We start from the raw sequence: 67,539 nt of genomic DNA, 5'->3' as shown, positions 1-67,539 counted from the left end.
CTTGCTGAGCCTTCTTAATACTGACAGCAATATGCTATTTGTAGCACCTTATGAAACAAGTACATAAATATATGTGGAATGTTTGCCGTATAAACCATGACAGTATGAATAAAAGCTATATAATGAGCCCTCAGGCAGTCGAGGTGGTCTTGAGTTGAGTCAGTAGGCCTACTGCTTTTTATTTATTTGCCCACTGTGCTATTTATTATTCTATTTTGCATTCATATTTGTTATCCATCTAGAAATGTAAAGTAAAATTACCTGAAACTACAGATCTTAACTGCGATGGACTGGCATCCAGTCCAGGCTGTACACCCCCCCACCATGACCTTCGCCTTGCACCAAATGCATCCGGGATAGGGTCTGGTCCACCTGGGGTCCAGACAAAACCCCCACCAAGCCAAAACTCCCTCTTTTGAAACACAAAGTAGGACGAAAATAAACCTTCTTAATTAAAAAATGACAAAAGCCCCTGTTTTTTTCTGTTTATTTAATACTGTTATAACTGGAAATAAAAATATAAATTAAGTAATTTAATAGTAAAGTAATCCTATAAAACATTACAATCTTCCTTTTTGTTGGTTCATTTGTGAACGGCGTAGGACACAGCATTAGGTGGTAGTAAATTAAGTTTAAATAAACCCTAACACTCAATGATGTTCTTAGTATTGGTTTTTTTATTTTTCAAATATGTGATAGAATGTTCTTCTAATTATGCTTTTCTTATAACTGTACGAATAATTTTATGTTGGAAAACAATGAGCTGTAATTTTATAACGCAACCAGGCGGTGAGGGGCGCCATTGAACAAGCTATAAGACACCATGACAAGTACTTTTAGTAGAAACCGCATAACCTCCAGTGGACAGATGTCAAGTAACTGATTGTGTTCTAAAAAAATCCATAGATTTCTCAGTCGTTTTATTAGAAGAAAAATAACACTCTATCTGCACATTTCTGTTTATTTTAAATGTCAGAAGCCGTGTTGTAGTAGTGCAGATGGGGAAGAAAAAAATGCAATGCAGTGCATAAGTCTTCAAATGTGATACATCAGTTTTAATTTTGTAATGGCTCATTTTCCCTTGACATGTTGATTTCTGCATGATAACAGTTGATTATATGGACTCTTTCACTGGAAAAGTGGAAGTTTGTCATTTGTGAGATATCTGTGACTCCTTCCACCACCCACTGCAAGGACAATATTTTCCTACTATAGTTTCCAGAATGTGAAGGTCTCAGTAAATCAGCCTTGATAAAGATCTTGAAGAAATGTATGTTGAAGGGGAGCCAGTAGGCACAGGGTGGCTCTTATGTCACTGAGAAGCAGCTGTAAAATTATGTGGCATTTTTCAAAACTGAAATGAAAATGTATATATTTTATATAGCTTTTTTGACAATTACAAAAGTATTAAAAAATACAAAATAATACATGATTTTTAAAATTATTTGTGGGTGGCATAGACGGTTGGGGAAGTGCCTCAGAGCTCCTGGACTTTGAGTCTGAATATGGATTCGAATCCAGTTCGTTTTGTATGGTGTTTCCATGGTCTTCCTTTTGTTCATGAGGGTGTCCTCTAAGCGCTCCTGTTTCCTCCCACAATCGAAAGACATGTTTTGGATAAAAGGTGAATCTAAATTGCATGTAGTGTGTGTGTGTGTGCGTGTGTGTGTGTGTGTGTGCGTGTGTGTGTGTGTGTGTGTGTGAGTGACTGAATGTGTGGATTTGCCCTGCGATGGACTGGTTTCCCATCCATGATTTCACATTCTGTGCTTTTGGGATGAACCCCAGACCACTTTCACTCAGTAGTGGGCAAGTGCTTGTTGATACTGGATGGATGGATGGAACCTCTTTAATTTGAGACTCTCTGAAGCCGTAAAGAAAAAATATGTTGTCTCTTTAAAACTTTTCAGCCTAAGTTTAAGATAAAAAATGTGATCAGTAAAACATTTCAATGATTACAACTGTGTTGTACATTTTTATTCTGCAGATCCCTCTGAACCAGATTTGTTTTCTAAGGAATTTCCTTGGTTTTAGTGATGATTTTTCATATGGGGCTGTTTACACAATCTGCAATTTATAAATAGTTCAAAAGCAGACAGTGCCAATTCCTGACTATTCCTGACTACTGGCAATCCATTATAATCACCAGCAACAGTCACAAAACTTTCCCATTATTCTGATGAGAAGTACTTTTTGCCAAGTGTGCAAAAGATAGTAGCTCATTATGTAAATTGTTGGGATAAGAGCATATTCTAAAACTGCAATTTAAAGTTCCCAGAGACACCACTGACAACAGACGTGCGATTCGGAATGAGATGACAATGAGATGTCTTCGGAAGAGCTGTACGGAGACCTTAAACCAGCTGACTCTGGGAAAGGTTTCCGAAAACTAAAAGCCTGAGTCCTACCCTGTGGGAGCCCTTAAAAGCCTCCGCACACACTCACTTAGTGGGAATGGAGTGTGACCACCGCTCCCATTAATCTCCTCCTTGGTGGCTTGCCAAAAAATCCTAGTAGTGAAAAGAGAATGGGGAAGCCCGAGTTCTTATACATTATGTCTAAGGTGACATACATACCCTACAATATTACACTTAATCTATTTCTAACCCTAAGTACTGCACCCTCCACTGTTTCTTAAGTCTAGAAGCAACAAGCCAGAGATAACCATTGAACTGGTCTTCTCCAGATGCAAAACTCTCCCCTGTCAAATAAATTCATGTTTTAACTTTAATTCCTTCCCAGATAAAGGATTTGAAATGGAGGTGTCAGTTCCATTTCCCATCGAAAGAAAGGACTCAGTCACACTCTACAATATGTTGATGAACCTTACAAAGTGCTGGCAGGCATCTGTCTTCACATTATTGTCCAGTTAGCGTGGGGAGACTGGGTGTTAATTCCCCAAGCTCCCCAAATCAGCAAAGCACATATAAATCTCAACGGCACCAAGTTAATAAACAAATGCCACAGAAGATGAGTTTTATGCTTTCATATACAAGAGTCTCATTTATGCCAACTAACTGACAACAGACAGATGGAATAGATTCCAAATGATAATTTCCAGCAATTCAGGGTCTGGATTACTGTTAATTTTTGTCAGCGTGCTGCTTATTCAACAAGCTAGATAACATATCGTCAGTAGTATTGTATACTTTCATTAAAATGCATGAGAAGGTGAAATCTGCCACACTGCTTTATCATTTAGCACACCAAACTCTTGTCTGGAGTGTACTGGATCCATGTTTTTTTGTGATTTTCCCAAAAACCAAATCATCCATACTTACTGGTATTTTTGTGATGAGGGAGTTGTAAATAAGAACATTTTCTGAAGGTGTTGAGCCTGAATTAAAGCATTGCCTGTTTTATCTGTGCAGTGATGATTAATCATAAGTTCAAGTTCTGGCTGTATTAAATTTAAAAGAGCTTTCATTTATTGTGAAATATGCAGTCAGTAATTATAAACCCCACCAGAACAGCAACTGGTACCACAGTTTGTCTGTCCATCCATCCATCCATCCATCCATCCATCCATCCATCCATCCATCCATCCATCCATCCATCTCCCATCCTGCTTGTCCTAATAGGGTCGCGGTGGCAGCAGGGAGAGCAGAGAGGCCCAGCTGCCCCTGTCCCCCGCAAATTCCTCCAGCTCAGCCTGGGGGATCCCCAGCCGTTCCCAGGCCAACTGTGAGATATAATCCCTCCAGCGGGTCCTGGGCCGACCTCGAGGCCTCGTCCCAGTTGGTCGTGCCTGGTATACCTCCAAAGGGAGGCGCCCAGGGGGCATCTTTATCAGATGCCCAAACCACCTCAACTGGCTTCTCTCAATGTGGAGGAGTAGCGACTCTACTCTGAGTTCCTCCTGGATGTCCAAACTCCTCACACTATCATGGAGAGTGAGTCCCAACACCCTGTGGAGAAAACTCATTTCAGCCACTTGTATCCTCGATCTTATTCTTTCTGTCATTACCCAAAGTTCATGACCATAGGTAAGGGTAGGGACGTAGATCAACTGGTAAATGGAGAGCTTCGCCTTATGGCTCAGCTTCCCCTTCACCACTACAGACCGGTACAGCGACTGCATTACTGTTGCTGCTGCTCCCAGTCTGTGGCCAATCTCACGCTCCCTTTTCCCCTCACTCGTGAACAAGACCCCAAGATACTTGAACTCCTCCACCTGGGGCAAATTCCCTTACTGGATCGGGGCCTTGGCGTGACGGAAGGGCTTGCGTGATCTAGGGATCTCCAGATCTATGTCGTTGGGAGCAGTATGCTCCTGGTAGGATCTCCCAAGGCAAACAGGTCTGGAGTGAAGATCCAGACTAACACAATCTGAAAAACCACTATGAAAAATGGAAACAGAAGACCGTTTACCCTGCCCGGAACAGGGTCACCGGGACCTACCTCTGGAGCCAGGCCTGTGGGTAGCGTTCCTAGGTGAGCGCCTGGTGGCCGGGCAGCCCATGTAACCCGGCCAGGCTCAGCCCGAAAAGGCATCGTGGGGGGGGCCATGTGGGCCCACCACCTGCAAGGTCCATCATGGGGGTCGGTTGCAATGTGTACTAGACAGCGGGAGGGGGCGGGGTGGTGCATGGCAACGCGGCTCCTCGCGACAGAAACTGGCTCTTGGTATGTGGAATGTTACCTCACCACAGTCTAATATATCTTTATCTTATGTCTCGGGCACAAACACAGAAAATTAAACGTCCTATCATGCAGACTTATTGTGGTCAGAGAATTGAAATTAACTTAAAATGCTAAAATGCCACCTAATCTAATCATGATACAGAATGTCGCTGCCCGAGTTGTGTTTGACCTACAAAGTATCTCCGCTCTATGTCGTTCTCCGCTGGGTACCTTCAAGAAGGGTCTCAAAACACATCTTTCAGACTCACTTCTCTCCACATCTCCTACCGACTCCACAAATTGACATTATATAACTTCTCACAAATACCTTTCTATTATCAGTTCTATATAGTACTACTATGTGATATTAATGAATCTAGTTTCTTTTCAATATTTTGTACTCTCCATCAATTCTATATGCAGTTACTCATGTATTTTACACTTCAGCTGAGAGGATAGTGTTTCAAAAGATGGGGTTTTGTCCTGGGGTTTTGTCCTACACTCGAGTCAGTTTGTCCGATGTCACCATTTAAATCAGCATACATAGAATGAGTGTATGCTGATTTAAATGGTGACATCGGACAACCTGACGCTACTTTGAGGGTGTCATGTCTTCATCTATGTCTCTCCATTTGTTGGTGAAACACACTTTTGTTTTTGCCGAGTGTTACGTCGCTTTGGAGCAAAGTGTCTTCAATGAATAAATGTAATTGTAAAGGTAAATGTAAAAGTTTTCAAAGGCTGTAAAACAAAACAGACTGTAGATGCTGAATCTGTGTGCAGACTAAGGACTTCTCCACACTTGCTTGGCAATGTCACACAGTGTAACAGGCAGTACAAAAGAAGGGTCTTTTCTACAGTGACTTTGATTTATCCAAAAAAAAAAAAAAACTAACTGATGGCAGAGCAGACGAGGGGGTGTGACGGTCTGGTGGTCCTGAAAACAGGCCCTGTGTCCTGCCTCCTGTCTTAAACTGCTGACATTTGCACCTTCTCATGACTTCAGATCTGTCTCGTTCTGGTTACGGAAGGACAGCGGCATGGGAATAAAGCGCCCGCACCAGTCAGCAATCACCACACAGTGGTAACAAAACCAGCGCCTTGGCTCTTCTATTTTATTTTGTTTGAGATGCAGCCTGGGAAATGGCGAGTAGGTCATAAGGGGACAGAAACCACAGAAACGGCATTTGTAATGTTTAACAACCCGCTGTGGCTGTGGAATCTTGTGAACAAGCATCTGTGAGCCTATAAATGGCAGCAGTAACTTTATTTTAAAAAGTAGAAATGAATTCTGCAACTTAAATTCGAAGTCAGTGTTGTCACCTAGACTGGATCTTGATTGATGGCATATAAAATTGCCATATTTTTATTGTTATTATTTAAATGATTCACTGTGACACAGTTGGTAGAGCGGTGGCCTGACAGATTTGGGCGTGGATTCGAATCCAGCTCTGTCTATGTGTATTTTACACATTCTTTCCATGTTTGAATGGAGAGAACTGGTGACTCTAAATGGCCCATAGTGTGTGTGATGACTCTGTGAGGGACTGATGTCCAGTCCCATTCAGGGTTTACTTGCCCTCTGCTTCCGGGGTAGGCTTGGGACCACCACAAACCTGCTCTGGAAAAAAGGTAATTACCAATGGATAAATGATTTACAACACTGATTAATTATTGTCACAGTGAGTATTTAGTCTCTGTTTAATACCACTATAAATCTGGGACTCATTAGAATGAAAGCACATGACAAAAAAAGGGTAATCATAATAATTTTATCAAGACAATGTGCAGGTCAGCATTTATTCATAGTTTCTGAATCTGAGTACATGTTAAATTCTATGTTCAGCAGTCTCCAAACCAAAATTAATTTGGGAATCATTAAAAGAAATATTGTCCAGACAACATGTAAAGTAAATAAGAAAAAAAATATAGCCACTTTATGTTAAAAGTAGACATTGTTATCCATTAAACCAAGTATCCATTAAACCTTTTTCAGGTATACGACTAAATTATATAAACTTTAATATTGACTGCATAAGTCAGATTTTAATATGAATACCCTGGGAGTAAAACAATGTAAAACAGCTATTTAAATTAATAGCAGTAAACACATGACAACAATTTGGATGCAATACATCGGGTAAATTCCTTTGCTTCACAGATTTATATTTATCATACACATTACCAAATCAAATACACTTGTTGTCTTCCAATAGCACCACAAAAACGTTTTTGGATTCTAAATTACAGTAAATGCAAACCAAGCCTATATTTATACTGAACTCTGTCCAGTAGTCAAACAACATCTGGAAAAAATAGAGCCTGGAGATCATTTAAACTTATGAGTCAGCATTTGCAATACAATAGCCTGTAGTGCATGTGTACATGTTTCCATGGTGGGATTTTCTAATGGTGGCTTTGGGCAGGGGTGTATTCATGGGGAGGGGTATTAAAATAGGTGTCAATCCATCAGTCCCTCTCTCTGCAGATACAGTGACTCCTGCATCTCAACAAGGTGTGACATTCATTGCATATTAATGAGTAACCAAACATTTTTATTGTAAGAATGCATAATTACAAGGCACGTCCGCTAGACATCCCTTTATGTAGTAAACATACATTTATTTAGTAATAAAAATACACAGATACTCGAGAAATGTGCATTGTTTACTTACCATATCTCATTAATTCAAATTTCAACAGTAAGTGAAGAGTATCAGTAATGCATTACGACCACTTAAACTGTCTTTTTTCCTGTCCCATTTTGTTGTTACCTTCATGCTTTGTGACATTTTTTCATATCTCACTTTCTGCTTCACTCAAACTTTTTCTGAAGTGGATACCCGGAATCATTAATGCTGACATCGCGACTGGATGCATGTGAATGAAAATGCACATCACGTGGTGTACAGATTATCGTTCGCAGCAGCTGGCAATACACCTTTACTTCATGTTTTGATACTTGAACCACTTTCATGCTTTTTAACCTTTTGAACATGCTGGTGGCAAGGCTGACTTTTTAGCATTCTATTACTTTGCTGAAAACGAGCACTTTAAAACAGCACCATGTCATAACTGTCCTGGATGCGTTTACGAAGCCATATGAGAAAGAAGAAATCAAATTATGGAAATTCTACAGCTAACTTTCAGAAGTAAAGCGCAATTAGGAAAACAATTGGAAAAAAGCACACAAAAAAATGCATAAGCAGCAATTTTGAATCTGCCTTTTGAGACGTCTCGGAAAATGTTCGCAGATGTCTCTACGCAGCTGCCGCGCAGTCCTACTGCAGTGGCTCAGGGCCCGCCTCGCACAAAGAGTAGGCCTCAGACCTCTGCGACATGAAACGCAGCGCTTTGAGCACGACACGACGCCAGGACTTTTGCGAGCCCTCCGAGAGCAAGGATCACGCATCTCCAGAGGCGGTTCCGTGTGACCCAGAAGAAAAGGGGAACTTCCAAGGGCCGCAAATGGCGTGCAGTCTGCTCCGCTCTGCCTGCTGAGAGTCCACAGGAAAGCCTTTTCTCAGAGAGGGACGTGATGAGGGGGTGCCACGCTATTAAGACTTGCGATTTGGACCATGCCTGCATGAAGTCCTCTTCAGCTCAGAGGGCACCCTCTTGTCCATCAATTGTGTGTAAATGTCACCGACTTCGGTGCACGATTATGTTCCAAGCCAAAACGTCCTTTAAACCTTGCATGATTGCGCACAACCTAAATAAAATACAGTTCGACATATGTCCTCTTCCGAAACATTTTGGCTAATTCTCTTTGCTCTCATAGGTTTGAGTAAGAACATGACTTGCAGCATTGCCTTCCATAGAACTTGTGGTTGCAGACTCCATGCTGGGGGACCAAGTAACACCAGCTGAAGGAATCAGTGCAGAACACATCTGCAGAAGCAAGTGGGAGGCGTGAGGCACTTCTCTACTCAGATTCATTCGCATAGTCACATGCAGGTGAACTTCAACTCATCAGTTATCCTTGTGAGACTCAGAGGTTCATTTCTGTCCTCTCTAGGGGACGTATGTTTTTAAGCGTATCGCCCAAACTGTAAATGCTGTAATGGAGACTCCTATTACAATTTCCAGAGAATATTATATCATTTTAAATAAGAACACATACTTTGGGATGGGGTAGGACAGATTCCTAAAAATCCCAGTAATTAAGGAATTGGTGGCTGAATAGCTAAGTTCTCACCTTCTGAGCAGGACCTCTGGGTTCATTTCTTAACTGATGCATGGTGGTTCCCTGTATTGGAAGTATGGATATAGCTTGCTGGGACTTTAACTCCACAGTGTTTGAGGGTAGGATAGGGTTTAGAGCTGCTACCTTCGGATGTGAAGGTTGCTGGTTCCAATCCAGCTTCCTGCTATAATACCCTTGAGTGGTGTAATTTTACACTTTTTAGAGTATCCGAAATTTCTACAGAAAAATACTTAGCTGGAAAAACAGTTTTTTTCATAATCTGAAACCATTCTTCACAGCAACTCATAATGTTAAGTCTTCTATACTAACATACTTAGAGCAATTTATACAGCAGGATGATTCTTACTGAAGCAAATCAGGGTAAATACCGTGCTCAAGGGTACTACAGTGTTGACTTGAACCTGGGTTCTTCGACAGCAAAAGGATCCAACTACTCTTTACAGCACATGTAAAATCTCTGAAATTTACAAGCAAGACCGAACATCTTGTCCTACTTAATGCCACCTGCTGAGTAACGGCAAACAGTAATATGTCCAGTAATATGTGAAGCTGACACATAGCCAAGGGAATCCTCACCCTTCCTTTCCAGCTCTGGGCAGAAGTGTGTGTTGCAGACCTGGGACACTGCTGGCCTTAAGGCCAGTGGGCAAGCAGTGGATGGCTTTCCGCGAAGCAGGCATTGCACGGAGCGCACCTGCACACCTCCACCGCAGGTCACCGTACACTACCGAAACAACATCGTCCTCATGAACTTCTCCTGAGCCACACTGTCTCACAACAGTGTCTGACTCAGCTTCGGACAGCTCATCTCATATGGCATGTAGTACACTCAAGGTGTGGACTTCACATCAATTACTAAATACACTGTTGACAAGCTTAGCAATTTTCAGCAAAAATCTTTGCAATTTCTAACAGCAATTTAATGAAATAACTTTCTTATTCTTATATGAGTGACAACATGTGAAGTATAAGAAGTTCAACATAAGAAGTTCCATCTTATCACGGCATTCTATCTGTGGAGGAAGCCTACCTGAGACCAAGGAGAGGTGTACCAGTTGGGCTTAGCCAGTTGAGGTAAGAGGTGTGGACTGGAGGTCGGGCAGTCTGCCGGGCGACATGACTGCTGTAGGTCCACCTGTAGAGCGGGCAGATGCTGGCATTTCCTGGGGGTGAGCTCCTTGTACTTGCCAGCAACATCCTTCTCCACACACTTGAGCAAACGCTTTTGAATGCCCGTTCCACAGGTTACAGAGCACTATGGGGTTAGGGGAGGAAATACACTAGTGAGAATTATTTTTAATGAGTATGTGAATAAAGGTCTTATGCTGTTAAGTGAGATTTCTTTGTAGTTTATTTGAATCTCTCTAAGAATATGAAGAGCTGACTAGAAACCAGTCTATCTATTAAATATACATTGTATGTAAATGTACAACAGTCCTTTTGCAACCAAAAAGTTAAACAATCTAGGAAATGGCATTTGCAGAATAAATATACCAGTCAAAGGTTTGAGTACACCTGCTTAAAACCAGATTAGTCTGGGCCAGAAAACACCTAGAAACCTGATGTCTGAGGATGAAGTCAGTGTCATGGACTGTTGAGTGAAGATATAAAATATTAGTGTCCATCTAGTAATTATTTTTAAGACTTAGAGGGTGAGTTCATGACTTGTATTCATGTTTCCCATGGTCTAGTATGGTGGAGGCAGTGCGATGTTAAGGGGCTGCTTTACTGATCACAGAGTTGGGGATCTTTGTGAAGATCATGTCAATCTCAACCTGCGTGGCTATTACTTCAGAGGCATGTTCTTCCATCAGTATAATGGCTAGTGGGGTTACTTTAGACCTTCATTCCTTCGTTCTTCAGCAAAATCACGACCTGAAACACACCTCAAGGCTGTGCAAGAATTGTCTAGCAAAAAAAAAAAAAGTCGACTCAAACTCACGACCGGGATGCAAAACACTGCCAGTTCTGAAAAAAGGCAATTCTCCTGCAGGTGTACTCAAACTTCTGAGTGGTACTGCAAATGACCAAGACCTTTATTGAATCAAATACTGACATGATCTGAGGCCTCGTCCTTAACCCGTAACTTAAAACAAATTCCATAGCGTTGGAGGTGTTGCGGTCTCTGAATTCTGTCTACCTGATTATTAAACTATATCTAAATGAAAGGAACATTGGCAATAATAGGGGCTTATTATCAAATTTATTTATGGAATGGCCTGCTGTTGAAGTGCTTTGTCACACCACACTTTTTCCATAGGAATTATGTATTTATAGTCCAGGCTGTATGAATATTGTCTTTGTTATAATGACCTTTCATTACATTACATTCGAGTAAAGGAAAATCCTGCTTTGCCCATTTGGTCCAAAGGGGATCCCCCCTAGCACACTGTTATTAAAATGCACCGGGTTCCCCCGTACCTCCTGCCAGGGAGAGACAGACCACTGGACCTTGTGCTTCTGGCAGCGTTTCAGAAGACAAGGCTCCTGGGTGCTGGGCTTGGGCAAGGCAAGGCAGGAGCTGTCGGGCAGGACGCTGGCCCGGCTGGAGGGGCTGGTGCTCTTACAGACCACCGTCCTCCTCCTCACACCCTTACCGCACTTGCGGGAGCACTGCAACACACCGGCGCCGACCGTGTCAAATTACAGGGGCCGTCATTTTAATGTATTTTGGTTTCGCGTTTATTGCCCTGGCTCTCCACTAATCGTGTAAGATCAGTAAAGGTGTCATGAAAAACTGCTGGTCGTGACGGCCTTACTGCTTTATAACCACAGTAATGCAGTGAAATGTAGTCAATATTTCATGTTAGGTGAATTCAAGTTAGCAGTTACATTACATTCTAATTTTATTAGAAGGTGTTTTTTATTACTTTGGAGTAATGGGATCTTTCAAGGAGAATGAACATGTAATAAGCTGACCGTTTTTCATTTTTCATTCATTTTCTGAGATTGGCTTTCAAGTACGCTCTATAAAATGACTGAAAAATGTCAAGGATCTTGTAAACACTTTGGCACACTGCGGTTCTTTTTACCGGACAATACTTCTCTTGTTCTCAGCCATACTACTGGCATAGCAAGTTCCAGAATGGGTACTTTCGTACCCTTAAGCGAGGTACTTGACGTAAACAGCTTTGGTTGAAATATCCAACCGTAATCAAGGGTACAATGTAAAACTTAAAAGTTTATAACCAAAGGAAGTGCGGGTAATGTATAGAAGAAAATAGAGGCAAATGACCTGCTAGGTGGTGTACATAGAAGAGATGCAAGGCTCCTCACCTGAGACCAGGGGCCTGTGCTCCACTCTGGTGGACAGGTATGGGCGCTGCAGGTCTGTCTACGTAGCGGCATGGGCTGCGCACACCGAGCGTCAGCCACCACCTCCACCTGGTTCTGGCTTGTCCGCTGAAGGCAGCGCACCTGCCGCGTCTGCTCTCCTCTCCCACACCTCTGGCTGCAGGGGCCCCACTCCCCTACACTCCAGCTGTCCAGTCAGAAGAAGAGAATAAGCTCACTGAGCAAGACATTCCACATTTCAGGTATTCAAATACTAAAGCACAGCGAACCCACTATAAGAATAGCACTAATCTGGAGCACAACTTTAAATTCAGCATTCAATTATTAATTTAAAAAAGTCTGAAAGAATTATTTTTTGTTCCATTTTCCTAGAACCAATAACGTATTTTTCGTGTGCAGCCTGGCAGCATACGGCCTTTTGCCATATTTCAAAGACATTGTGACCTGGTTTGAACCTCTTATACAACGTCCTAATTATAAACCTAAAACCCAACTGGGGTCTTGGGTGGGAAATTCACACTTAATGTATTAAGGGGGATTAACGTGGTGCTGACCTAATGTGCCATGCGTTTGCTGTCTAATGCGTGCCATGCCACTGCAGACGTCTAGTCCACGCTCCCCAGCGGCCAGTGGTGTGGACTATAGCCCTGTCCACTGTCCAAGCCTCAGATTTCGAGGGGCACAACCTGCTGTTGACAGCCAAATGGCCTAAACCAAGCTCCAGAAACTTCGAACCCGAACCCCGTGCCTCGAACATCCATCTGTCAGCACATTCATTTAGTCTAAACTTTGTTGTTATGCAGCACATGATCAGCTTAAACAAGTCAGTCAGGCAGGATGGATGGATGTTCAGTCCACTTTAATGGCTGTTCCTCAGTCTATATTAAAGACTTGGAGGTTTTCCACCTAGTCTCAGCTTCCTCTGCTCCCTTTTTTATAACATATGTGATGTGTAGAATCAGACATTCAGTCTGCACAAACATAACTAATATAAAGGTTTGACTCAGACACTTCAGCTGGTCCCTTTACAAAGGTCGCTTGTGAAAAAAATCCTATGAAGATTATAGGCAAATAATCTTTGGAATGTGTTAAATGTGAAACAATATTTTTACAATCATCAATTTCTGGCTGAATTAATAGTTAAAACCATTATTAAATTCAATAAGAGAATGTGTACAAATCCATATTCTGAAGATTCAGAACAACGAAGCATGTCTGGATCCAGAACTGATATATTTTAAACTGCCTGCTTTGAACAATATACAGAACAATAAGTGTCCTGGAATATGTACAAAACAGCCACGTGCTTTAATTACTAGAAACGAATCGACTTCATCCTATTTGGCTTGCCCGAGACACAAAGCACAAAAAAGGAAGTCATTTGCTAAATACAACAGTGGACAGAGGACCCGTGTAAATGTGATAGGCAGGAAGGAGACCTCACACCCTTTAACTGTCCAGGGGCTGAAGAGGGGCCAAACATCACGGGCTGGGCTGGATCCGGTCCCGGCGGATCAGGTGCTACATATGGCAACGATCCTGTCTGGGGCTTTTAACGTGTAGACAAACTCCCGAATGAATGATGTCAGGCCCTATATCTGAACGGGCACCTATTTCCATGATGTCATTGCTTTGCTATCCTCTTTTTCTGCAGACACAGCAAGATTAAATTATTTAAGACCAAAAGGAAACTGAGCAGTGATGTCCATGTCCAGAGTACACTGGAGTTCTGTTTTAGTTTATGTGTTTTGTAAAGTACTGATAATCCCTCAAAAAAAGCCATTGTCCTTCTTTAACCCTTGTTTTTAAGGCTTAGTTACATTCAAGTTTCGAAAATGTAAGTCTTCTGCAAGAAGTATGCTGGACTCAGAAGCAATACAAGTACAAATTAAATATGCATATTATAACAATGCGATAAATGACATTTCGATTTGCCATAAATATACATGTTCGCTGGCGCCTGGATAATGGTGTTGGTCTGTAACTGGCCCCTTTCACAGGAATGCACCTCACATTGAAGAGTACGTAAGCCATACCCAGCCTTAACAAAGGACATGGCAGGCATAACTGTAACACCGGAGCCCCATTATCTTTGTTTATGCTAAAAGCCAATGAAAAACGTGGCATCTAAGGTCTGAATACTGAGACACTGGAGAAGAGCCGGACAGGGAATCTCCTTGGATTGCCCTACCCCATCCACTGAAGCCAACAATTTTTCAGAGCTGATAATTAGTTCAATATTTCAGCTTTTCCACCATACTAAAAAATGGGGAGAAACACAGCAGAACCAATAAATACTAATTAAATACCTTATTCATCTAAATCCTTAGCAGTGCGTTCAACACATCCTACTATTACAGCTGTTAATCTTGCCAAGGAAGGAACACAATAAACATTTAGTCTGCATAACATAACAACATAATGCTCTAAGGGATTCATTTATTATTTTCCCTGTAGAACTTTTTATGCCATCTGACACAGTGCATAAATTATTAGTTGCTTTCACGACTATTCAAATTCTTCAACTAAATCCCAACAAAAAAGACATTAACAGCTTTAATTATTTAGACTGAATGCATTTTTACTGGGTATGCTCCTGATATGCTTTCTCTCCAGGCTGGCAAATGCTGAAGACAGTGCATGCAAACTGGGTCCAAACAGATGCACAAGTTTAAAAAAAAAAAAAAAAAAAATTAACATTAAGAAAACAAGAGCAAAGTAACTATTGCATTACATAAAACTATAGGTCTGTGTGTAAAGACTTCATAAAGGTCCATCTTTTCATGTCCACGGTTTCTGCTTCACTGCATGAGAAAGAATGTTGCAGAGTAGGGGGCTTCGCTCAGCTGAAGAGACCCCCTGTGAGGTGATGCGGGGCAATCGCTATCAGCCAGATAAACATATTTATGTATTTCATGTGAGAGCTCTTGGCCTGCAGCCATGCTACTTTAAGCTTTTTTAAGCAACTGAAAGCGGATTCCTGTGACTTCATGTGGGAAGAGCAAGCTTGAGGCGAGCAGTGGAAACACGGACTAATTACATTACACGTAGGATTGAACCAAGAGATGATTCCGTGGCAACCGAGCCGTTCCCGCAACATCACAATACCTCAGATCGTCCCAAGTGGAAAATGGAACCAATGCATTTCGGCGCGACACGGGAGATTTGTGTCCCGGGGAAAAGTATTCCTTTGTCTTTCCAGCTCAGAGCTATCCTGCACTCTAATTTAGTGTCCTCTCTGCAGCCTAGCAGTTAACCGTAAACAAAGCAAACACATGGACTAATTATTTCAATACTGAATAAATGTCATTCAGTCCAAAATGTGGTGAGACAGCTGTATGACACATTTTATTATCTAATTTAAAGAGGAATGTGCTTTGGCTATTACCATAATAATTACCTTTTTTAATACAAAAAATGAATGTAGTACTTATTTATTTAGCTTTTTTTTCCTCCAAAGTGACTGACAGTGTTAGGTTCGTATACTACGCTAACTGCAATAAATTACATTTATATAAAGTTCTGGTAAGTAACTTGATCAAGGATGCTCCAGCAGAAGTAGGGAGTCGAACCCTAATCCTCCAAATTGCAAGGGGGCAGATTCAACCGAACGAACCACACCAACACCTTACTCATTGCTCATCTTCATCATACTAGACATGGCTAAAAAAAAACATTACGGAACTTGTCTGCCTTACAAGGTTCCTGCGTAACCCATAAAACGGAAGGAACTATTCAGTCTTTTTCAAGCAAATGTAATGTGTGCGTGTATTTAATCGTGAACAACTTCGGACATGTACTTTTTCTTCATTAACAGACCGGGAAAGTACTCAGTTTTTTCGAACGGTTGCGCTGATACGAAAAACAGCCTTGATATACTAGGTAAGGGAGACTGCTTTGGGAGGGGCCCGAGACACCCTCCTCAGGACGGGGTGCAAGGCGGATTTAGTTCAGCCCGTGTTTTGGAGGGGTGGGGGAAACCAGACACCTCAGTGTTCCACTCTTTTCCAGGATCTCCTCTTCTGAAAGGCAGGCAGCTGGCGACAGGCCGCTGGTGACCTGCCACGGCTTTACCTCACTGCAGAAATTTGAACGCAGGCAGAAATGCCAAAAGCGTTCCCCTCCGCCACCATTCCCGTCCCGTCGACAGCAACTGCGGGCTGTTGTGTTCTGCTGATCCTCATGGTGATTGATTAGAATGAGGTCACTGGCTTGAACGCCGCAGCGCTCGCCACGCGTGTAAATCAAAAGATCAATCACCCTGATGCTCCTTCGGTGTTACACCGTGTACAGCAACAAGATGAAAAATGAAAACTGGGACATCAGGAGAAAAATAACATTTGCATCAGACCTTTTCCGAACAGCAACAGGTGTTCATGTATAATTGATATGTAATAAACATGAAATACTTTACTTGGGTGTGATATTACGGATATTTTGATATTTACGTTTTTAAATTTCTCATAATTGTGAAAAACTGCCAAAGGAGTTTTAAGTGAAATATTTGGTAATTTGCTCTTGGATGGATGGATGTGCCATCGAGTAAAGACCGACTCATAGCGACCACTTGCAAGGTTTCCAAGACAGGGGAGGAACGGAAGTGGTTTGCCAGCGCCTTCTTCCGTGCATGTCAGGCGAGTGAGGACACAAGGGAAAACATTAGAACTTCACACACCCTGAGCTGGACTCAAACTTATAAAGCCCACCACACACCTTAGGATCTGGGAGGCACCAGCTTTACATTTACATTAATTCACTTAGCAGACGCTTTTTCCAAAGCGACTTCCAATGAACTCTATGTAGTGTTATCAGCCCACACACCTTATTCACCATGGTGACTTACACTGCTAGATACACTACTTACACTGGGTCACTCATCCATACATCAGTAGAACACACTCTCTCTGTAACTCAGTGTGGGAGGAAACCAGAGCACCCAGAGGAAACCCACACAGACAGAACATGGAAACTCCACACAGACTGAGCAGGGATCAAGCCCATGTTCTTTCGCACCACCCAGGCACTGTGAGACAGCAGTGCTACTCGCTGTGCCACCCTGCCCTGCACAATTTGTTCTGTTTTATTCACCTGAATTATAAAGATTAGTATGTGAAAATCTCACATACTTAAATTTAACAAATACTAATATGAATGATAATTAATGTCTCTTCCTCTGTCTTGACATGACAGGTAGGCTATGCTGATACGAAAAATGTAGCCATGTAGTTTTGATTTTCTCTTAGGTGCAAAAAGAGGATATGTCCCCCTAATATTCTGTAAAGCATAAATATCCCCACTGCAGTATTGCTGTATAACTCTATTGAGTACTGTTGTTAATATGTATCAGTCCCCAAATTACCCAACAAGTTGTTATGTCACTGGATTTCACATTAATTAAATTAGCAGAATCGAAATACTGGATATGCTACACATGTAAGAACATTCCCAAAACTGCTTTTCATGTCCGCCTTATTTCAAAAGCAGACATGTTGGCTCCAATTCCTCACACTGGATTCTTTATGTGTGCTTGTCTGATCTCCCTGTGACTTGCACAACACGGCCCTGCCCTCTCCCAGCCCTGCCGGCTTGCCATTCCAGGTCGCCACTTGAGAGATGGATCCATCCCAGTCAAAGCCAGATGTGAGGAAACCGTGCCAGTCACGACTGAATGATGGGCGAGCTCTGCTCGAACCTAAGCACGCAGCTTAAGTGGAACATAGAGCTACGACCTCGCCCCTGTGTGCCTGTCTTGTAAACACTGACCAGTCCCCCATCCTACAACAGGCAGCTGTTTGGAAAAAACCACACTCCCTATAGAGTTTCTCTATTAGAGATACAGGCGGATTATTTGAAAAAGACTAAAAAATCCATGACTTTAATTCCTCTGTTCACTGTGCACGTGAAAATTTTAACAAAATTTGTGCCATCATTCTGACTCTTCTTGTACATTTCCTTGTCAAAGCAACAATTAGTCAAACTAGAGGGTTTGTTGTCACCAGTGAAGTAGATATGTTTGGAACACGGGCAATTTAACATATGTGGGCTATGCAAGACATACAGCACGTTATGGATTTCAGACAATGAGCAGAGGGAACACAGGGAGCACAGCAAAATTCAGAGCCAAATATAACATTTTCAGGAAGAATCAATCTCCTCTCTGCTGCTCTCAGTACAGTTTTACTGCCTGAACAGTTTTACACCACCGGTGCGCAGACTATATAAACTCATACTGATGAGTCACTTGTCATGCTTTAAAAAGGGTCGTATAGGAGAGGGAGACTCTTGCGGTGAATCATTTGCAGCCTGTTGGCCATAAAACAGTCCCGCTGGTTGTGTGGAAAACCAACACAAAGGTACATGCAACATACAGTGCATTTGTCTACTTTTCCATGTCATTTAACAGTAAGAAACATTACCATGTGAGCTTTAGATGTAGGAGAGGACAAAAATATCTTGTCCCATGTTTTCTTAGGATATAACAAGAGGTTTGAAACCTAACAAAAATACTACTATGGATTCATGGTGCTCTTAGAGGATCTCTCTGGCCAAGGTTGTGGTGAACTGGGAACCTATAGTACAGTAATTATTTTCCTGATTGTGTGTTATCAGCACAGAAGTTGTTGGTGGTTTAAAAATGGTTGGAAAATTGCGGACACATTGGCCTGCCAAGCCAGAATTGAGGACCCCTCCTCTTAAGGAAAAAATAATTATGAATGCAGATTAAAAATGGGTTTTGCTGAATAATTACCTTGGAGGACAAGGCTGCGTATTGCAGGGAACCAGGCCGGTGGTGGGTCGATATCGGGGGTTACAATATGTGGTGTTCACCTGGATCCGCATGTCCATGTAGCACGCTGGCTTTGTGTTCATTCGACCTGCAAAACAATCACATCAGAAAGCACCTTGGTATGAAACTCTTGCAAAATGAAGTATTGTGCTTTGCTAACAAACCTTACTGCAAAGTTCAGGAGACCTTCAGCTCATTTCCTTGTTTTGCACCAGGTCACCAGAACATTTTAGAGTATTCGAAAACATTTCTGATGAGTAGAAAGTCGCTTAGTGGTTGGAGGTCCCATCCAATCACATCTCCTGCTGTAGCACTCTTGAGCGAGGTATTCAACCTGAAGTGCAGTTAAATTATTCTGCTATATCAATGGATAAATCACAGCAAGTCACAAAACTGATGGTTCCAGAAAGAGTTAATAAGAACTTTCACCCAACAGGTTCGACTAAAAGAATTTTACCGAGGTTTTCCAAACCCACAAAGGTTACTTCATGTGCCGTAGGATCAAGCGGTCATCCAAACCTTTGTTCACACTTGGTGCAGCCCTTCAGGCCAACATTATTGAGCTCTAATGGCAGGCATAGCCCATGTCAACCGTAACGAGGAGCACTCCAGAAAGCTGTACTTAACCAAAGTGGAAAAATTCTCACAGATCAATCGTGCTCAAACATTTCTGAGGAGCTTACCACTGATGTATGAGAGAGGATCGAGGAGGAACACGCCTATAACGCAATAAATCTCCGACACCACCCTATAATTGAAAATGACTCTACGTTTTTTCCCCTTCCAAAGAGATCGCACATTGCCAGTGTCAGCTGTTCATTTGCAGGCCTCTGGCTGGCAAAGATCAAATCAATTATTGTTTAGTTTTCTTGGGAAGCTAAGAGCTTCATTATTTAACTTGCGTTTTGGGAATGATTGTTTTCTTCATGCAAATATTTTATCCACGAGATCTATGTCTTGTTTTTGCTGCACTTATGAAAACACAGTTCATGCAAGTATTCTTTTGTGTACTGTGCTCAGGTCAGTTCAGGATAAAGCAAAGTTTAAAAAAAAAAAAAAAAAAACTTACTGCTAGTGTACTGTGTATGTGTATTCTTTTCTTTATTTCCTTTCTGCTATTTATTGATTTTACTACTGCTTTTTTCTGAATTGACTTACACTGGTAAACTAGCTGGCGGCACATGGTGCTGTAAGAAGTGCTGCTTCTTTACAGTGCCTTTCGGTGGTGCGGCAGAACGTGGGTTCCGTCCTCGATCTGTCTGTCTGAATTTGCATGTTCTAAATCATCGTGGCTACCCTGCAGCAGCCTGGTATACCCGCCAGCCTTGCACCCAGTGCTTTTGGGATAGGCTCCGGATCACCACGACCCTGCTCAGGACAAAGCAGTTACTGAAATCGGATGTTAAGCTAGTACTTACACTTATTTACTGACTGATATACCGGGGTAAACTTTACCGTAACAGTTCAGGGTAACCTTGCTCCTATAGCTGGAGCAGGATTCAAATCTGGGTTTCTCCAGGCAAAGGCACAGCTATAAATGCTGTACAGTAAGTAAATACACTACACATATACAATGATATCATGAACAAGGGCTGAACATTGTAAGCTCTTAAAATATTACACATAATTGCATAACAGTTTACCATTTCCTCTTGCTAAACTACAAGCTGGATCGGTTATTTACCTCCTGCACAGGAAACAGAACATGGAGATCGAATGACAGCCCAGGTGTAATTGTGCTTTATGTGGTTCTTCTTATCGACGTCTGTTTTTCTAAGCGTATATTCCCATTGGACTCCAGGGTTATGGCCTTGTAGGAGAATCTGAAATAAAAATACATAGTTTTCTGTCAGTTTTCATCCCCACACCTTTTACAAGTTGTATTTGCTTCTCAATATAGCCATCAACTGACAACACATTGTGAAGAAACAATGCAAAACAAGGAGAAAAAATTCAGACGCTGCTATATATCACCAAATAGATGCAGCCAAACTTGTCACATAGAAGGAACTACACAACATGAGAAATAAAAATATATAACAGTTTCAAACAAAATAAATGTAACTACTGAGTGCGGATAGCAACCATACATCATTTTAAGAGTCTGGCAACATTCATAATATTATGCTTTTAATCGCAGAGCACCCTTGGACTCTAAGCTTCTGAGTCACATTCTGCAAAGCATCACTGGCCTAGAGATGAGGAGCTATGGACTACTTCTTCCTCACGTGCTAAAAGGCATGCCAGCACTCACAAATCATTTATGGAAAAAAGTCCCAGTCAAAGCTTGCGGTCACCTAAGAAATGTTTTCAATTTTGCAATTTATGACTGAAAAAGTAACATATTTATACTGTAATTTTTGGGATACTGTGTATAATAAACATGTCACCTCTGTTCAAAATAGTTTTTCGAAACGGTTTCAAAAGCTCATGGATTGTAAAGTAATAGGATTGAAAAGGAGCATTTTCCTTTAAAGTAGCTATTTTAAAATATCGACGTGAAAGCAGAAGACAGAAGAAAAAGTGTTATATTCTCGAGAGTCACACAAGCAATTTCAACTAGAGTTACAAGAATAATTGTTAATGTTATTTAATTTTTTGGAAAAAATTATTTCTAATTTCTGAAAAAAAGCCTTTGAAGTTTCGATGTAAATTATTAATTTGAACATACAGTACCTCAACAACGAGAGTTTCATTGGTTGGTCCAACAGCAGTGAGACTCTCTGGTCGATTGTAAGGCCTCCTGTAGTCAAACACGGTACCAGCAAACGTGTGTTTTCCTGGCCAGTCGACAGTCCATTGTCCATTGAGGTAATACTTTCGATACGAGTTCCTGATTGCCAGGTAAGAACTAGATGTGTTCTGCTCAAGTACGCGGATACTATGGGCCCCAGCTGGTATTGAGACAACACCGTAGTATTCTGTCGGAAGAGAAAAGAGGCTTACAGTAAGTGGGTGCCTTTTCATACCATCCACTTTGAGTAAAGTAGACGTGATATAACGTATGTCTTGTTCCATTAACTTGTATCACAAACTAGGGCAACTAGTGTAGCGGCTAAATGAATAAATGTAACTTGGTTCATCTACGCAATTCCACAGTTCTACTTAAATTAAAATCTTGTTTTAAATTTTGAAATGAAGTGGCCAACACAATGAGGAGACTGCTTTACACTGAGCTTCAACATTATGTTTTTGTAGAAGAAAGAACTGAGCCAAAAAACATACTGACAGCTTTTGCAGTTTGAAAACCATGTTTTCAAATGACTTGTTCCTGATTCCTTACTTTTAGATTCATAAACACAACACTTAAAAGACACTTTCAACAATCAGTTAAAAATCATTCAGCAGGTGACAGTGCAGGCTGTGTACATACGGTTTGTGTAATGCTGCTTTGTGTATAGGCCATGGTACATCTTGCAGGTGGAGTTGTTTCCTTTGCAGACACCACAGGCATCAGGCATTGCGGTGGAACCTAGAACACGATCACAGCCTACCCTCTGCAAGGCAAATAAAATCAGGGCCAGTCCCTGCTAGAACATTCTCACTGATCAGCTGACAACAGTAGGACAATTAAAGCATTAACACTGTATAAAGTTTTTTCTTCCCATTTCTTTGACAGGTTACCGGTGAACGGCTCAGTTTTAGAAGATTAAACTGAATCATGGTCATCAACACCTGCATTTTCAGATGGGCACAGGCAGCCATGTTCAGTATGACAATACAATGTGTGTTCACGTCTGACTGATTTCGGCATGAAAGGGATCACATGTTTTCTGAGATGACAGCCTTACCTCACACAAGCCATCAATGCACACGTTGGAGCTGTCTTCTGAACAAAGGGTTCCGTCCTTCACTTTACTGGAAAGGGCAAAGAAGAAGTCAAAGCCCTCTGCATAGCAGTATAGCTTGCAAGAGTCCTGGTCTGAGGGGAAACAAAACAATTAACAGAGTTAAGGAGACAAAGCTTCATTAACATAAAAAATCCAAATGCAATGCAGCTAAACATAACAATTGCTGTACTTTGGAAGAATGATTCCGTCCATCCAGATATAGAAGGTACCTTCTACTCGCGTGTAAGGCTTCCACTTGTAGTACCAGCCGCGGAACTGCTTGCTGTTAAACTCGGCACACTGCTGAGCACGGAAGTCCGTGCTGCCTTTGGGGCAGTCTTGCGTGTTGCACAGCTTGTAAAAGCGAGAGGAGCCTTCGCAAAACTTACCCCCATAACTTGGTCTATTTGAACATGAAAGACAAACATTGAACCCAAAGAATTTCAAAGATGTTTTTGTAACACTGCAAGAGATCACTGCACTATAGCAACAATTACATTCTTCAATTTAAAATGCTTAAACAAGAATTAAGAAGAAGCCTTTCATGAAGGAGTGACCATTGAGGAACCTTCTGTAATCTTTAAGAAACTGTCGTAAGCTGCAGTCTTCATAAATTACCTTCAAATCACATTAATTGAGGATGTAAGTGCAAATGTTTCCTCGAGTGGAATGAGCGTAATGTGGGACCAGCACTTTCAATTTCAGTCAAAACTCTTCATAACGACACAGTGATCCAAATCAAATAAGGAAAATGAAGGTCGTAAAAAGGTGTAAGAAAACAGATATTGTTTTCATTTCTGGCAGTTTTGCCTTTAGCCCAGCAGTGCTGTTGACCTGATCACGTTTTTCATATTCATGTTTTACAATTTAGCGGTTAAGGCACAGTGGAGATCTGTCACCAGCACTCACTTGGTAAAGGGCAGAGCTTCTCTGAGATTAATGGGTAGGTGTGGAGCAACTCTTGCAGGTGTGTATCCTCAGGCTATGTTACTGTAGCGCTGCAAATTACAATCCCCCATAAGCCTCCAGTTTACCTCCTGCTGCTCTTTATTTGTGACTAATTGAGCTCACCATATGACAGGAACTTGGCAGTATGGCCCAAGAATACGACAAAGAAGGGGAACGCTTACAGCACAACAAGGACAACAGCAATCATGGTCCGTGCTTGAAAGTGCAGAGTCAGCGGTTGTATCGGGGTAGCGCAGAGTTACCACGGAGGAGCAAAGTCAATATTCATTAAGGCTGATTTCACTTGAGAGTTTAAGAGCATGGATTAAACTGAAGAATAAGCACAAAGAATTGCACATGGGAGACTGAGACAATTATCTGTTATCTCAGCTACATATGAATACAGTACATTCTCAATTATTTAAGCTGCAAAGCAGGTGGTTTATCCAAAGTAACTAATATGAAGTCCAAGTTCTTAACCGCTAAACTACTTGCTGGGCCAGGGTCCTTTGTTACAATGGTGAAATAAGAGCTCCTCCCATTCATCCATCAGTAACTGACAACAACTTGGTCACTGCAGGGTTATGGTGGTCCAGGGGCTACTCTAGGAGCACAGGGTGTGGGACGGGATACCAATCCATCACAGGAAAATCGCACACACACACACACGCGCACACTCCTACGCTAAGGGCATGTTGTTAGATTCCAAAAAGAAAAATACACGAACATAGGGCAAACTACATACAGACTGAGCTGGATTCAAACCCACGCCTGACATCACACACGGCTTAGTAGTGAAGTAGCAGAACTACTCACTACTATGTCATGCCAGTTAATACCCACCTATTATTGGTTGATGCAGCAGTTAGCTATATAGCATTGATCACTGAAATAGTAAAAGTGTACCTTGGGTTATTGCACTGTCTCTCTCTGTAGGTCACTCCTGACTCACAGCTCCGAGAGCAGTCAGACCAGGTTGACCACTCTGACCATTGACCATCCACTGGCCTGGGTCCCTCGTCTCCTTGCTTTACACACTGACCGCGACGACACCACTGTAGGGAAAACATGCATCACCAGTTATATAAGATGTAAGCTACATAATCGTATTAAACAACTTTAATTGTTCACGTATGATTTAAAAGTTATGCTTTGCAGTTGCCCAACCAGATCAGAATAAAACTGCCTGGAACTGCACTTATTCTCATTCTTTACATGATAGAGATACAAAGCAGTGTAAAGAATGTGTAAATACGAAATACTGAGCTTTCTATAGTCCAATACTTGTGCACTTTTGTTGACAATTTCATGGGATGAAGTTCACAGAATTCCATAGCAACTGTGTAATTGTTTGTGTTCTGTAATTATGGCTCATAGGGAAATCACTGGATTAGGGAGTCGTGTTTAATATATTTTGAAATCAAAATTGTGCTTAAGACAATCAAATGACGTCCTTAGAAAAGAAGAAAATGGACCTGAAACAAGCAAAAAAAAAAAAGAAAAGAAAAAAAAAACATGTCTCCGGTCTTTCAGTGAGCTTACACATATTCCATAACTCCTAATTTGTTTATTTTTCAAAAATTTGTCAATAACACTTCTTAAATGATTAATAAATTTATAATTTTTTTTACTGGTTTTCACCAGTTTTACTGGTGCAATTCAGAACAAATACTGTGATCAGTACAGTCCTTTGACTATAATACCTGCTGCCCTCGACAAGAATATAACAGTTCATTTAAATATCAAATTCAGTAAAAGATAAACTGGAAAAGATCTACAATTGCAGTGGTTTATCAGGTCCAGTGATTGTGCTGCATGGCTGCTTGTCTGCTAATGAATATGCAGTAATTTTACAGAAACAGGTGCACCCGAGGGTACAAACATAATGTCCCCACCAACTCCAGATGAAAGAAAATGCCTTCTTTGGACTCCCCAGTCATCAGATCTGAATATCACTGAACCTTTATAAGAAGTTCTGGAATACAGAGTGCTAAGTAGACTTCCACCTCCATCATCCCTCTAGTGGCTTTTCTTCTTGAAAAATGGTAAAATATCTACTACACACAGTTTGGGACTTCATTCCAAGCAGGACTGAAACTGTTTTGAAGGTAAAGGGTGACCCCACTCCCAGTTACATCCTTAATATTAGTATAATGTCAGGTGGTTTTGTTGTTTTGTCCACTCTCTCTACTATACAGTATTTTTTCAGCAGTACCAACCACATCTTGACAAGCTTGACAAGCACAGAATGTGCTTCTGATCAAAGGAACTTGAGAGGTAGACGAAAGCATAGTTTTTAGAGTTGCTGCCATTCATTCAGAGGACGTGAGTTTCAGTCCCAGCTCCTGCTGTTGTTCAGATGATCAAGACTCTTACTCTGAACTGCTCCAGTAAAAACGTCCCTTCTGTATGAATGGGTAAATCATTGTAAGTAGCTTAGCATACAAATCTACCATTGTAAGGTGCTTTGGAAAGAAATCCCTGCTAAATGAATAAATAATAACTTTATTTCCCAGAGCAATAAGCCCATCAAATGATCCAAATATAGTTTTAAGAAGATTTAGGAAGATTTAAATCTTGCTATGTTTCTTTCACATACAATAAAGCTGAAGTGTTATTACTTTAAACAATGGGGGTTTCATCACCACTGTGCCATGGTGGCATTCTGGCCCAGGAGATAGAGCTTGAGGTGCGAGCTTCTCAGCAGAAGGTCTTGTGATGTTTCCTCACCATCTCTGGGCCACATTTTGAGCCTTCAGCTGCAGGCATGAATTTGGTCTCGCATTTCCTCCCAGCACGGTGACACCATAGAGCCTTGCAGATGTCCTGCAGGACACAGAACAAGAAAACAAACATCAGGGCTTTCTTTGTCTTCCTAGATATGATAAAATGTCATATGAATAAAATTAATGTAAGAACTTGAAGAAAGAAGAAGAAGAAAGACTGGAAGCTGGAAGTCAAAATTTTGAGACAGAACCGGTGCTCTCTTCATGGTTAGGGAATAAAATTAGTAATGAAAACAGGCAGTTTGTTAAACTGCCACAGAAGGAGAGTGTTTTTTGAATTCATTGGAGTGGTTCTCATTGCATTGCAAGAGTTAATTGAGTTAATCGTTAACACATCTTACAACTGCTGCCAGCAAAGTTCTACAAGACAGCCGTGCCCACACACACACAGACACACACACTGTAGGTGGCATAGTGGTTCCAACTGTTGCCTTCAAAACAGAAGGACTTGCATTCAAATCCCTACTCGTGTTATAGTACCCATGAGCAAAGTACCTAGCCTGAATTGATAAAAGTGAAAAAATTACACAGAGATTGACTGAGTAAATTAATAATAATCAGGCATCTTGCAAAAGTAATGATCTCAAAGAACAGGATTCTTAAAGCTAAAATCTAGAAATAGCAAATGAGTTGTTGGTTTGCATGAGTTTTTCTGTAATTCTCTCCTTGTTTGCATTTGTCTGGTCCATATTGTTAGCATCTGGGTTATTTTGCAATGCATTTTGACAAAGTTTTCAGCAATGACGTGACCGTGGTGCAGTGCTTGGCCAGATGAATTAGAGGGTGTATACTGGTACATGTCTTTGTTGACTTGCTGAGCTATGAGAGCCCTTTTTATAAGAACAGCAAAACACAAACCATCATACATTACTTTTTTACATTATACTTACTCATTTAGCTGATGCTTTTCTCCAAAGCAACTTATAATGTTAAGGTACATACAATTATTTACCCATTTATACAGCTGGGTATTTTTTTACAGGAGCAATCTAGAATAAGTACCTTGTCGAAGGGTACTACAGCTAGAGTTGGGATTCAAACCTGCAACGTTTGGGTCTAAAGGCAGCAGCTCTAACCACTATGCAACCAGTTATCCATTTTTCTAGTGTAAGGATCCTATAATGAAGCCCTATTCAACATGGAGATGGCAATGGTAACTGCCATCCAAGGTGTTTTTTCTACACTTTCACAGTGAACTATGTTTAAGAGGCATTTGAAAAGGTGTATGCTGTATAATGACATACTATTACAAAGGACTGGACAGAATGAAACATGAATAGACGTTGCACATTGGGCCCAATGTGAACTGTCCATAGACCTGTTTTCTCTTGCTATGAAATAAAATTGACTGTGCAGAAAAATTTGTAGTTCAAGCCTAGCCATGTAGTCAATTTTTGCCTAGGTGTTCAAATAAAAGAAATATTACAAAATTATTTCCAACAGCCTTCCAAGACTAATGTTGTTTTTTTCCAAAATCAGATGTCACTGTGAATTTTTTGAGGAGGGTACATGTGTTGAAAGGATTATATTTGGGATGGCTGTCAGTGAAGATCAACAAAAACAACTGCCTGACTTGAATATAAAATGATGTAAATCAAATAAATAAGTGCACCCTCCTTTTTCATGTACAATGATGTCACAGGGAGTTAGAATGCCAAAAAAGTTCCTTCAGGGTTTTGAAGTCATTGCATATGCTCAGCAAGGGAACAACGCAGTTTGTGATTCTAGGAGACAGAATGATTTTCCCACATGATGCCTTTCTGCACCAGCCCTCTCTAGTGGCTGCTGTTGGACCCCTCATGTTCCTCAGTCATTCTCACTCCTTGCCAGCATTACTTTTAAGCTGGGGGTAATTATCTGAAAGTTGCATTCCTGCACCCTCTCCCTTCCCTTTGCCCCATGCAGCGTCTTCTTCTTACCTTCTTAAAATCCAGAGTGCACAGCTTAGCCTTCTTCCCAAACTGCCACTTACACTGGGTGTCAGCATCGTACAGCTCTCCGGGCAGCTTCTCCGGATACTTGTACTCATTCATTGACCGGGGCTCATTGGAAAGGCACAAGGCCTGTGTGGAGCTGTCGACAAAAAGGGGGCATTCTGTACTTATTAACTATGTGACCTAGACATGTATTCACAAATTTAGACGTAAAATAATCCACTGTTAATTAAAAGAGCTCAGATTTCATTAAAATGTGACTTTACTGACAGTGATTACAGTGACTATCACATATTCAAATAAAATTCAACTTTAGTTCAGCTTCAATGCAAATAGGACAAATTCTTAAATGCTACTTATATCAAAGAAGAAATTTAAAACATACACATATATGATAAACTATCTTCAATATCAAAGTTGTATATGAATTGAGTCTTGCACAAAAGCCATCTTCATTATGAATTCTTTCTGTACACTGATGTCACCATATAGACGTACTGTAGATCTTGCAGTAAGTTCAACACATGAATTGCCCAAAGGTCTATTTTCATTATACATGAAAAACCACCTGATCTATACAAACTGTTAAAAATTCGTATGCATTTTTTGATGAGGAGCACTCAAAACCAGGTTCCTATCAGAGACAGCAGGTTTGCTGCGAGTAATGTCCCTACATGTGACACTGAATCCTCTACAAGGCTGGTAATGTCTTGTAATAAACTGGGAAGCAGCTGAGGAATAAATACATTAGGCGTGTCAGTCTATTTTTTTGGTTTCTGAGACACTGCGCTGGTCTTCTAAGAAAATAATCCTTATTCCTAAATCTCTGTTGCCTTCTTATTCACAACCCACGATATAATGTATAGTGGTCTTGGAAAAAACACTGAAGGCTCCAGTCAAGACATTTTAAGGACCGTGGTATATCTTGGAGGGGCAGCTGGCATTCAAGTGCACCTTTTTCCCAACAAATCAAAAACTGATCTCGAATTTGCATTCTAGATAAGCCTTAACTACTCAGCCTTGCTTTGTATTGTGACTTAATGAATGCATTGCATGATTCAAATCACATTAAACCAAATGTGCCAAAACCTTAACACTCATGTGTTAAATCAAATTTGCATTAATCAAGATTTATCTCTATTACGGTGGCGGTAAAAAGATAAGTAATGTTTTCAATTTTGCCAATGAAAATGATGTTAAGTGTTTCAATTAATCACAATCACTTCACTGTTCTTGGTCCTTCAGCAATTAATTAGTAAAGAACTCTCAAAAAAAATACTCATTTGTTTAGTTCTGTTTTAAATGCACAAAGAGGAAACACTGCATTATGAAACTCTGCATGGTTTAGCTCAGTTAAAAATATGAATGACAGTGATTTGTGTTGCTATATTATTTCAGTTGTGCAGTGATTTCAGTTAAAATCTCAGTGAAGTGTAAGTAAATAAGAGTTGGAAACTGGTACAATGGGCCTGGATTTGTCTGAAACTGCTCTCAAAGTTCCAGCAAAAAAAGAATAAAATTCCACCACAGCTGTGCGTTGTGGCTATTTTTAATCTCCATGCCTGGGGCAACAGGAACTAAACACAAGTCACATCGATGGACTGAACTGATTGTTCTTTTTAGTAATACAGCTTATAATTTCTGTCTGATGATTTATAGCATTTCACATTAGTCCTGGTTGTGCTCTTACAAAAAAGCAACACGTGGAGACAACAATAAATATAATCATACATCTCAGAGATAAATGAGGAAAATTTGATTCAAACTGTGGTCTGGAATCATTTTGCAAGGGCTTTAAAGGTGTTCCCAGTTTACATGTTTAATATAAATCTGACAAGACTAACGAGGATGAAGTCATGAAGCCTAAATAACTGCACAAGGAAATAATATGTCTCCACAAGTAAGTGATGGTATACTTCAGAGATAATTTAACCCATTGGTTAATTTAGGGCTCTGGGGAGACCTATCGCGTTTCGTAGACGTGCCTTCAGATGGTAGCTGTAACACAAGACAAACATGAGCGGTATAGCTCCACATATTAGCTGGTTGCCGTCCACGATGTCTGCCGTGCTTAAATAGCCCAGCTATGTATGCCCTTCTTTTATAGATGACTCTGGTGTCTGGCTTCTTGTTGGGAACTTAGGAAAGCCCAAACACATGACTGTTACAGATTAAATCTCAGTAAAGGCCATGGCTGTTAATTTCAGTGCAGTATTCCTGAGTGTCAAATCTATTTGTTGCTACCTAGAAAAAAAAAATGTATATAGCAAAATGATTTGTGCATATATATTTTTCCTTAGAATCTATTACAATTTAGGAAGCTTTGCAACTAATATATTATTTACTCACTCAGGATTCATAACTGCTTATCCTAAGGCAGGGTTACAGCAATCTGGAGCCTATCCCAGAAGCATAAGGTACAAAGCTAGTCAAGGTAAACCCTGAAACTTATTTATTCACTTAGCTGACACTTTCATCCAAAGCATCATACACTACTAGGTTTGCAAAACTAAGCCACTTACAGTGATTTACCCATGCATTCAGCTGGGTATTTTAAGGGATTTGAATGTGCACTTTCCAGCTGCAAAGCAACCACTCTAACCACTGTTACCTGTCGACTCCGATACAGAAAGCAAAGAAAAGCAGAATATTGTTTTGCATTCCTGAGATTTAATGTAAAGTGAAGGCACTAGAATATGTTTCAGCTGCTATAAAGACCTCAAACATATTTTATCCCCACCATTATAACTTGTCTCACACAAGTGTAGCTGTAGTAAGCTTGCAGAGTGTGTCTGGACAATCAAAGTTTGTGAAGCAGCAAATCCCATATATTAAAAGAAAAAAAAAACTGGTTAGTATCATAACACTATGATAAAATGTGAAAAAAGAAACATTTATCACACCTGAGAAACTTGCTAAGGTACTGTCTGCTACACGCCGACCACGAGAAGACGCCATTGTGACCTGCTAGGGTTGGAGACATGATATTGCCCTCAGACTTCTTGCAGACATTCCCCTCCCCGTCGTGGACCATTCCGAAGCTGTGGGATGACAATTTGGCCTGTTAGCAATGCTAAGCGAGGTCGTTGGTACAGGATACACACGTCAGGAGCAATGAGGGGTCCGCAATGAATGGCAGAATTCATACCAACTTGTTACACCGCTTATCAGCGATTTTATTCTTCTGATGTTGTAAATGACAAAAAAGGATCAAACTTTGCCATGACTCACAGGGACTTGCTAAGTGCGAGGGTGGTCATGATGGAATTCCGCTGACCAAAAGGTCCATTGTTAAACATGTGGCGATAGCAAGCGAGAGAGACTTTCCTTTGTCTCGAGCACTGTGGGCAGTGTTTGCATGCAGGGGAAACGGCTGAGAAAGGCGACTGACCGATTAACAAGTGACAAATCCCGAGCAGAAAGCAGATATGGGTGGAGAGGGCAGAAAGAGACTCACTTGTGTCCTGACTCGTGGGCAATGGTGAAGGCCAGCCCAAGCCCTGTGTCCTCATTGATGGTGCAGCTTCGGTACTTACTGCACATTCCACTGATCGGGGCGAAACCTGGGAGAAAAAAATAACAGAGAAGAACAATAAAGGTCTTTAGTAACATGCTCTGTAACTCATTGTTGTAACTGCTGCATCAAAAATGAATGAGAAGCTATTAAAAGAGCACTAACAATACGAATCTTTATTTCAGCCTTTAAACCTTTAATGCAAAAATCCATCCATCCATTCAGTTTCAATAACTGCTCATCCAGAGGAGGATCACGGAGGACCGGAGCCTATCCCAAAAGCACTGGGTGCAGGGCAGAGGGGGATTACACCCTGGATGGGAGTCTATAGCAGGGAAGCCACACACTTAATGCAGAAATATATATTTAATAAAATCTTAAAGATGTTTAATGGCTCTAATGTAATTTGGGCATGCCCAAGGAGTAAAATATTTGTATTTAGTTAAAGTGGGGTGCTGGGTTATGTTGTCTGCCTGCTGCTGAACAGTTTTGACAGCTAAACATTGCAATTTAAACCTGGAATGAATGTAAAGGACTTTGCACTGATATTCCTAAATATATTACCATATGGAAAACACTGAGAACATATATTCCTTACTTAATACTCAGACAAATAGCTCAAGTCACTCATGTAACGTCATTTAGGGTGGAAATTTAATCTCGAGGTTTTTTCGGAAACAGGCTAAGAGCGTATTAACAGGCCTTATTATTTTATGTTTTGTATTTTGCGGCGTCAAGACTACCTGTGAAAAACTAAACTTTTTAGCAGCTCCCAAATTAAAAGCAGTCAGAAACATGAGAAGGACCTTGATCATCACCGTGGGCGCTGTAACACAAAGTGACTTCTGGCATGTGTTGAGGCAGTTTGTGTAACTTTTGTTCTGAACTTCTTCCCAGTGGCTTTGACCTCTTCGAAAGTCACACAGCTTGATTTCATTAGACAGGTAAGAGCCGCAGGTGTCCAGCAACATCTGCAACTGTTTAGAGGCCCAGGATCCATAGCCTTATTTTCATGCATTTACAGTCGTAATATTAAAAAGGAAAAATAGCCGGGAAAAGCTTGTCAAAGAACATTTGTGGATGGAGATAACTTGAGAAGTCCACGGGCTCACCGCTGTCTGGTAGGTACTGAGGAGTACCGTAGTACGGTTACAGCTCACTGCCTCCCTTCTTAATTCTATTCCAACCGCTGAGGCCCCTGAGCAAGTCGTCCTAATTACCTCTACATCTTCAGCTTAGCTGCAGACAAGGCAATATGTGGGCTTTGTTCTTGTGTTAATGGGTGACAAACTTCCGACTGCAGTTTGTATTCCCATACCGTGGAGTAACCTTTGATCCACAGCTTAGCACCAGAGTGTGGAGTTAATGGGTCTCCTACTGTCATTTAACCCCCAGTTCAGATGTGTCACCCTATGAAATAAATTTACATTCACTCATTTAGCTGATACATTTCTCCAAAGCAACTTATGGTGTAAAGCTACGTACAACTTTTTACCCATTATATGATAAATTGACTGCGCTCGAGAATCACGTGTCTGCATCCAAATCGCTCCTTCTGTTGATGTAATTGACTTTTCACATTGTTCTATGAGATGTGCATCACTTTGGAGAAAAGTGTCTGAATAAATGTAAATGTAACTTGCTACTATGATATGCGATAATAACCGCTGCAAAGCTCAACACACACAGACACAGAATGTCAATGCTCAGTTACCTCAAAGGAAAAACATGCATATGAAAAGGGATGAGCTGCTATATAGATGGTTTATGAGATGAATATGTAAAGAGTATTGAGTACTGTATGTAAGAAGAGTATGGGATAGCTCATAAGATATTAAGTTTCTTGAAACTATCTGAGAATCTAACAAGTTACTGATCTAAAAAGCTACTGATGTTCTGCTCTCCAAATTTTTTGGATATCTGGAGTAGTACCACAGTATGTGTGTAGATGATCTAGACGGAAAATATACACACACACACACACACACACATTTTCAGAACCGCTCGTCCCTTACGGGGTCACGGTGAACCGGAGCCTACCCGGCAACACAGGGCGTAAGGCCGGAGGGGGAAGGGGACGCACCCAGGACGGGACGCCAGTCCGTCACAAGGCACCCCAAGCGGGACTCGAACCCCAGACCCACCGGAGAGTAGGACTGCGGTCCAGCCCACTGCGCCACCGCACCCCCATCCGGAAAATATACGGTTCTGGTAAAAAAACAAAGAGACCGTGTTGGAGTCGCTTGTGGGAAAACTTACCCAGGGTGTCACAGGGCTCGTTCTTCCAGGAGCAGATGTCCAGGCCAGTGAGCAGGATGGCGTGATCGTGTCGCCTCCCCTCCGTCCCACCGAGCCCTGACTGCCACTGGCAGAAACTGTTCAGAGTGTGGTCTGCGTGGTGATTGATGGCCAATCCATCCTGAGGTACAGTGTTCCCAGGGCAAAAGAGTCAGCAGTTAGAGGGGTTAAGCAAAGAGCGAGAACCAGTTGTGACCGCTGGTTCAAAGGCTCATCTCATCCCTCAGTTCCATGCCTTATTAAGTGAATAATTGTCCATAAAAGATCAAATGAACAAGGACAGTGGGCCATGAGCGGGCAGCGTCCCAGACCTCGGTTCTATGGTTCAGTGGCTAAACTAATATCTGGTGAGTGAAGAAAAAGAGCAGGTTATGATTCCCGGCAGGTAAAGGCCTGGGCAATCAAGTGGCACTACTCTTCCATTCAGCAGTAGACGGGCACACAGACAATCAAGCATGAGCGTGTGCTGAATTATACTAGGTGAGACTGTGGGAAATAGGAACATTTTTGACATTCCTTACTCAATGGATACTTAAGAAGACAAAGTCCATGAGAAGAACCTGGGGCATAGGAAACAACAAAGATCCCCTGTTTAATTATCCCTGAGCTGTCCACCTTCCATCAAATTCTGATATTACCTGGCAAGGATCCATGCAATGACCACAAAGTAATTAAACCTCAATTTCTTTCAGTCCTGAATTTAAAAAGTACAGGGACAAAGATACAGTATTTTTATATGCATATATGCTTACCTACACAGGGTTAGCATAATGGTTATCACCTTCCACCTTGCAATCAAAGGACCTGGGTTCAAATCCCCCTCCTATTATAACACTCCCGATCAAGGTGTTTACCCTATATTTCTCTCTTAAGTACCTTGCTGTTTAAGTGGGTAAATCATTACAAGTCAGTTAGTATACCGAGCTAATATTATAAGTCATTTTGGAGGAAAACATGAGCTAAAAGAATAAATGATAACCCTAACCCTTACAAAAGATTGGTGTGTGTCATTTATGGGCACCAAAACATACACCAGGCAGGTAGCTCTTAAGCCTCCAATATCATACCTGATCCTCGTCCAGCAGAATGAGGCCCACGATTACAATGTTGATGTTACCTCCTATTGTTCCGTCTTTGAAAAGGGTGGAAACCTTAGGGGAAACATACAGATGTTAAGACGGAGGGAAGAAAACAACCTTCTGATTAGTTTTTCATGGATTAATGCATTCCCGCTTTCTGTTTTGTTTCTCATCTGACAGATAAATGTTTGGAGAGCTCTGACAGGTCTTCTGAACCATGAGGGTAACTTTCCAAAGGGATGCAGATCCCCTCAATCTTAGATCAGCGTGCTAATGAAACATATCAGTCATTCCACAAATTACAGACATCAGGCAGTGACAAGTCAAATGAGATATGGCGTACCACTGTTGAACAGAAACAGATATGATTTCATAGTTATACTTGGAAGAAGTAAACGTGCAACGATGAACACAAATTAACTAAAGGCACTCAAAGTGCTGCTGATGGCAGCAACGAAAAGGGGCAACGATCCACTACAAATTCAAAATGATACAAAATGGCTCTAAGGGAGAGTTACATCACTGTGGGAGTTATTCTAACATAACAAGTTCCATACCACGTTGTTTGCATTGGTTATGTTGTTGTTACTTGGAAGGGCCTTGTCGATTTCCAAAATATAGTCATTTCAAAATATCAAAGACAATCAAATTCAGAGTTACATATGTACGTATGCAGTACAAAATACAGGTTACATGCCACTTAAAGAGAAGTCAGACTGGACACCTCTAAATATGAACTGCGTTAGAGGTAATGACTTCATTTCAAATGAAGTGTGGGAACAACAGGTGACAGAAGAACACGAAGAAAGGATAAACAGCTAAATGGCATGCAATAATGGGGTTTGAACACAGTTGAATAACAGAAAGTATTCTTTACTTCCATCTTCTGCAGAATTGACTGGAAAACATTTTAAAATATATTTTATAGATTTGGCAAAATTTCCACAGTTTTTTTTTTTCTTTCCGAACTGGTGCGATACCAGCTTGGTTTCAGTTTCCAACAGCAGGTTTTAGAAGCACCTCTTTAACAGTGTAAGGTTTATAAGAGTGACCCCTCGAACACCTTGATTTATGACTCCATTTTATTTTACTTGCTGCCTTTGGACCACCGTTAACTTTCTCAGGACCTGCTTGTGACCCCTAAAGTTGCTATTTTTTACAATTTGCATTCTTGATATGCAGTCAAAAAATACAAGACACACACACACACAAACACACAATTTACCTGTAACCTCATCTGCACTATTCTCAGGGTTTTGTAACACTGCAGAGTGTTTGATACAAGAATATCTATTCAAAGAATACAAAAAGCATGCAATAATAGTTTCCATCATTACAGTTTAAGTCAGCACAATGGCAATATTAGTAAGGTCAATTAGTAAGAAATTATTTACCTTTTGTACATATTTAATTACATTAAAATCTGGTAACAATTACAGCATTTAGTTTGCTTGGAAAATGGCAAACTTGTTGAACTCAAACCACACAAAGTAGCTCAGAGTTTTATTATTTCTTTGACTTTCTGCGGCAGTTGTTTGTTGTCCACATCTTTATTTTTCTGGGTTCTTCACCCTCAAATACTGCACAAGGAACTATTTGAAACTGAGGTTTATTTCTTCCAGGCACTTTCAAGGGTCTTTAAGAATTGTGGGTCACATTCACTTGTCTAACTTTATGTTTATCTTTAAATACTCAAAATACAGCACTAACAGACATGCACTTACTTTGTTCTATAGTCTGTATGCCCAGCGAGACTCTTAATCCAAATGGCACTTGAACTCACAATGATGTGCCTCATGTTACACAAAGGCAGCACACAAATGATACACCCTTGAGAGTTCCTCCATTCTGTATGTTTTGCCTTTTCTGACATTTAAATGACTATACTGTTGAGAACCCTACTCAGCTAAGAGATCATCTCTGATAGGGCTGACATGTCAAGTGATCCATGAGCACACTTTGGGTGCCCCTAGGGTGGATGGCTTTCAAAGCATATTTTTGGGGGGACACATTTCTAGAAAGGTTGATCCCTGTAATCTCATATTATTGTTCTTACTCATCTCGTATGGTGTTTTCATCTGGTCAGTGAAGCACTTCTTTTAAAAGTAGTGGATGGATTTCCCATCATTTGTTTACGGAGGGCTTAAAAAATACACTCCACAGTCAAGACAAGTGGCAGTGCGTGAAATGTATTTTCCTTAATAGAAGCAAATCAGACTCATTCACACTCCACGTGAGAGTGGTACAGAATATAACGCCTTGCAAAAGTGTTCAGATCAATAATGTCAATACTGTTTTGTTTCACACACACACACACACGCACTTTCTGAACCACTTGTCCCATATGGGCTCACAGGGAACCGGAGCCTAACCCGGCAACACAGAGCGTAAGGGCAGAGGAGGAGGGGACACACCCAGGACGGGACACCAGTCCATCACAAGGCACCCCAAGTGGGACTCGAACCCCAGACCCACTAGAGAGCAGGACCCGGTCCAACCCACCGCGCCACCGCACCACCGCGCCCCCCTGTTTTGTTTCATTTAAGAATATTTTTAAGACAAAAGAAATATGTTGTGTCACAGATGGAATTAGAAAATCCCATAACACATAGGATTATGATCAGGGTCTTGATTGGTGCACTGTAAGACATTCATCTTTTTCTGTTTTTGTGTCATTTCAGTTTTGCCTTGGCATCACTGTTCTGCTCTTTTCTTTTCTGGAAGAACTTCCTTGGAGTTTACTCTTATACTTTATCTTGTTACCTAATTCTCTCTCTCCCAGCATTTCAGAAATGTCTTCAAACTCACCTCTTCCGGACTCACTTCTCCCATGATCTCTTGAGTACATGTTAATATCTAAATGTTCATGCTCTATAACTTTAAGATCATAACTGCTGAATAACGGATAAACTTTCATGCAACTACTCATGTGATGTAAATGTCAAAAAAAAAAAAAAAAAAAGAATTGTCGATTATTGTAATAAACCTTTTGCAACTACTCGTGTGATGTACATTGTTTCATATGGTGGAAAATAACAAATTAACTGTGCGTTAGAATAACGTGTCTGCATCCAGGTCTCCCTTCCTGCTTATGTAATGCACTCGTATTTTTCTGTGAGATGTATGTTGTTTTGGAGAAAAGCATCTGCTAAATGAATGAATGTATATGCAAATGTAAATGTAATTCCTGTTGTTGAAGATCAGCCCCAGAGCATGATGCTACCACCACCGTACTTCACTATAGGGATGGTGTCTGTTTTTTAAGGCACTGTATATATAGGTGCAAGAACTGACTTAGTTATAAAATATTGCTCAAATAAAAGAGGGTAACGCAATAAGAACTTACCATATTGAGTATTGTCAACACATAGGTGGTAATGTTATCATGTCCATGATTCTCAATCATCTTCCTGTCCACTACCACCAGTGTTTCTACATTGAGCTTCTGATGCGCCTGATCCTTGAACATAACTGCTCTCTTACTCCGTAACATGTAGTTATACTCATCCGGGAATATATAGATGTTTTCTTCTGGAGGTTTAGGCATGTCTGTTCGGTAAAACAGAAATTTGTATTAGAAAAATGTTTTTTAAACATTAACAAAGAAAACTGGAAATGAAAAACAATTCAAATACAATAATAATAACACTAAAACAATAATAGAAATGTAATTATCTCCACCTAAGTTATAGTTTTGTTTCTAAGATTTATCATATTCCTCTGTGACCCTCAGCGCTCCCTAACCCTTGTTTTGTCAGCTCTTTGATAAGGCCAGATTATTACCTTTCACCTGGCCTGTAATTCAGTTCAGATGAACTTGCATGTTTACTTACAACACCAACTTGCACTTAAACAGGGGGACTCGGCATATCAAAACATGTAAGGTGATGCAATCCAGCTAAAATGAAAATAGTCCTCTTGTTTTGCTAGCCACAGTTATGACATCAGTGTGCAGATTGTATGCATCTTTGAAGTACCCAAAACAGTACTGTCCAGTCATAATTACATTAATACACAAAATCAAACTATGTTAGCGTGTTCGAGATTCTACCTTAAAAATACGATAGTCATATAGTATATAAGTTAAGATATATACAAGACAGATTTTTTTTATAAATTTAGCCTTCAATCTATAAATGTTATATGGACATCAAATGAAACATAACAAGTATGGCAAGATTTCACAATATAAAACACACTGTATGATAAACTGTATGATAAAACATTGCATTAGTCACAAAAATAGTTGTATGCTTAAGGAGAATTTCCTTACATACATTTCTTCCGTCTTCCACAGTAGTGCTGTTTCTGCCACTGGCCGTGTTTGTAGTCGCCATGGTGATGATGCTGCTGATGTCCATCTTCCCTGGTGACCTTGCTGTGATCCAAATCTCTGTGCGTATCAGTGGACCTCTTGCAGAGGATGTGTGGATGGTGACCAGTGGGTACAGTGAGGTTCTGTCTTAATACTAGGTCTTCAGGTAGAGGCTTCAAGAAGTAGTCAGCATCTTGCGTTCTGATCAAACCTGACTAGAGAAAAAACAAACGTATATTAAATCCATATTGCTTTCTTTAACTTGCTTTGTTATGTAATTAATCAGGTCTTAATGAGCTCTGATGTACACCTCATTAATATACAGTACACTCTATTATTCTTAGAGAAAAGTGCTTTTGAGGGAATTTATAGAATATAACCAACTTGAAACTAAAAAAAAAAAGAAAGCAATGAATATTCCATGCATTATCTGTAACCACTTTCTCAATGAAGGGTCAAGGTGATCTGGAGCCTTTCCTGGAAACAAAGAATGTCAGGTGGGGTACACCCTGGGCGGGAGGTCAGTTCATCACGGGGTATTGACACACAACATACACACACACACACACACACACACACACACACACACACACACACACACAGAAAGTCCAAGTTGCTAAAACATCTGAAGCACATATTTGGAGGAAACCCATGCAAACACAGGAAGAAATAAGTCCAGGAGCTATGAGGCACCAGCACTACCCACTGTTACCCTCTAATGAATTTAAATAAAAGCAATAGAGAGAAAACCTGAAAGGATAGATTTAAAAGAAATGGCGAGTACATGCTGACATTCATATGCAGCACTTGAACAGCATTGCTGTGAACAGTGTTTATTTTTGCAGACGGCATGCGACCGAAAGTGCATATCGATGCTGCACATAATCCAGAATAACTGAACTATAACAAAGCACAAGAAGTCATGGGAAAGTTCCTGCAGTGTCTGCTGCATGGGTGGGAACTATGTCTTTCCCACAAAACAAAAGCATCACGTCCCCAGACAGATAACTCCAGTGCTCTCACAGCATTGTTCCTTACTGGAACCTGTTAACTAGGCAATAATTAAAGGCACAGCACATAGTGCAAGACTCATTTCTGATGTGTGGTGTGTGGTGTAACCACGGTAATACGAAATCCACTCTTCCACACTAAATCATTCTTTTCTAACTTTTTTCAAGACAAAAAAAAAAAAATTCAAACCTCCTAATTCATTATTTGCATAATGGATACAGTTAGCAAGCATATAAATCACTGCTACAGTTTTGAAATTAGTTACAGCTGTCACCTATAAACACTGAAGTCAGTAAATGAAACTTAAATCTTACAGACAGCAGCATCCTGGCAATCCCAAGTAAACCCACAACTGTTTAGTTACCACATATGCATCACAAACACCAAATTTCTCTGCGCCTTTTCTGAGAACCTTGAGGATTTTCTTCACATGGAGCTTATCCATCAAAGCATCATAGAAAATATAGGTCTCAAATAAATCATGTTTCATCACTCATAGAATTTAGGGTTCAAAGACTTAAAAAGTACCAAGAGGTGAGCTGCATAACTGCAAGAAATTTTCTGACATCTAGTCTTGGATCAGCATCGGTCTGCATATGTAATTACTTAAGACCTGGTGTGTGTCTTCGTTTTCTCCCGCACCATCTGTTACACCCTGTGTGTCAGAGTTAAATATCTACGATAGCCATAACGTTCTCCGTGATCAAGTCTAAAGAGAAACAAAAGGGATTTTCTCCAAAACAAATAAAAAAGCAGAGATATTTGACAATTCATCATAAATGAAAAATGGTATTTAGTACAAGCTCAAAGTCAATTTTTTTTTAAAATGCTCTTCCAATAATTACAAATAAAAATGATAAGAATTATTTCTTATTTATTAAAGTCATGCGTTGTATAGTGCATTCAAAGATGAAGAGCACTCCTGTGATAACAGCAGGTATTGTAGTGGTTTGCCTTGCACTTGAAGAACCAAGGTTTGAAACCCACCTCACGCTGTCGTACTCTTTGTGCAAGGTATTTACCCTAAAGTGCGCCAGTATAAATTACCCAGCTGTATAAACAGGTAAGTTATTGTAAGAATCTTAGTATACAAACTCTAGCATTGTAAGTTGTTTTGGAAAAAAGAGTGAGAGCTGAATGAATCAATAACAGTACAATTACTGTATGTTCTCCAAATTCAACGAATCTGCCCCTGAACCTGGAAGCTGTGTATAAGACCACTATCAGGGCAGAGGGCAAATGGTGTGTACTGCATGTTGCCTACAACTGAAATTTCCTGTTATGGAACGTTGCAGCAACGCTACGGCACCTAAGGGGGTGCCGTGCCAATATTTCACATTCTGTGCACCACAGGTGAAAGCGGCTGTCTGAGCCTGGCCAACTGCATCATGGGATATACAGTTCTGTGCAAAATTTTAGGCACTTGGGGAAAAATGCTGTAAAGTGAGAAAGCTTCCAGAAATAATGCTTTTAACTGATAAACTTCCTACAAAGCTTAGTAGGCACCCATCGTCAACAACCGCTTATCCCGAGCGGGGTCGTGGCGGGCTTGGTCGGGTCCTGCTCTCTGGGGGGTCTGGGGTTCGAGTCCTGCGTGGGGTGCCTTGTGATGGACTGGCGTCCCGTCCTGGGTGTGTCCCCTCCCCTTCCAGCCTTGCGCCCTGTGTTGCCCGGTTAGGCTCCGGTTTGCCGCGACCCCACTTGGGATGAGTGGTTTCAGACAGTGTGTGTGTGTGTATATACTTTCTTTCTTTAACAACATACAAAAGCCTTATTGTAATACTGTAACTTTTTGCAAAAGGAATGCTTGGAAATCTAAAATATGCTCTTTCCCATTGACACTAATGCAGAAGACATTAAATAACTGTCTAAAACAAATACTTTTGTGAAACATCTAAGTAAGACTTTTGCACACTACTGTATTTGCTACTGGAAACAATCTGACCTCTACATTATGATACGCGTTCATAATAACCTTAGTAATACCGTGAAGTAACAGGAGTATTACAAATAAGTAAGGATTTTGAATTGAGCTGGCCTATCAATAAAATCATTTCCATGCAGCAACAGAATATTGAACAACAAATGCTGTGTAAACGAAACCCAATTCTGAATTTTGTCATAAACTTATATTGGACCCTTGTGACTGGGCTGAGGGCTTAACCAGTGACTGCTGTTGCATGTTTTCATCTGCCAACTGTCAGACCCATAATCCCTGAAATAGCCACAACAGCAGTGCCATACATTACATTTATTTTGTTTTAACGTGACTGAAACGAGAACATTTCTTAAAGGACGGCTTGTCATTTTAGGTGGACACGAGTCAGAACGGCGCCGGAGATCAGAGGCATATCTGCTCATATTATACAATCAAGATATAAAGGGAAATGCTCCCAAAGTGCCTAATAAATAAGGTCAACATAACAGATGAAACCTCCACCCTTATATCTCAGACGTGACTCAGCCCAAGAAGTTGGCTTGTGTGTCTTGCGTGGAAAACCATGTGAGTGCGTTTGTTGCGCTGCAGTTTCCAGCTTTCATTTGTCCCCTCTTTACTGGCATTGCTGTAAGCATTAGCCTTACCTCTAGGAACTCTGGTAGTGGGATACGAGAAGTTTGGAGTGTGTTTGCCCTGTCCGTGCGAACGAGGAGTCCCCCCGATGACAGCTAGCAGCCCTGCAGTAACTACTAGGTGGCGTCCCAGGGACTTGGACATACCGAGCTTAAGAACAGGTGGTTTCCTCTTACATGCAGCTCATACCCTGCATGAGCGGAGGGACTCATTGTGTACGCGAGACCTTCGCAGACGATAACGTCATCTCGTTGGAGCCAAGATAAGAACTTCATTAGTTCACTGTGCTGGGGAATCGGGCCTTTGGCACAGAGCGCTAAGTGTGTCTCTCATCGGGGTCGGCAATGGAGTCCTTGTTCCACCTCCAGGTTGTTCAAGTGACACCTTTTGTCTCTCTGCATTACTTTGTGGGAACACAGTAAAGGAATAAAATACAGGAAAATGCAAAAAATTTCAACATGAACTCGTCAAACTGCAGCCAGCTATGGCACCACACGATAATCATAATAATGCAATAACTCGATTGATACTGTAATAACTCCGAGCTTAAAGGTACCAGGTTCAAATCCTACCTCCTAGCGCAGTACCTATGAGTAAAGTACTTACCAAAATTTCCACAGTAAATATTACCCAGCTGTATACATGGTTAAAGAACTGTAGGTATCATGACACTGTAAGTCATTTGGAGAAATGTATGTGCTAAATGACTAAATGTAAATGTGATGTAAATGGAGGGGTTATTAACACACTAAAAACTAGGTGTCCAAACCATTACTGGAGGATGGGGCATAACCTGTCTTCGTCTGGCCTTCAGTGACAGGTGTTGGGAAACTCTTGTCTTCGCACGTTTTGCAAGGAAACATGGCATTATATCTTGCGTTAGCGATCAAGCGTATTTGTCACTGCCAAGCTACTGGGCATGTCGATATTATAATATTTCCTGCAGTAACAACTGACACTCACCACAGGATTAGTTCCTCCCAGTGAAGAACTAATTTAAAATGACTGCTCACACAAGTGGTCTTTTAAATATCCAAAGTAATCAAATTACTTGTTCTATATTCAATGAAGTGTGAATAGCAGCCATAAAATCTTAGTAGACTGGATGAAATACTACCTGAAACAACTGGACGCAGTTCCAGGGCTCTGCATGAGAGGCCAGACGTATCCTGACTTGAGCAGAGGACGTGTTAATGGAAGGAAATTTAACTTCAGGCGGATTAAAAAGCATGTGATATGCTGTTTTTACAACTCCTTACTTAGGGTAACTCAGAACCATCCAGGAGTCATGATAAGGAGTAACACATTTCTCCAAAAAAAGTCTACGAATACAAAAAGACCATCCAATGAATTACAGCAAAACATATGTGATGCATTCCCCTCCTAACCAAATTACAAAATATGTGGCACGATTTATTTTCTCACAAATCTCAACGTAGCATTAAATGTCGACCTTATGGCCTTATGAAATAACTGGCCTGCAAAGTCAGCCTGTACAATTTGTCACAATTTCATACAATAAAAACCACTAAGCATTGTTTTAATGGGCATATTATATTAATAACTAACATTTAACTGACAACTTTGTTCAAGAAGGCTTAAGAAATAATAAAAAAAATTGTAATATATGCAGTATATATATGTATATATTTATTTATATATATTATATATATCACACACACTAAGCAACCAACATTTTCCCAAATAAGTGGGTAATGTTTAGCAGAGCAATTCAGTGGAATACCATGCTCAAGGGTACTCCAGGCTACTGGCTGGGTGAATCCTACTAATTTGAAATGTTTTCTACCCTCCCTTTAAGGCACCGCAATTAAGCAAAACTTATGTAGGAGAAAACTAAGTGTAACTGTAAAAATACATCCAGGACAAGATCCCTGAGTATGTCGGTGTGTCTGCTGTGCACACTATGCTGTCAATAGCCTTGTTGTACATGGTTCCAGGACAGCGGCAAAGACCCATTGGTAGACATTGCTATTTTATTGTTTGAATGGACTGCTCGAAATTGCTAATCATCCCATAATTCATATTTCTAACAGCGAAACCTTTGTTCTTGAGGGGCAAGCACTAACAATTGACCAAGACTAAGCAAGGCTGCCTTAACTTTATTTTATCATGAAATATTGTCATGGAAAACCTCAGTAGCCAGATTGTTCCTCCTATTACTTCAACGGCATGTCACATCGCTAAAATCAGCAATCCCAGAGTAAACTTTCAACATTCCATTATTATCATGGAGGGCAGCCAAGATGATTTGTATAGGATGTGGCACGGAATCGAGCAATGGCACGGAGTCAAGAAAATCTCTGCTCCACGAGTCCCTGATTCAGTCTTCCGCTCCATTCACACCCTTTTCACAGAGGCGGAAACTATTGTCATTGGCGCCACTACTGACATTTCCATCAGTGCTGTGCAGGGCTGAAAAGTAGCAGCTGAAAGAGTCGTGAAGATGAGTAACTACTCTAGAGATCTTCGCTGACATAAATGCTCTGTGCGTTGGAACATCGTGAAGCTGGAAGGCATGGCTCCTGGCAGGGTCGAAGTGCAGCATTACAGCATCACGATGATCATTTGAGACACTGATATGTCGTACATGTTGGACATTCGAGTGCCATACTGCATTAATTACATAAGGTAATTGCATTTATCATGTTTTGCACCGGATTGAGCTGACCCAGGCATAGTGAGGAAAATATGGCCCCGCTCATTGCTGATCCACCAGTCTGTATGGGTGAAAGCAGGCATTCGGAGTGGGCGACTTCCTTGCAGTGCCACCACACGTGCACTAGTCCATCTGTTGATGAAGATGGAGGAATGAGAGCATGTCACTGAACACCACAGCTGTGAGATGCCATGTGTTAAGGTCTGTAAGACGGACAGCTGGTAGAGTAGTGGTTAGAGCTACTCCCTTCGGACGCAAAAATCCGAGGTTTGATTCCCACTCGAACATGGTAGTTGCCCTAAAAAAATTACTCCACTTAAAAAAAAATAATTGCCAGCTGTATAAATGGGGTAAATAACTATAAATACCTTAACACTTTAAATTGCTTTGGAGAGAAGCATCGTGGAAATATAACCCATTTTTGTGACATTTCCTTCTAACCGACAAAACAGGACAAAGCTCTTTCTTTCGCAGTGCCTTTGGAATCTGGTAAAGACTCATCAAAATCTGAATGCTTCTGTCTGCTGTGGCTCAACACCAAGAGCAACACATTTACATTTATCTGACTTTTCTCCAAAGCAACTTACAACGCTAAGTTAACAACAATTATTTACCCATTTATAATACAGCCTGGATATTTACCGGAGCAGTTTAGGCTAAATACGTTGCTTAAGGGAACTACAGCTGGAGGTGGGATTCAACTTTGCGACCGATTCAGATTTGCAAATTTGCAGCAGTCCTAACCTACACACTCTCAGCTGTAACTGTGGGTGACCTGGTGGTGCAGCAGGTACTGAGACCTCACAGTTCTCAGGCTGTAGTTTTGGACGTGGGTTTGAAACTGGCTCAGTCTGAGTGGACTTTGCGTGTTCTCTCTGTGCTCATGTCAGTTTCTTCCTACAGTCCAAAGACACACGTTTCAGACTCTAAATTGCTTGTACTGTACGTGTGTCTGATTGAATGTGTGTACGGTTACCCCGTGAGGGACTGGAATCCCATGCAGAGTGTACCCTGCCTCACACCCTAAGCTTCCAGGACAGACTCTGGATCACCACGACCCCACACTGGACAAGCAGTTATTGATAATGGGTAGATGTGTAATAACAATAATATCTGCTAGACCTCCCTCCTGGACCAGGCTACAACTATCTTCTACTTCTACTACTACCTTCTACCACCTTCCGTCTTTCACAGCTATAACCTTCCACAGGCTTATTCCTTCAAACTTCTGCAGAACAACTATTGTTCTTCAACTTTACCAAGTATGTCCATGCTTTACATTCCTGTACCATCCTCTAATCATTGCACAATCCCAACTAAAATATACGTAAAGGGTGATGCAGAAATACCCTTAAACTACTGAGATGACCACCTTTTACTGAGCATTGTACCACTTAAGAGCCATATGATCCATCCAGCTTGTCAGCATGCACAGGCTGGGGTATATGGTAAACCCTTCACTTTTCTCAGTTAAAGAGCACAATACATTTTTATGAATTACTTCATAAATGCTTCTTAAAAAAACAAAAAAAAAGAACTGAGATCCATTTCTTGGATTATCTTAAAAATGCATTATGCGTGTAAGAGTAGGTCCATAGTTCAGGTCAATAAACCCTGCACCTGATAGTCCCAAGACATAAAGAAGAAAAGACTATTAAGGGAGTATTTAGTTTGCATTTAAGGAATCCATAAGGATGAACATAAACAGTGGCGGCTCACTTCTCCGGCGTGCGAGTGAAGCACGTGCTTGCAGCACACTGTACTCACCATTCCTGCGCATGTTGCCAACGCCACCAGGGAGTCAGCGCTTGACCTCAGTGACCCCTGGTAAAAGCAGCGGTCGTCCTCCCGATAGACCTGTACGCTTTTAGTGCCATTACGTCCCAGGGTCTGGATCATAAACCCAGGCGCTAACAGACCACTTGAGGGTTGCAGTTCCAAGTGAAAGTCCTGTCCCAGGCCATGCACTTTGAAGTGGACCGGCCCATTGGGATCAATCGTTGACCGTTTCCTCCGGTGATGGTGGGCGACCGCATGCGAGATGTACTGCCCCTGAGGATCCACCTCATATGGAGCTACAATTTCATACTCTGTGGAGAACGGGACAGACCATGTCAAACACTATGCCTGAGAAAAGATATTATATGTCTACTGGGAAGGCAAGGAGGCATTTATTACTCGAAGCTGAAATCAAACATGGCATGTGGTTTACATTCTTGTCAGTGGGTGGTATTGCAATAACCATCAAAAAATAACAGGAAGTACAAGTAAAATTTTTCTGACCTTGACTTTCTGAAGCCACATGGACATGAATAAAGCAACTGAGTATGGGAGACATAAGGTTAAAAAAACATTGTTTTATATGCTGCTTTTTAATGGTATAAAAAGTATCTGTGCTTATTTAACTCTTAAACTTTACTTTATTAATAGGAATGGAATAAGGCTTTACCAATTCACAGCTGCTGAGAAATGATGGCTTTTTATAAATGACTTGTATGCTGTTTGTAGGTTCCACAACAAGAACTGCAGCGGAGCGGTCAAAGTGTACTTTAATATTCCGAGCGTTTTCCCACGGTACTTAAAGCTTAAGAAGGAACGTCACCTTTGATGTGTTTCCAAAGAAATGCACTTGTTTTGAAGGCACATCGGGTGACAAAGCCGGTTTAAATCACATGGATGCAAAGACAGAGATAGGGCCAGAGTTAAGTGAACTGGGCTCCGTGTAAACAAACCCGTGTCCCCCCTGTCTCCGCTGCACTCAGAAGAGACAAAAATAAACATTTTCAATGGGTTGGGTGGCAAAATTTACGAGTGATGACAGGGAAGTGGGAAACATCAGGGATGCTGGTGTTGGCCTGGCAGGAGATGGGGGGGGGGGGGTCGCAACGTTGCCTAAATGACAAACCAGCTGCTCGTCCCCACAACTGACTGTACGAACTCTCAGAAAGGCCAAAGTCCAAATACAGCACGCTCAGAAATTCTTAGATTACTGTTATTAATATGATTTCTTCTTTAGCTCAGAGTTTTCTCCAAGGTGTCTTACTGCGCTTGGTTTGTAAGCTCCTTACCATTATTTAACGAATTTTTACCGATTCATACAGCAGGATCATTTTTCCTGGAAGAATTTAGGGTAAATACCTTGATCAAGGATACTGCAGTGGGACCAGGATTCGAACCTGGATGGATTCGATTCGAACCTGAATTTCAATCCAGTTCAGCGAAACTTGTGATCAATCACTAATTGCACGTGTTTCAGATGCTGAGTGTGGAGAACGTCATGAAGTCTCGTGGCCCTCGGATGAATGGAGCCGTATTTATGATTATAAAAAAGCTGCAAATTATTTTTACAAACGCTACCAACAGAGCCCAGGCGTAACATTATAAAATATAACTGGTGATTTGTCATGACAACTATAACTTTTTTTTAAACTTATTGCTCATGCCATTATTGTATCAGTCTTAAGTAATTCATAAGCAACAACTGAAATGTGTGCAAGAAATATGGGAAACAGGTGACCTGTCATATCTGATGTGATTATTCCAATGATGCAGTGACTCAATGTGTCAATAGGAGTCAATAGGGAAAAAATATGGAAATTGCGGCTCTAAACGCTCTGCGAAACAGCGGCAGGTGCGCGCGCTCCCTCTAGTGGGAGGCGCCGGAACTGCGGCGTGATCCCGTTGAGAATCATTGTTATTATTTCGGCTCCGGACCACTGCGACCCTGTAAGTCTGAGGCAGTTATTGAGAGTGGAAAGATGAGCTATTATAATATAAATAACGACTTGGCAGCATTTGATGTATTCATCAAACTTGGTGCTTTCAGCTGCAGCAGTTAAAAAGGTAGTAACCTTGTTCACAGGAACCGATAGCTGTAGAAGGGAGCGGGACTCGAACCAACAACCGTCAGGTTCCACGGCTAGGTTCTGAGCCACTGTTTCCTCGCGATACGCAATGACATAAAGTAGGAATTCATACGAAAATGCAGTTATTGCGATGAAAACGTGGACCATGATGTGAAACCAGCCGGTAAATGGGCACTCGTGGTGTTTCTACTGTGCAAATAATCCAGAGCTACTTTTCCACGGCATCAAGTTGCGTTTCTGTGCAAATTATTTCATCAGTCAGTTGAACTGGAAATAAGGGGAAAAATGAAGCGAAAAATTTGAGCGCTACTGTCGGCAATTTGATGACGTTCCGCCAGGGTAAAATGCAGTATAGTGTAGTGTATAGTGTAGTGCAGTGTAGTACAGTAACTGTGTACTCACCTGTACTGTGCCGCGGTAGATCCAGCAGTTCCAGCAGTGGGACTTCATCGGCGCTCTGTAAAAACACAGATACTTATTTATTACACTTATTATAATAAAACGATTTACTGCAACGGTACTTAAAACGTCGCAAGCAATCACGTGTATTCCCCATTTCTGATTTAGTAATTCGTTAAAATTTTGGAATTAAAAAAATGTCCTCACCGAGTAAAAACGTAGAATAAAAATGAGATGGAACAACAGGAGACACTGCAGTGCAGACAACATGCTTGTAAGAAATGTGGGGTCCGTCTCATGGAGCTTCGGGGGTCCGGATCCGGAGAGAAGGGTCCGAAGGCGGACGGGTCCCTGGAGCCGCGCGCCGCGGGGGGCGGAGGGGGGGGGGCGGTCAACGCAGCCGCCCTCAGCACGCGCCGCCACACCGGAGGGACGAGCGCAACGCCCTCCCGCTCGTGTGGGCGGCCCTGCTTCCCCAGAAATTACCCTTAGTATTATTATTATTATTATTATTATTATTTTAACTGTTTAGTCCTGCACCCACGATCGCTTCGGTCACCTTTGCAAACGGTAGCGAGGTGTTTACTAGTGTTTACTCGACTCGCGCGCGCCTCCAGTCTCGAGCCTCTTGGCGCCGAGAGCTTTTGTCGCTTCTTCACACTCGCGATAAGTGTCGCTCATGTCTCGGCTCCCCACTGTCCCGGGTCACTGTGCGTCTGTGAGAACTGTGTGTGTGTGTGTGTGAGAGAGAGAGAGAGAGAGCGAGTGTCTGCACACCATGGCATCTGCCTGTTCCTGGGTAGCCGGCTTTTCACATGGACGAGTCTCATCAGCCAATCAGATCACGGGATTCACTCTCTCTGTGTGTGTGTGTGTGTGTGTGTGTGTGTGTGTGTGTGTGTGCGTGTGCGTGTGTGTGTGTGTGTTCCGCCCTCTAAGTAACATTTCAAATATAACACCGACACATATTTACATATGCATGAGGTTACCCCCACCACTGCAAATTAATTACATCACCAAGAACCTGTTACTTTACATTGAATAAGAAAGCTGCCATTCGTTGGATTTTAAACCAATAATGTGTCACTATTAAAACGACTGCGTGAAAAAGAATAAACGTGTCACTTAGCAAAGAAATCGCGTTCATATGAAACAGTTGTATAATTTTAAAGCTCTCACTGTCTCCCTCTAGAGGCCGAGATGCTGCACTTCAACACTGTCATCGTCTGTCGCCTTAAGCAGATATTAAATTAAATACAATGTATTCAGTTCTTACTATTTTTAAGTACTGTTTACCAAGGACAAAGCGGGAAAAGCCCTGTAATCGCATATTTGAAAATATGTTCTCTTTTGAGCTGTTTTTGTACAAGTCTTAAGGTGATTGACTGTAGTTTTGCTGTTTTTAAATTTATCATTTAAAAAAAATGTTGCTACATTTGTGCATTAATACTGTACAAATGCACATTTTACACAGTCCTCTTGGCTACACAGCTCTTTTTATACATCTAATATACCTTTTCAAATAATTAATAGCTCAATGGACCTTAACATCTCTGGTTTTGTATTTTGAAATGTTTTTGGGCCTCTAAAATGATCAGGGACTCCACTCACCCTGCACACCACCTCTTTAAACTGCTCCCCTCTTCAAGGCGATACAGGACAATTCACTAACACACCACAAAAATGAAAAACAGCTTCTTTCCCAGAGCTGTGAAACAGCTGAGCACTGCCTGATTTTTATTGTATTATACTCTATTGTCTGTTCATTTCCTGTATTATCCATTTAAATTGTTTAATTTTCTATTTTTATACTTTAGTGTTTGTGTTTTATATTGTTGTCTATAAAGAACTCAGGAAATACCATAATTTCCTTGGACTGCACAGTCATTGGAACACCAGCACACAGCAAGAGGCCACTCCCGCGACGACCATTGTCGCGATTACCATAAGCACTCCCGTGACTATCGCGACAACCCCCCGCGACGACCACTGTCGCGACTATCACGTCCGCTCCCGCGACAACCACTCCCGCGACTATCGCGACAACCCCCCACGACAACCACTGTCATGACTATCACGACCACTCCCGCGATGACCATTGTCGCGACTACCACATCCACTCCCGCGACAACCACTGTCGCGACTATCATGACCGCTCCTTCGACAACCACTCTCGCGACTATCACAACCACTCCCGCGACTATCGCGACAACCCCCCACGACAACCACTGTCACGACTACCATGACCACTCCTGCGACTATCGCGACAACCCCCCGCGATGACCACTGTTGCGACTATCACGTCCACTCCCGCGGCAACCACTGTCGCGACTATCATGACCACTCCCGCGACTATCGCGACAACCCCCCACGACAACCACTGTCACGACTATCATGACCACTCCAGCGACAACCATTGTTGCGACTACCACATCCACTCCCGCGATGACCACTGTCGCGACTATCACGACCACTCCCGCGACGACCATTGTTGCGACTACCACGGCCACTCCCGCGACTATCGCGACAACCCCCTATGACAACCACTGTCACGACTATCACAACCACTCCGGCGACGTCCATTGATTGTCGCGACTACCACTACCACTCCCCCGACGACCACTGTCACAACTATCATGACCACTTCCGCGACTATTGCGACAACCTCCCACGACGACCACTGTCACGACTATCATGACCACTCCTGCGATGACCATTGTTGCGACTACCATGTCCATTCCCGCGACGACCACTGTCGCGACTATCATGACCACTCCCCCGAGGACCACTGTCGCGACTATCATGACCACTCCCACGACTATCGCGACAACCCCCCGCGATGACCACTGTTGCGACTATCACGACCACTCCTGCGACTATCGCGACAACCCTCCACGATGACCACTGTCGCAACTACCACAACCACTCCCGTGACTATCGCAACAACCCCCCTTGGACGACCACTGTCGTGCCTTTAACGACCACTCTTGCAACTATGCGATTGCGATCAGCTGTTGCGACTGTCGTGATCGCCATAATTTTAATAGAGCCTCCCTTTTTCAGTTCAGTTTCAGCAAAACATTGACCCGACAAATATTATTCACATAGTCCCAACACAACTGGATTAAGTAAATGCAGATGGATTGTACACAATGAAATTGAGACAAAATGCAAAAGAATTGTGTTACATTAACGAATTTTAAATAAGTACATTGAACAAGCAGTAAAAATCATGTTGAGTGAACACCATCTGTTACAAGTCTAAATAGATTGGAACATTTTATTGCAGCGTCATCATATCACTTTTTGATGACTGTGTTGAATTTCACTTGGACTTTATACAATATAATTATGTTCTCATCTCAAACATACATGCATTAAGTTGATTGAGAATTTATTATTTTAGTATGTTCAGTAGAGCTACTTTCCATTTTTTAGTGTACAATGAAATCTTCAATTCACACACACACACACATTTTCTGAACCGCTTGTCTCGTTTGGGGTCGCGGGGAACCGGAGCCTACCTGGCAACACAATTCAATTCAATTCAATTCAAAATGATAGAGAATGAGCAAAGTCACAGCAAAGTCACATGTGCACCGACAATGAAGGTCATATCTCTCCTCTTTATTGTATGAGTTCATGTGCTTAAGAGAAAATGCCCAGAAAATCAAAAACTGAACTCACACTGAGAACTGTGGGATAAAACCAAAAAAAAAAACAGACCCACTTTATTGCATAGTGCAAGTGAAATGTGATGAAGTGAACATTTTGGCATTCGTGTTTTTAAGATATTTCGTTCGGAACATAAGGAAAGATTTAGAGTAAAGAAATTCTAGAAGCAACAGGTGCCCATTCAACTCACCTTGTTCATCATAATTTCATTTATATGTCTGTGATATTCCTCAGCCCTCAGTGCTGATTGTTAAAATTAACATTTTGTCATTTCCATAGCCATAAATGAAGCCATAAAATACTGAAAATCAAAGACTATTTCTTATTAGAAAACCATTAAAGGAAAGATTTTATTTTATTTTATTTTATTTTATTTTAAACTCATTCTTTATCGGCAGTAAAGAATTTATTACTCACTGGTCTAGCCCCTAAATGTGATTAATCATTATGTAAATGAAATAATCTAAATGGCTTCATGACTTTAAAGTTCTGTTTGTGTTTCTACCCTTTTTCCTTGAACCAAGGGTCCTTTCAGGACTTCAGGACAAATTAGTTTTTGTTAGCACAGTATCACTGAACATCTGCATTTTAACACTTGCAAACACTTGGCCAGAAATCTAATTTAAATGATAATTCAAATAATAAGATTTAGGTTTCGAAAATAAATGTGATAATATTAATCTAACACAATTGTCTATGTCAGTCATTCAAAATTTAGCTTTGTTAAACTTTAAAGCCAAACTTTTTAGTTTATTTTCTTCATCCCCTTTTTCATTGCATCTTCTGGCCTTTGCAGTATAAATGTATTTTTCACATGTATTTCTTTGGTCCTGTTTTGACAGATTTGGAGCAGATTATATATTTATTATGTGGAACACAAGGCACCTGTGCGTCCTTTTTACAGACTGACGGGTTACACATAGTTCTTCCAAAACCTTGGTCGTCTTCCAGCTTCCTTAAGCTACTTGCCAATGCTGGATTTACCCATTGATAAACTTCATTAAGGGGTCCTGACATCTGCCAGCAGCTTTAGCAGGGTTTGACTTTTCCTTTTTTTTGGCTTTAATTTCTGTTATGCACTGAGGAAAACTTGATGACAGCATGATAATCAAAACAGGGTTTCTGCCTTGAAAAAGTTTAACTGAAAACATTGAATGTTAGCAATGTTCTCTCGAAGGTCCTCAGAAACAAAAACAATAATAATAATTTCCTGACAAACAAGAACACCGTAGTCCTACATTGATCATTTGTGTAAGTTTCTGTTTAGGTTGAGCAGACGTTTGACCAGCAAAGCATGTGATGTGCATCACTCTATAAAGTATAATTGTCTCTCTCTCTCGAGGTCTGACTTTTTGCCATGTGTGTTTGCTGACAATGAAGTAGAGAAAAAATAGTCACACAGTGAAACAAAAACTCAACATTGTCAAAGAATATTTTGTACCATGTCACTTTCCAGTGTACTCAACTGTGATTCACCACACAACATTCCCACATGGACCTAGATGCTTTGTGTCATGGGTGGTCAGAGCACAAGGGCATGACTGTTAAGATCAGGTTTCTCATAGACATATCTAGTCTTGAGCAGCACTGAACTTTTTTGAGTTTACAGTAACATGGGATCTATGAATACTGTACATACCCCCTATGCCCTAAGCCAGCATTTGATATCCAGCCTTCATCATTAATAACCCTTGTCCTAGGGTCACATCTATTTTTCTGTCATTTTTCTCCATAGTGACTTATAACATTAAGCTGCCTACAATCATTTATCCCTTTATATAGCTAGACACTTTTTAGGAGCAACCTCAAGAGTACTTCAGCAGCAGCTGGATTTGAACTTGTAACCCTCAGGCCCAAGGGTAGCAACTTTAACCACTACCCTACCAGCTGCCTGTGTCTATGAGACTGTCTTGGACCTATAGGATGTAAAACTGAAGACAGTTTGGATGGGACGCCACTCCATCAGAATGCAACATCCAGTATCCTGACTTCTCAAATAACTGAAATTTCTGCAAAGGTATCGGTCCTGAAACAGTCTTTGATGCAGGTCATGCACCTTCCCTTACTCAACAGGCCTCGATTCACTGTATATTCTGCTATACCTTTTGGACAAATGTGCTTTCAACGTGTTAGCTTTGTTAAATACATCAGACGATTGCAAGGGAACAGCAGGCAACGGCGTGTTAGTAATTCACATTCTTGGCCAGGATTTCGCCCCATTCATACATTCCTGCTCACATGCATGCTTCATTTTTGCATGGTGCATTACATACTGCATTTTCAATTTCATCCTATATTTTCCAGTCCACGAACTTCCATACTTATGGTAAAATAGCCCACATAACTTTAGGCTTAAACATTTCTCTGACTAATACTTGAAATAATAGACTTTTTCTCAACGAGATACAGAAATCGCGTGTGCCATGTTTATTTAAAATTCTTATTTGAATTCGTTCATATAGTTTTAGTTTCCTCTACTGTCGTCTGTGTGCTCCCTCTGCATAACCATGACATGAAGAAATGTCTCATATCACCACATTTTGAATACTTCCTTTATTATATACAGCAGGATTGCTCCCTAACTAAAATGTCTAAATGTGGAAGCATCATGTACTTGAATGCTTATCACCAAACACATGCAAAAATTCACCCCATGATGCAGCATAATTATTTTGTTGTGCTGGATAACCTGAAGTGGAACTCTTAGTAGGTGATGTGTCAATTGTGTATTAACTAAGAAAGCTCTGTGGTGGTGAATCTGTTTATGGTGTTCACTGTGGTTGGCTGAACAACATTTATTTGGTATTTACCCTTCACTGAGGGGGAAAAAAGCTACCCACATATAGAATATAAATACGGTGAAGAGGAAAAGTCAAGGAAAAGACATTCATTCCAAGCCAGAGAGGTGTGGAAACAGTGGAGGAAGGGAGTTGGGAGGCGTAAACTGGACAGAAAAATAAAGTTCATAATTACTGTAGTTTTCCAAAATTAAATTAACGGCAGTCACTTCTGTTATAATAACCAAAGGATTTAGTAAAAATGTGTCATAAAGTCATGCAGGATGACTCATTCTTCTGTAGGCATCTTGCTGGAGGGGTGCAGTACTTGAAACACTTTCGTTAGTCCTGTTCTGATCGAATGCACATTTCGGTGCAGGAAAGAGCACCGCAAGGACGTCAAGTTTATGGACAATGTCAAAATATGGAATACAATAACAACAGCATGCAACACGGTAAAATTTTCTATAATCTAAGATACCATACATCAAGCATTAAAAGTTAGGATAATTGAAGCATTTGTGTATAATTCAACCTTAAAATGAAAACCCATGATATAAAAATTTAAAAAATAAGAAGATACACTTAAAAGAAATAAATAAATGCCATCCATTTAGGGCAAATTAGTCATATTTGAATTATTGAAAATTTCCTGAGAGAGCTGTGATGCTCGGATGCCAGGGACACTCAGGCACAATTAAGCCTCTGTGAGACAAACTGGACGGTTTTCAGTCTGTGGTCCCATTTAATTAGCTGTCTGAGAATTTTAGGCTGGACAGACTTCTTGGTGGCACCCGGCCATGCAATGCATGCTAACCTCAGCTGTGAAATTCCTTTCTGTATGGATCCCTCACAGCTGATGCGGGGAGATGGGGGTGTGTGGGCCTGGTGGAAACTGACAGTGTGGAGGGCCGATGGAACTCCACGTGCATCTGCGTTGCTGGGAAAAAAAAAATCATGAATGGGCTGCCTGTGGAAAACAGAGCATGTTACAAACATGTCAAAGAATCATCATGTTGAAACAAGCAAAAAACATTGTTTTTCACGATTTCATACTGCATGCAGGGCATGTTATTTCTGGTAGCCAAAGACTGCAGAAAAATGGAAGATGAAATATGCATACTTTGAATATGAATAAGGGGGCGCGGTGGTGCAGTGAGCTGGACCGGGTCCTGCTCTCCAGTGGGTCTGGGGTTCGAGTCCCGCTTGGGGTGCCTTGCGATGGACTGGCGTCCCATCCTGGGTGTGTCCCCTCCCCCTCCGGCCTTACGCCCTGTGTTGCCGGGTAAGCTCCGGTTCCCTGCGACCCCGTATGGGACAAGCGGTTCAGAAAATGTGTGTGTGTGTGTGTGAATATGAATAGATATGATTCTTCCATAGTATTTTAAAAAGGAATTCTTTCTCAGATTTTTTTGGGTGTATTTTATATTTCCCGAGTTAAATAAGAAAGTGTTTGTGTCGGACCCATCTGTTGACGGAGGAGCAGAAACGGACTGGCGTATACCATGTACATACTTCTGGATGTCATCACTCGCAGGAAATGACCCCTGGAGAGCCAGATTCCAGTTGCAGGCAGACCATAATACATCCCGTTTATAGACTGGAGCGAATAAATTTAAACTGTGCAGAAATCATACCAACCCACAGAGTGGAGGAAACAAAAAAACACCAAAAACAGGAGGTTGATAAAAACATCCAGGCTGCAAAAAGGTGAAGATATCAGCAAGATAAATCAATAACTGATTTATTATTTAATATCTGCATGAATTAATTAATTGATTGTCACAAACTGCTGGCCTGAAGAAATCTTCAGCAATTGAGAGTGAGCCCCTGGAGACAGAGGCCCCAAGGTGTGGCTAAACCTCAGAAAGAAATGTCTGAAAGTATAACATCACAATTCTTTCATTCTCCAAGTTACACTTTTCACAAGTTAATGTGCATATTGAAACTGACTCATTTCAAAATTCTAAGCTTATCTGCCGTTGAAATAAATCAGTGTGATCAATATTAATAGTGTTTCTGGAAATTTTCACAGCATAAATTCTGCATTGGCGAACAGAACATATTCCAAATAGGGAAAATATTATGCTACACAAGTGGTAACATTTATAATCAATGATGTATGTATGTATGAGTCACTTTCACACCTTGTTTGTGATGCAACGTAAAATAAACAAAACAAAGGTTTCCTGCAGGGAATGATGGAGTGGTGACAAGTCTCTGGCTACGTTTCTGAATTCAGCTCCAGTTTGCTAACTCACATGTGTTACCCTCAAGCGTTCCAAACTCAACATGGAAGGACCAGAATTATTGCCTGATTTATTTTTGGCTGTCTGTATTTTTTCCTTTCTAGGATTATATGTACAGTGCCATTACAGTCTAAGTCTTCTATTAAAAACAGTCTTGTATTAAAATATCTATTTAAATATTGATAGTTTATCCAAGATTACAGGTTGTAAACTGAAAAAGAGAAGTGCTGATTGTGTTTGCAGCTCAGTAAATCAAAACACTATGATATAAGCCTTGCTGTAATATGTACCGTATGTGATTTAAGGTCTAAAAACATTACTTGGACCATATTTATTAAATAAATAAAATAAAAAAGTTTATTAATCGGTTTTGCATTCTAACCAATTATGCACTTGAAGGTCAACATCAGTGTCAAATGCAAAGACATCTGACTGCATACAAAATGTCTTTTTTTTACAACTTTGTCCATTTATTTGCAATAAAAAACATCAGCTAAAAAACATACACATACTCAGAATGAAGATTCCTGTATGGGAAAAGCCTTAGAAATTTGCCCCATCTTTGACAGCAATTAGGCAATACATATGTAACCATTTTTTTCCCCATCTGTTCCAAAATTCGGGCTGGTTTTATTTATAATCAATTTAAATCAAAAACATCACTAGGAATGTTCTGTTTGGGGGGCGTAAGGTTGTTCTTTCTAAGTGTATATTGACTGGAAGTTGAAGAATTGCTCTAATGATTCATATGTCATGTGACTGTGACCAGCAGGGCAGAACCAGCATTCACAGCAGGGGATTTAAAAAAGTAAATATAATGTGCTAGTCTTATGACAATCTGCAGGACTATATTTCTGTTAAAGGTCAACACCTTCATATTGTATATACAGCACTGCTCTAATTGCAGCATATGACTTGTTGTTGGCCTCCCTCATCAGTGCACGGACTGTGCAAACTCATGCTATCAGATACAGCTACAGCACTGAACTGTGTGAACTAATAGCTCCCCATTTAAAACAAACAAACAAACACAGAAAGGTAAATTTAATCATCATTAGCAAGATTGTTCATTTTTTGCCTGAAAGGTCAAATTTCAGAATCAGAATCAGAATCAGAATCAGAACGAGCTTTATTGCCAAGGATGTTCACACATACGAGGAATTTGTCTTGGTGACAGAAACTTCCACAGCACAGACAGAATGACAGTGACAAGACAGATGAGAAGATAGAGTATGTGAGTAAGGGATAAAAAATACAGAAAAATAAAAAGTACACAATGTACAAAAAATAGTCACTAGACATTATATGCATGTGCCAATTAAAGGAAAAAAGGACAATGTACTTTTGATCGCTCACATAACGAAAATTCAGTTAAGTAGCATATGCAAATAGAAGAAGATGGCACTGTGATGCAGCATCTTAGAGCTGTCTGCTGTCTTTGAGCACTAAGGTTGTGGACATGGGTTTAAATCTTGTGTTGTCTCTTTGGAACTTGCATGGGTTTCCTCCCACAGTTCAAGAACATGTGTTTCAGGTGAACTGGTGTATCTGAATGACTATGTCTGTTACTGTCTTCTCATGAACCTTAACCCTAACCCATCCATTGGGTACCAACTGCAAATTATAGAGACTGTTTAAACCGACACAACCATACAACTGCACTGTACATTAGCTATACTGATTTGAAGAGCAAATTAATTGGTGCTGTGGAAAAATTATAGTCACTAGCAGCCGTGAAAGATCAAGAATGTGTTTCCTCCAGTTGTGAAGCAAGCCTAATGCTCCCACCCAACTTCTGTAAACAACCTTTTTGAGTACTACTATACAAACCCATCTAAATGTGACTTTTAACTGCAAATTCATTTAAACATTTAAAGGGGGATCATGTCTCCCAATGCTGGGAACTTACTTGTCTTTTTACCACCGCATATAGAGTGGTCAGCACTGTTATTTCATGTGTAACAAATGTATTTTTTCCTATGAAAATAATGATAGTTTGACCATTGAAGACTTTGAAGGCATATACTTCTGAAAGTTGTTAGTATCTTGTTTATTTCCATTATTATGTCATTTCCTTGTACACTTGCTTGCTGCTAACTTTACAAACACAATTGCAGCTGCAAGCTTGTTTGTAATTCAATTTGTTTGGGAATCCAAAGTCACTTCACCAGTAACTCACAATCAATAAAAGCATGGTAATAATTCATAATATCCTGTAGATTTATTGATAGGTTAGGGTCTATGAAAACCTCACATAAAAAAGATACTTTATTTTAACATTTGTATGAACTTCAAGCAACAGTAACTCAACAATCATGAACACAAAATACTTGAACACAGTACACCAAAATGCTTATTAAGCATAAATAAAACAACAAAAAGAACATACTATCTGGCAAGGAATTCTAGGAAGGTTCCCCTCATCCATCCTTACAATAGCTGAATCTGTAAAAAAAAAAAAAAAAAACATTTCTGAAAACGTGATCAATGGCCATATTATGATGACTATGAAGGGTACCCTGACTTACGGATAAAGAAATACAGTTTTCCCTCCAAATGATTCCTCACTCAGCATCACCTGAATTGGGTTCTTTCACACTTCATTTGGTCCGGCAAGCAAGGAGTGACTGTCTCAAGGCTGCTAATTTGCATTTTGCAAGTCTATGCTAAGTAAAAAAACATGGAATTTTGGCCAACAAATACTGACCCATATATCCCACCAACCAAGCATCCCTCTGGCGTGCCAAACATGGCAGCAAAAAAGAGCTCTGTGTTCCTTTCCACCAGTGCCCAGAGAATTCCTCACATATAAAAATAGCACTAAATATGAGAAAAAGCAAAATAATATTCAAACAAAACATCATCCAGGCTGATCCTAGGTTAATAGAAACTGGATGCAAATTTGCTGTTTCAGCTATACTCCATGCTTAATCTAATGGGTGTCTTTAAATGTTTTGTTCAAACCACAAACCAAGATCCACATTCTGAAGATAAGAAAAGTTGGACATGCAGAGAAAGCAATAACTGTAATATTTACCATAACGCACATGTAAAAATTCACATGTAGCTGTAAAGCTAAATGCTAACTTTCTAATTTTTTTGTTAATTCCATCACAGTATGTCTTTTCAAGTAGTGCAAACGGCTACTAAGGATATAACCCCTTGTTATTTTAGGGAACTTTGTTTGTTTGAACTCAGTTCTATTTAGACTTTTGAAAACAAAAGTATTGCACCTTTGTGAGTTACCTTGTTATCAGATACACAAAGGTTTTAAGGTGGTAATTCACTGAAACAGTTACTCATGATGATTGACAGCACACCATTCTAAATTCAGACCTTATCCTTTGCTTATAATGTGTGTGTAGTTATGTTTTTCCTTAATCATGATAGACATAAAGAACATATCTGTTTTAAAGTTAGAGCTAAGGACCAGCAAACAGACCTTTTGCTCAGGTCACTGTAAATATTTGTCTGCCTCAAGGTCGGAGTAGACAAGTGGCTCTGAGAAAGAATGAACAGATTCTAAAAAAAAAAAGTTCTACAGTTCTTACTTTTCTAGTCACATGGACACACAAATACTATATATAATATATTGATAAAAAATCTGCTGATATAAAGCAAACGGTATAATTGAGTATTTTGTATTCAAAGAAATAGTTTTTATATCATTAATAACCAAAGGTGGAAAAATTAGACCAATTCTCAATGAATCATTTGTAAAAAAAAAAGTCATGATGCAAATCCTGCATTGAACTTCAATGCATAATAAAGGTCTGTTATAACATAAGGATTGTACGAGTTTATAGCGATACACCTTGGCATGTTATGTTCATCAAAGGTCAGACTGTGGCCATGAGAGTCCTATTAAAATGATGTGTGTGCTGCTTACACACAAAAAAAAAAAATCTCACAGCCCGGTCATCTCAAGTTGCATAGGTCAGGTCATAGAAGAAGGCTTGCCCATGTTTTCTTGCATACTTGTGTGGGCAGTCGCAGAGACATCATCAAACTGTCTGAATGGCTAAGACAGCTAAAAGCCCATTATCTAAAATGGCAGACCATTAATCTTTTGGCATAAAAGACCTAGCAGAGACAGAGCACAAAAGCCTCTGTAGTTTCAGCAATGGGACCTTTCACACTGTGGAAAATATACAACAATTCTACCCTGTTTTGCTTTCCATGTTAACATGCCGGTGTTGAAATCCTTTACTGAAAACGGAATCACATATTTTGCCTAAATTATTGTCTATAATAAAGTGTTGTCCACGAGGTCTGAAAGAAATCTTGCAATATATATTTCCAACCTGAAATGTACCTGTACCTGTGCTGCACAATATTTTTGGTTTCGGATTATTGACCTATATAGAGGGTGGTGTGATGGAGACAGGGCTGGAACATGGGACCTGAACAGAAGCATGGAGGACTGGTGCAGACAGGACAGGCACAGAAATGCACAAAGAATGGAACTTTGGGAAACAGGTACGTAAACAATGATCATTTGATTAATTAGGGAAAGGCGGTAAAAAGCCGATTAATAATCTACAAACTGATGGTACCCTTGTCTCCTTTTGCGGTTGGGAATTAATTTGTTGCCGGGACTTGGTGGACCTGGAGTGGTGCCCCTCATAGTCATTAGAATTATTATTGCTCAGGGTCATGGCAGTATTCTCGGGTCAGGCAGCCAATCTGTAGGGAATCAGCGTCAGCCAAATTTTCTTATTGCAACCCAATTTCTGGACGTGATCGCAAGTCTGCAACTCTTTAAGTTTTTTTAATCTTTCATCAAAATCTGCTTTCTGGTTGGCCTTCGGAATTTCTTTCCTGTGTTTTTCATTTGTTGCATCATTGGCTTTTAGGAGTTTGGTGTTGATGATTAAGTTTGTCGTAATGTGTCATCCAATCAGTGTTTGGCCATGACGCAGTCATTTTGAAATTGCTGGGGAACTTCTGTAAATTAGCAGGGTTTTATAGACGTCTCCATGACCTTCTAAACCACGAATCATGCCTAAGTAAGACTTAATGCTGACATTTCTGCTACCTTAGACTTATAAGCAAATTTTATGTCATAAAACGAAAACATAAACTCTGCAACTATATCTACATCTCAACTTGTCAGTGTGTCACACAGAGTATGATTATTCAGTTTTTCTATATTGTCACTGTGGGGATGCAGTGGTGCAGCAGGCTTGGCTGTGTCCCACTGTCTGGTAAGTCTGGGGTTTGAGTTCTACTTGGGGTGCCTTGTGATGGACTGGCATCCTGTCCTGGGTGTGTCCCCTCCCCCTCCAGCCTTGCGCCCTCTGTTGCTGGGTTAGGCTCTGGTTTGCTGCGACTCGCTTGGGATAAGCAGCTTCTGACAGTGTGTGTGTGTGTGTGTGTGTGTGTGTGTGTGTGTGTATATTGCTACTCTGAAAAAGGCTGCTACCAAACAACTAACATATTCCACTCAAATTCTCAAAATTTACTCTTAACAGGGTGCCCTGAATTCTGCTAAATGCAATTTCGGTACTAAATGGATTCCAGGAGAACTTTGTTTGTTCAGCAAATGAGCTTTGAGGTGGCCTCCAATTCCTGCAAAAAAAAAGAATCTGCTTTGCTGTCTGATAATCTCTCACATCTGATATTAAGGAGGAGGCCCTTTCTGAAGCGAAGCAACTGGAGCTCATTAGATTGCACGGTTCCTCCAGGACGGAAACATTTGTGCGATGGACTGATGGAAGCAAGAGTGTCAGCTGGCAGAGGAGGTTGGCCGAGGTGCATTTCCAGTCCTGCGGCAGTGGTTTGGGCACCCGGGCCTGGTTAAGGCGTTCCATCCCCCGCGCTTTTAGCATGCTCATAATAGTTTGCTTGTGCTTGAGACTGAAGGGTGTGGAGGGTCCAGGCTCCTGTCTGACCAGCCAAATGTGTGATGGTAATCTTGAGTGAAGAAAGTGCTCCAGGGAAGGGATGTTCCCAACAGTCATCATGGGAGGTGAAGCCTGACACAATTCAGTGACACGTATGACTTCAGACTTGTCTTCAGCCACTAGACAGCTGCTCTCAGACTCATGCAGGACCATACCCACACTACCTCTCTGCTGTTCAGACAGGCATATTACATGATGAAATATATAAAAAAAAATGTAATACACTGCCTAAAAAACAGATACATTCGCTGAATCTGAACCTGAATTTCATTAACCGCATTTGCTCCGAAAAAGCCTGGCACCTTCTTGGCTGCAGTTCTGTTTTCTGAATATGAAAATTAATTCATGTCGTTAGGCCAAGAGCCCATTGAAATTGAAGGGGAGCGTTTCCATGTTCTGTTTGACTTGTGTGGATGTAACCTCGTCCAACAGCCAGAAGTCAAGTCAAGTGCCTATCAAAGGCTGTGCTTAAATCATTATAATTAGGAGTCTTGTTTAGGGACTTTGGCCAAATTATGAAAGCAGGCGTGGGCCCTGGCACTGCAGCAACTCCAAAGCACAGTGAAGTGTTGCCCAGGATCTTAAGGAGCCAGTTCCAGCAGCTTTCAAAAGTCTCTTTAAATCATGGGCAGCCAGAGCTCTGGAGAGGTGTAAAACTGGCACAGTGGAAGACTTATTCTAATTAGATAATAAGTATTACCCCAAGTGGGATCGGAGCCAGGGCAGGCAGTGGAACTGCTGAGGAACTAGGTAATCAGTGCTTTTTTAAAAATGTTGTTTGCTCTGGCAGTGCCTTTATTCGGTAGATTCTCAGTACCATACTCCAGTCTAACCACTAGAGGGTAGAATAATAAATTAATCCATTTTCAGTCTATGGATGTCAGAGTACTGTATTAATACGATTATATGTGGGGTTCCGTATTATCTGTACATTTTTTTATTACGAAGACATTTAAACGGATTCACGACATACAATGCTTTAAACATTTTTTTTAAAATAAAAAAAAAATCTTACTGCTTTGTTAAAGATATTACAATCTGAACAGTGTAGATTTCCAACTGAACAGTAAACAATCACTACAGTTGTAGAAAAAATACGATAGAATATGTTTTAATAAGTATTGCGGTGTTATTAGTCTGGAGGAGCAGGTTATGAGTATAGCAAATAATGGATTTATGTTTAAATAATGGACAATGGTCTTACATTTTAGTGGTGGAACTGGCATAAAAAGCTGTTTGGTGTGATAGTTATTGGAGCATTTAAAGAGCCATAGGTTGGTAAGATTGTAGATTCCATTACAGGGTGGTTTTTGTGCTGCTATATAGCAGAGCTGTGAGGCATTCCAGCTGGCATGTTTGGAAATGGGACTGATCCAATGAGTTAGTGATGGAATATGCCTGTCCGGCCAATTGAGAAGAATGTTTGTTTTGACATCATTACAAAAATGGCTTTGAGCATGAAGTTGTTGTGATGATCTGGACCGGTATCTCCCAGCAGTCAGTGGCAGGGGTAATATGCCTGGAGGTGACGTGATTTGTGGCTCCTTTCCAAAACTCTGCAACTAGGGGGTACATTTCCATATGGCATGAAGACAGATGTGAATAAAGGTGTCTCTGCTGGGTGTGTGCAATATTTGAATTTATGAATCCCCTCACAATAATAGTCAATGCTTGGGTTTTTTTCTACTATATTTAAAGGTGTTTGCACAAAGTACTATATCTGCGGATTTTTAAATGCAATTCTTTGTCACGACTGGTCAGCTGCTTTATCCGCAGAAGCAAATATTTTGCAATGATTGATTAAAAAAAAAATCTTTTGGAATCATTTCACTACTTTTGGGTAAAATGAGGAAGACTGTAATGAAACTGTATTAGTCAACACGAACAACGAACAGCAGTGCTCTGGACTGAACCCGGGTTTGACAGACTAGCGCAAACGTGTGGATGATCACAAAAGAACAGGGAAGGGGATGCATCTGCTTCCTGTTCACTTATAGAATACAGAGCACTAATTTCGCAACTCAGGTATAATAGGATGCCATCATAATTTTCCCAGACTGTGACAATATCTGCAGCATCTATGAATGTCTCCACCATCATCGTCTCACTCCTAATTTTACATTGTATAATTTCTAGCAAGTGTCCGTAAATGAAAACTGTATTTTTTTCCCAAATCATAAAGCATATCTGAAGTCGCAGTGGGGTTTTGTCTGGACCCCAGTGGTTAGAGTGGTTCATTTCCCTGCTCCTGCTCCAGTACCCTTGATCAAAGTACTTACCCTGATTTGACACAGTAAGAATTACCTAGCTGTTTAAGTGGGTGAATCATTGTAAGTTGTTTGAGATAGTTGTCTGCTGAATGTATGAGGCAGCATGCAATTTCAGGCATCTTTTAAAGCAATGCATGACTGAAGGTTTATCATATTAGACACTGGTCAGCTGGCGAAATTTACAGCCCCCCATTAAAAATTTAATCAAAATTGCTTGAAAGATTCAGCTCAGTTCATTCATTCCGTCATCCATTTATCAGTTTTTGTTGTTTTCAGGCATTACAAGCATCCTGATGATACTGAAATCCCACCTGTTGAAGTATTGCCACCTCTTCTCAAGTTGTTCACCATCTGTACCTAAATTCAAGTCTGTTTTCATGCAGATCTTGTTGCATCTGAATAGACAAATTACAAATGGTCACTTCAATGGTCACTTCAGGTGCTCTTGTTTCCTCCCACAGCCCAAAACATGTGTTTCAGTTGAAATGGTGACTCTAAATTTCCCTTACTGTGAGAGCACCC

The 67,539-nt window shown here is 40.8% G+C and overlaps 1 protein-coding gene across 1 annotated transcript; it reads right to left on the bottom strand.

Annotated features, from left to right (window-relative positions):
- Nucleotides 1–7,381: 7,381 nt before the first annotated feature.
- Nucleotides 7,382–50,450, bottom strand: adamts16 (ADAM metallopeptidase with thrombospondin type 1 motif, 16). The gene is made up of 23 exons (XM_018762850.2): nt 50,348–50,450; nt 50,144–50,198; nt 47,643–47,965; nt 39,578–39,830; nt 38,647–38,849; nt 35,289–35,372; nt 34,183–34,342; nt 31,867–31,972; nt 31,313–31,450; nt 28,395–28,548; nt 26,420–26,515; nt 24,596–24,744; nt 22,972–23,144; nt 22,703–22,833; nt 22,285–22,408; nt 21,588–21,832; nt 20,596–20,734; nt 18,873–18,999; nt 12,107–12,311; nt 11,252–11,443; nt 9,861–10,085; nt 9,407–9,554; nt 7,382–8,514 (listed from the first exon to the last, which is right to left on the bottom strand). Exons 1-23 carry the CDS (start codon nt 50,408–50,410, stop codon nt 8,399–8,401), a joined length of 3,609 nt encoding a protein of 1,202 aa, XP_018618366.2. The 5' UTR covers nt 50,411–50,450; the 3' UTR covers nt 7,382–8,398.
- Between the last annotated feature and the right edge of the window lie 17,089 nt (nt 50,451–67,539).

This window comes from Scleropages formosus, chromosome 18 (genome assembly GCF_900964775.1).
Source record: "Scleropages formosus chromosome 18, fSclFor1.1, whole genome shotgun sequence".
Taxonomy (NCBI): Eukaryota; Metazoa; Chordata; class Actinopteri; order Osteoglossiformes; family Osteoglossidae; genus Scleropages; species Scleropages formosus.
This window is presented reverse-complemented; position numbering and strand designations above follow the sequence as displayed.

Bases quoted from the DNA above. Each gene is read 5' to 3' on its own strand.
- adamts16 (XM_018762850.2), bottom strand. From the start codon at position 50,410: ATGTTGTCTGCACTGCAGTGTCTCCTGTTGTTCCATCTCATTTTTATT. The intron at 26,516-28,394 runs GTAAGAAGAAGA...TGTGTCCTGCAG, and splicing joins GCACTCTGGATTTTAAGAAG to GACATCTGCAAGGCTCTATG. The intron at 22,834-22,971 runs GTACCTTCTATA...GTTTCCCCTCAG, and splicing joins GCCTTACACGCGAGTAGAAG to ACCAGGACTCTTGCAAGCTA.